We start from the raw sequence: 65361 nt of genomic DNA, 5'->3' as shown, positions 1-65361 counted from the left end.
TTTCATTTACTCCCTCTGTCCTTTACCGTGCACGGCAGAGCTGAGACACTGAACTCTGCTCCATTATTTGTCTGCAGGGTTTCCTGCTCCATGCAGTTTTTTAAAGGCAGAGTGAATTGTACAGAATTTCGACTGATTCTCCATCTACGCGCTCATAAAACCTCACCCTCGCCGGACACGTCGGAGTCTCTGGTCAGGAACTCAGACCATCTTTGACCTCACCCTGTCCTCTCTCGTTGCATGGGGTTTTTCCACAAAATTAATGATGCATTTTGGGATTGACACCGGTGGTTTTTAGTGTGCGGATGTGATCCTCTGATTAAAGGAGAGAAGGATTTTTCTCTTAATCAACTATCTCTGATCAAACGATGTATTTAAAAATACAATTTAGGCTTAGCGTCCCTCACAAATCCTTTACCTGACCTTTGTTCGCCCTTTCCCTCGATGAAACAATGACTGTGAAGCCAATGCGAGACTAAAACGCTCCTGGTGCTTGGTGTGTATTATCTGTGTGTTAAGAATGTAGGATCAATGTGTGGACAATGCAGATCTTTGTCTGGCCTATGCGGAGGCCAAAAAAACGTATTTTTTAATGATTCCTTTTTTTAATTTCTTTTTCATTCGCATGTTGTTGTTTCAGTTGTTTTTTCAAAACTTGTAATTGAAATCGAAGAGAAAGCACACTTAATTCGCAATAATGTGTTTGTAATATGAACTCTTTTGGCCAAACTGGGTGTGTGTTAGTGTGTATGTGTGTGTGTGCATGTCTGTTTGTGGGACTTTATTTGAAAACTACAATAATTGTAGCCATTTCCAAGCTAGGCAGGATCTGTGCGAGGATCTGAGTAGCAGAGGTCAAGTGGATGTAAGGAAAGTCGGCATTTTCTCGTCCAGGTATTCTGACAGAGTGAAGACAAAAAGAAAGTGTTAAAGGAATTGTTTCATCATTTCACCGTGGCTTATATGCCAGAGTTCATCTTGTAGTGACTCTGGAAAGTATGGAAGAAATGAATAGTATGGCACATAACCCACACTGAAGATCATCATTTTTATCATTTACAACCTTTTGTTTTATATTACACGTTAATCCATAAACATTAGAGGTGCTGGTAGCCAGGATGAGAGGTGAAACATCTTCAAAAAACGTAAAGAAGTCCAGCCACCCTTGATTCAAGGGTCTTAGACTAACATTACCTGTTTGAGTGAAACCCTACACAGACATACGGCCAGGAAAACTGTTTCTTACAGTGGCCCTGAGAGGTCAAATGCACTGTAGCTAAGAAAAATAACACCAACAAATACTAAAATGCTGTAATAGCACACAAAACAAAACTGATGATGAATAAAACACAATAGAAATAGAAAAATACATCCATCCATTTTCTTCCGCTTATCCAAGGTCGGGTCGCGGGGGCAGCAGCCCAAGCAGAGAAGCCCAGACCTCCCTCTCCCCAGCCACCTCCTATGGCTTATGAACACCAAAGCGTTCCCAGGCCAGCCGAGAGATATAATCTCTCCAGTGTGTCCTGGGTCTGCCCCGGGGCCTCTTCCTGGTGGGACATGCCTGGAAAACCTTACCCAGGAGGTGCCCAGGGGGCATCCTTGTCAGATGCCCGAACCACCTCAACTGGCTCCTTTCGATGTGGAGGAGCAGCGGCTCTACTCTGAGCCACCCTTCCTCCGAAGGGTGGCTGGCCTTGTATTTGTGATCTCGTTTTTTCGGTCACTACCCACAGCTTGTGACCATAGGTGAGGGTAGGGACGTAGATTGTACGGTAAATTGAGAGCTTCGCTTTTACACTCAGCTCTCTCTTCACCACAACAGACCAGTACAGCAGCGGTCCCCAACTTTTTTTGTGCCACGGACCGGTTTATGCCCGACAATATTTTCACGGACCGGCCTTTAAGGTGTCGCGGATAAATACAACAAAATAAAACTAGTACCGGTACCGAAAAAAGAAGATTTATTCATAACACACGTGAAAAGACCCAGGAAAACCGAGTTAACAATAAAAACGATAACAAAATAACGCTGAAAACCGATAAAAACCCTGAAAACCAGACATTTCACATCTGAGCCTCAACTCTCGCGGCCCGGTACTAAACGACTCACGGACCGTTACCGGTCCGAGGCCCGGGGGTTGGGGACCGCTGTGGTACAGCGTCCGCATCACTGCAGCTGCTGCACCAATCCGTCTGTCGATCTCCCGCTCCCTTCTCCCATCACTCGTGAACAAGACCCCGAGATACTTAAACTCCTCCACTTGGGGCAGGGTCTAGTCCCTGACCTGGAGTGGGCACTCCACCCTTTTTCAAAATATATTTCAATATTTTGAAAGTGTTTTTCAAAAAATACAACAAAGGTTAAATAGAATACAGTTAAAAGAAAAAAAAGAAAAAACTAAAAAAAAAAACCAAACAAGATATAATGAACGAAACACAAGTATTTTTTGTGTGTATCTACAGTATTTGGTAAGTCACACAATTAAAACAAATTTTGTATCTTTTTCTCCTGAACGAAACGTAACACAGATGAATCCTTAGCTTCATTTAAGTGTCTGTCTCTTTGTGGAGTCCTTTACAGGTTTTGGTTAATGTCTCCCCCAAAACACTGCCATTGTATTTTGTGTGCTTTTGAAACATTTTTCTGTTTTCTGGTGTTTTCTTAAGTTGCAGTTTATTTGACCTCTCAGGGCCCCCGTAGTTTCCCCAGTCTTGAGATTAAGCTAACTGTCCCATCCAATGACTACAGAAAATGTTTCTACAGTCATTGTTCCCATCACTCTAACTTCTCTTTTATCAGATAAGTAAAAATTTGTAATAAATAATAGTTGCAATCCTGATTACAGACTACACCCCTTAAGAGGTGTTGTCTTTATAAAACTGTATTCCACCTTTAGCTTCGCATAAATAGATTTTTATGTGAGTACTTAATTCTCTCACAGTCTTTGCCATTATCAGCACAATGATCACCAGAGAATAATGTTAAGGGGTCATTGATTTTACATTAGCGGATATGCTAAGCTCTGTGTTGCTAGCATAGAGCAATACTCAATCAGGTTGCTCTTTCAAGATCAAACCTGTCTAAAAGAGAGACAGTGTCACCAAAATATAAATAAATTAAACTGTATTGGACATTTGTTAACATGTATACATTCAAATGACATATGACAGCCGCTGTGAAGCCATCTGATTTGTTTCTTTTTCTGTTTTTTGGGGTTGATAAGAAAAATATGTTGTTGTAGAAGTTATGCTAACACTGCTAGTCTGCGCTAAAGAATCTGGTGTAAGTGTGGAGAAACGTGGGTTTAAATGGTCAGCCAGCATGCATCTTCATGGGCTTTCACTGAAAAGATATCTTTTATTTTTCTCTTATTGAAATGACCCGTTATAGTGTCCTCAACCAGTTTAACTGGGTTTCTCATGGCAACTTAACAAGCATTTTTAGAAGACAGGTGAAGTACGAGTGCTGATTTATGGGGACATTTCTAAATGATTTATTAGTGCGGATGTGAGGTTTGAGTTTGGAGACAATACCTGTAAATATGGGGATTGAATTAAGGGCAACAAATTGCCATTTTACACAGTGTTTCATATTTTTGTGTACAGGTAAGAGTATGAAACGGCTCAGACTCAGCCAGCTTCGGCTTGAATGAACGTCTCATTTTAATGCTGCATCATGTCTCTGAAAGGAAATTCACAGGATCAGATGGCTCGCTAGAATGTATCTGAACTGTACTCGTGTTTGCCATCTGATGCAGACGGGCAGTAGGTGCAAATACTGTACTACCCCCTCAATTCAATTCAACTTTGCATGAATGACTCATATTTTGATAAAGTCGGTAATGCATTTTTAAATAACGACGACTAAAACCTTTAACTTATGTTCAGTTCCTGTTTGTTTGCTTGTTTGGTTCTGTACCTTTAAAAAAAATAATTTTACATTTTGCACAGCGTGGCTACATTTGCTCTCCAAGTGCGTTTATGCCTCTGTGTGTGAGTGCGTGTTTCTATATATGTGAGTACATGTGTGTGTATGAGTGTAAGCGTATATCCACAGAAGGTCAGTGAAGAAAAAAAAAGAAAGAAGCAAATCGAACCAAAATAGTGTGCTACTTATTATTCTGCAGACATTTTCTTCTCAGTGGAACCAGTTGCATGGCACAACACTGCTTGAGGATTGTAATGTTGAGTACAGATTATAACTAAAGTGCACTTGAGTGTACACATTTCACGCAAGGCACTCGGATTATACTGTATGACTTTATGGTGTGTTAAATTAGTGTTACATTTGCCGACAAAATCACTAGCAACCAATAAAAAGAAATGTTTATTTCCATTTACAAATCAGAGCTAACACCTAGACTTGAAGCATGTCTGTGTGGAAATAGTTTGATGATGAAGTGGAAATATTTAATGGTGATTGTTAGATTAAATATAATGGAAATGTTTGGGATTTGGATGATAATGATGATGTCATTGTGACTGAAAAGCCTTTATATTTGGAGCTTTGCTGGCACTTAAAAGGAGAAGCATGGTGGAGTCAAACTAACTTTGATTGTACTATCTGGGGTGGGTGGGGAAGCCCTGTTGGGTCTTTGGAAAGTTTAATGAAACTTGAGCCTTCTCTCTGTACAAATGGATGAAGCAAAGCGATGGTGGTGTAAGGGTGGGGATGTGGGGTCCAACAAAGCCACACCAGGAGCCTCCAGGTCTCAAGTTGATGCCATTACCCCCATCTCCTCCTTCCACCATCATTTCAGGCTGTTGGTGGCTCAGTCAGAGGGTTGAGCCTTTGGGCAACTCTAGGCCTCTGTTGTAAATTGTTGTTCTGTGATCTTGCTTGCACTTTTTTTGTTGTTTTATTTGTTTTTGTTTTTGTTTTCCCAAAAATAAGAAACTAATTGTAAGTATGTATGCGTGTGAGTGCGGGTGCACTTTTCATTTTCAATCTTTGCATTTTTTGTTTTCCAATGTGACTGTCTGTTGTAAACAACACTGGATAAAGACAAGTTTTTAATTTGTATTTTTTACCTCGAGAGGAAGATGCAATCTTCTTGGACATTTTTTTAACCGCCCTCCTCTTTTCCTCCCTCTCTTTCTTCTCCTCCTCTTCCGTCTGGTACCTGGGAATGCTTTGAAATGTGGACCGTGACCGCATTGCTGTCATCACTGCTGTCAGTCATTTTCTGTGAATTCATTCGGCTTTCTCAATTTACCCAGTTTTTTCTCTCTTCCCTCGACTCATTTTTTTCCATTAAAAAGATGAGATTGAAAAATGAGCTGTACCTTTTGTGTGTGCCGTGTGTGTGTTTGCATTATTTGCTCCAGTTCCTGTGGTGTAAATCGCTGAATATTTGTGTGTTCTTGGACAGTAGTCAGTCTGTCTGTCTGCTCGTCTGTATTGCTGCCAACTAGGGCAGCTTACAAGTCTGTCTTTTTTTTTTTTCCTTAGGTGGGGAGGACTAGTCCACGGACTTCTTCTCTCACATGCACATACTTATGGGCTTGAAGCTGAGGCCAATGTCGACCATTTTTTTCTCCCGCTCCTATTTCTTCCTTTCCTTTTTCAGTCTTCAGAAGAGAATGTAATTGCATAGTTTTAGCTAGAAAACACGTGTCTCTTTTTAAAAAAAAAAATAAGGTGCCTTTTCATGTGTTTCAAAAAGGGGTAAAAATGCCTTTGAAGATAAAAAAGAAATTAAGGGATGCCATTGTTTGGAATGAATAGCGGATCCTGGAAAACCTGGGAATGGGGACAAAGGAGCCCTGTTGTCCACAATTGTTTTCCAGCAACACTGCAGAAGAAAATACACTTTGCTATTCAGGGCAGGTACAGTTTTGCTATTTGTGATGTATTCCTGGAGATGAGACATTCATCATAGCTGCAGTGTTGGCCAGACCTGGCTGAGCAACAGCAGCGGGGTGAAGTCAAGCCGATCAACAGTTCCATTTTTTGCTTCCTACCAGAACACAGAAAACCAAAAAACTGGTGCATACTCGATTCCTTGGGGGTTTTTGGTGAGAGGGGGCTGAGGGGGGATATAGGTATTTTTAACAATATGCTCTGAAAAAAAATTCCTCCATCCATCCATCCTTTTTGGAACAGCTCCAACATTATCCAAAATCCTGCACAGCACCATCCTGTGCATACAGAAACCCACACAAAAACACTTGTGTGTCACACACACAAAAAAATTCAGACGTGTGTACACCAACAGTGTGTTTTTGTGTGTGCGCACACACACACACAGCCTAGAGCCCTCATCTTCTTATAAGGTTCATTACTCTGACCCCAGTCTCCCTTTCATATCTCTGAGGACGTGTGTGTGTGTGTGTGTGTGTGTGTGTGTGTGTGTGTGTGTGTGTGTGTGTGTGTGTGTGTGTGTGTGTGTGCTTGTGCATGTGCTTTCCAATATCCAATAGATTATCAGTATGTATAATTATTTAGGCCCAAAGAAAGTACAAGTGTGTTTTATATGTGTGTGTATTTGTGTGCCTGTGCGAGTATGTGCATACTGTATGAATACTGTACTGAGTGTAACTGTGTGTGTGTGTGTGTGTGTGTACATCTGTGCATGTGTGTATGCCTTCCCAGCCAATTACCACATCTCCCAGACAGACTGAGACTGCCTAGGCCTTGCCAGCCAATCGGAGAGGGGCTGCGCACTGCCGGGCTGGAGGTGGTTGCTATGGTAACCAGGAGGCCTGTTTGCATGGTGGCTGATGGAAGAGTGATGGATTACAGTAATGGGATGGAAGGAGAGAAGGAGGGAGGAAGATAGGGAGCTGGAGGAAGTGGAGGGAGGTACAAGAGAAGGAGGAGGAGGTGAGAATGGGAGGAAGAGAGAGAGAGAAAATGGGGGAGGTGAGGAGGGAGGGAGGCAGACAGACTCATACATAAAGATATTGGTAATGTATGAATGCATCTGAAATGAAGCGACTTAAAAAGATGAAAAAGAATGAGAGAAAAATGATAAAGGGAGGGTGGTGGAGGAGTGGAGGGGGTGGTGGGGGGTTGGGAAAATTGGGTTGGGTGTGTGTGTGTGTGTGTGTGTGTGTGTGTGTGTGTGTGTGTGTGTGTGTGTGTGTGTGTGTGTGTGTGTGTGTGAGAGAGACTGAATTCATCTCTTTCCTTCTTCTGTCTGGGCTGAGACGTGTGTCTGGCCATCTGTCCTTGGAGCAGTCAGAGACGTAAGTGTGTGGAAAGATGCAGTCTCACCTTTTTGCCTCCTCAGCAGCACTGCAGTCAGTTCATGCAGGAGCTACCTCTGTGCTTCCACATCCACCTGCACCAACTTAAAGTATGATATCAGGGGGCCAACATGATGCAACTCCAACAAGTCAGATGGAATTGGAAAGTTGCACGTGTTCTGACAAGCGATAACAAATTTTTTGTTGCTTGTGCAAAAAGCTTGAGGTGGAAAAATCACAATGCGATTACAGGCATTTTATTTTTTGTTACAGAATTAAGTCTTGATACCTTTTTGTGTCTTACTGTTATTACATCTCCTGTTTGGGACTACATGGACTTCAGTGCTGCATGTTTAAAGTAAAAAATGTCAACTTTAGCACTGATGTTCAAGATCTGAAGGTGACAAAATTCAGAAATATATACTTTAGGCTCTTTGTAATCATCTACAATGTAAATCCATTTAGTCTGACATGAAGTCTTTCACATAAAGAGGTGAAAATGTCACAATTCACAACTTTTCAGACTCATAACTTAACAAATAATACAAAATAAGAATCTTTTCTTTAGCAAATGTAGTTTTTTCTAATTTTGCTCAGTGCATGACTTTTCATGCATACAGCGCTGGTTTAATCAGTAAATCCGCTAATCAGTAATTTTATGGGATGGAATTATTCTGAACATCTACTGAGTGCGCCTTAAGTACTTGTCTTCCATTGTCTTGTGGGTGTGATGACCCCCTATTTGAGAATAACTGGACTAGACTACAGAGAGGTCAAACCCCTGTTAGGCCTATAATGAATAAACTATTCAAAACCTCTAACTGCAAAAAATAAAGAGATGTTTTGGAGGATTTGAGAGGATAATGCTGCATAGAAATTATTGCCCTGAATAAAGAGCTTGTTAAGAAAACCCATCATTTTTGTTTTTTGCTGCCTTTTATTTTTTTTTCTCTAAGCTGATTTCTTTAAACAAGACTGTGTTTCTAAGCATTTCTCATTGAAGTCTCAAAAGTCACAAGGAACTCCGTTTTAATGCGAACAGCTGAACTTATTGTAACAGTGTAACTGGTTAATCAGTGATGTGAAGATCAATATGAATAAAATCATATAATTTACTTAACTCATGAGGCGCTAACAGTGAAAGCACCTGCTCATCTATCCCAGTTCTTTGAAACAGTTATTATTTTTGTCTGATTTATACTCTCACACATACATTATTCCTGTCGAACCACACTCAATTTCCTCTCATTTATAGAGAGCGTCTGAAGATGCTTTAGAGCCAAGGATTAGGCTAAATCTGCATCTGGGGAACCCAACTCCCTGTGATCTTTCCCAGCGACAAAGCACCATTCATGTCAATTAAAGATCCAGTCCACTAAAATTAACTTCTAGGCAAAATCAAAAACATAAAAGGCACAACTAAAATCCATCATGGCTGCAGTTTAATAGGTCCTCTTGTCTTTCAGAGTGCCATCTTCAATGCTTATCATCCACAGGCCTCACTTTGAAGATGTTTATGGCTTTGAAGCCATCTATTGAGACAAATCTGTAATTTACTTGTGTGTGGGTGCTGATAAAACAGCTAATCAATGAGTGGATCAGCAGTTTGCAGAATGGGTATTTTCAAGGTGGGTAAACATTCGAATAATCAGAACAGTGTGCAAAAAGGGGGGATTACTTCAACTTGAAATCATAATTCAACACTGCAACCTAGAGGCAGAGCCAAGCAACAGCAGCCGTTCAGCAGTAAATCGAAAGAAACCGTAAAGCTTCACTACCTGTGCAACAGCCACTGTTCAGCCAGGCAACAAAAACAAAAAGCATCACTAATTTATCATCCACTCTTAAACAAAGAGAATAAAGAATAAAGGAATTGTTATTATTAATAATAATAATGCTAATAATGACTCCAAAGTGCACATGTCTTAATGTTTTGTGTGTGGTTTATTAATTTAATTCACTGCAGTCTGAAATTTCACACTTTAATAATCAGCTAATTAAGCTTTATGAGTCAAATTCTTTGTTTTCTGTCCCTTTTTTGTCTTTAATAACTGAGTTTAACTGTGTTTTCTCATCTCTGATGTCTACACTATTTACATCTGAAATTAGTGGAAAGCCAAACAGGATGGATCATTAATTACTACATTCATTTGTTTCCCTTACTAATAAACCAATTACACTGAGCAAACGCAGTTCTAACACTGCATACTGTCATGTACCGTCTTGCAGTCATGTTCTGTGAGATTGTTTATTGTGTTTATAGCAGAGAAAGGAGAACGCATGAAGCTGACTCTTTATGTTGTCCATGTGTTGTGTGTTTTCTTTGGCACCCATCAGCCCCTGTGGCTTTACTCCATAAAGCCATTGTCAATATTTCACCTTTTCTCCCTCCGGCAGCCGCAGTCCGGCACCCGTGAAATATTGTGAAATTAATATAATACAGTACCTCTGAGGGCTGGAGGACATTTATGCAAATAACCTACAGGGAGAACCTAACTAAGCCTAGGAGCAAGGCTGTGGCAGTTCTCTATAGTACTGAGCAGAAACAAGTTTGTGAAAAGACTAGAATCATTCTTCAAAAACGCTGGCACTGATATTAAATATTTATGTATTTTCCCCCTAACTTCTTCCCAGACATGTATTTGTTGCTTTTCTGTCGACTGCAGTATAACTGAGCATTTTATTATACTGCATACTGTTCTTATACATTTATACAAGTGGACAAACATCACTTTGAACTGAATGTTACTGTAGTATTTCTCTTTAATGCTACTTTATGCTTCTTTTAAATTCATTAGCTCAGTTGTATTTCAATGGATCAGCGGATCTCATTGCAAGCCCCTGATCTCATATATTGGACCCTATTCAAGCAGTTTTACCAGTAATTTGCAAACTGCTTTGCAACCCACCTCCACCTCAGCTGCCCTTCATTCTGTGTCTGATGTAATTATCCATCCATTCATCCATATCCATCCATCCATCCATCCATCTTCTTTCATTTATCTGGGTCCGGGTCATGGGGGCAGCAGTCTAACCACTGAAGCCCAGACCTCCTTCTTCCTGGCCACCTCCCCCAGCGTGTCCTGGATCTACCCAAGGCTTCTTCCTAGTGCGACATGCCTGGAACACCTTGTCAGATGCCCGAACCACCTCAGCTGGCTCCTTTCGATGTGGAGGAGCAGCGACTCTACTCTGAGCCCCTCCCGGATGGCTGAACTCCTCACCCTATCTCTAAGGGAGCTACCCTTTGGAGGAAGGCGGAAATGGGCTGACGTAATTAATGTCATTAATATCTTATTGTCACCAATGCCTGCTGTGGGGGTGTTTCTGCTGCTCTCTATCTGTGGCTGCCCATGTATGCAGGTGGTATGGCAGGATGTCCCAGAAAACAGCAAAAGAAATAATGATGATAATCAGGTGGAAAGAAATGATTTAAATAGGACCTGCCTGACAAAGTGGAGTAAACCAAAAGATCCTTGAAAGCTTTAAAAGACATTGTGCCACAATCCAAGGAAATTCAGGAACAACTAGAAAAAATTTGCATTTCCTGCGAAAATGCAGTGTGGATGCCTTAACGCTGAAGATGTCTGCTGAAAAAAGCTGAAAAAGTTGAAACAAAAACAAAAAAATGTTGCCCTGAGCAGGATTCGAACCTGGCCCTTCTGGTCTAAGGGCAGGTATTTAGCTCAATGAGCCAAACTCATTCTCACAAAGAAGAGGTGGAGATATTGACAATTGTGCTGAAATGAGCAGAAGCTGCTGAGAATTGTGCTGATAAGAGGTGGAAAGGCTGAAAATTTTGCAGAAAAGAGGTGAATCAGCAGAATTTGGGCAGAAAAGAGGTGAAAATTCTGAAAAGTCTGCTGAAAAGAGTTGAATCAGCAGAATTTCTGCTGAAAAGAGTTGAATCAGCAGAATTTCTGCTGAAAAGAGTTCAATTAGCAGATTTTCTGCTGAAAAGAGTTCAATGAGCAGAATTCTGCTGAAAAGAGGTTTTTGCTGAAAACAGCAGAAAAAGCTGGTATTTGTGCTGAAAAGTGGTGAAAAAACTGAAAATTGTGCTGAAAAGGGGAGACAAAGCTGAAATTTGTGTTGAAAAGAGTTAAAAAAGTTTAAGTGTTAACTGAAAGAAATGTTGCCATAAGCGGGATTTGAACCCCGGCCTCCAAGTCTGAGAACGGACGCTCATCATTGTGTGGTACACAATGAGAAAGTAATTGAGATATGTCAGTCTGAAGAATGTTATAAAGCCACTTCTAAAGCTGTGGAACTCAAGCAAACAACATTGAGATCCGTTGTCCACAAATAGGGAAAACATGGAACTGCAGTGAACCTTCCCGGGAATGACCAACTGACCAAAATTACCCTAAGAGCTCAGCAACGACTCATCCAAGAGGTCACGAAAGACTCCAGAACAACATCCAAAGAACTGCAAGCCTCACTTGCCTCAGTTAAGGTCAGTGTCAATGATTCCACCATAAGAAAGAGACTGGGCAAAAATGGCCTGTATGGCAGAGTTCCAAGATGAAAACCACTGCTGAGCAAAAGGAACATAAAGGCATAAAGGTCTCAGTTTTGCAAAAAAAACATCTTGATGATCCCAAAGACTTTTGGGAAAATACTCTGTGGACTGACAAGACAAAAGCTGAAATTTTTGGAAGGTGTGTGTGGAACATGGTGGTGGTAGTGTGAAGGTCTTGGGCTGTTTTGATGCCTCACGACCTGGAAGGCTTGCTGTGGTAAACAGAACCATGAATTCTGCCAATCACCAAAACATATCAGAAAGAAAATGTTTGTGACCTCAAGCTGAAGTGCAGTAGGGTTCTGCAGCAGAAGAATGATGCTGAAAACACCAGCAAGTCCACCTCTAAATAGCTTAAGGAAATCAAATGAAGACTTTGGAGTGGCCTAGTCAAAGTCCTGACCTGAACCTGATTGAGATTATGTTGCATAACTTTAAAAAGGCGGTTCATGCCCGAAATCCCTGCAATTGTTTTAACTGAATTACAACAATTGTGCAAAGATGAGTGGATATAATGTATAATAAGGGAAATTATATTAGTATTGAAAGTGTTGATGCATACTCAATCATCCCGGTAAGGAAATTACAGAAAGTTGATTCTGTTCCTCTGTTCCTGCATTTTCAGTGGGATAAACATTTTAACACTCCTCCAAGTGACTTCTTCAGTCTCAGCTGGCTGCAGGTTTCACTAACCTTATAAACAGTGCATTTGCATAATCACAGAAACTAGCACCACCGACAAACACATTTATCTTGTGATATGCAAATTGTCATCATGACCACTGGTCATGAGTACTCTGCACAGAGAGTTGGGGAATGGCTGCAATCACAGCATTGTAAGACAGTGAAAGCCTTGTAAACCTTTGGCTATCACTGAGTTACCAGCTCACTTTCATCATCATTAACATGCAAGTTCATGGCTACTGATCAATTGCCATGCATGCTTTTCACAGAAATGGGAAATGGTTGCAATCACAGTTGAAGTGTACTATAAACCAATGTATTTAAGGTTAACTCTTAAACATTTACCTCTAATCATCCATTGGAGCGCAAATTAGGTGGCATCGGGTCACTGCAACAAAGAGTGAACACATAGACAGCAGGCAGAGAAGCTGAAGAACATCATATTAAAGAAACCCTGAATAAATGTGGTTATCCCAGATAGGCATTTATCAAAGGCGGGAAGATGCCTAAAGAATTCTCCAGGTGAGAGAAGAAGGACAGTCGCTGCCTAAATGAAAAACACTGGTGATCCTTAATGTGTAATGAGTATAGGAACAGCAGGGACACAGTTTTTCTCTGTTACTCCAAAACATGCTAAACCAAACGTTGGTCCACCCAAGGATCAGGTCCCTTAGGGACAAACAGAGCAATATTGTATCAAGTGCTGAAAGCACTCCAGTGATCACTGGGGCAAAACAAAAAACCAATGAAAGACGACGCCAAAGAGCTACCTTCTCAAGCATGTACATCTACTGGGCAGTGGTCAGCTTTTTTCCTTTAGTACCTACTCTCCCTACTCACGTCAGCTCAGCACGGCTTGACATGGTTTTTTAGGGTTTTCCATTAGGTGATAGTACTAGTGTTGGTCAAGTTACTTGAAAATAGTAATTAGTTACTGTGAGTACAAGAAAATAATTATTAGAATGTAATGTGTTAAATTTGTTTAGATCACAGTAATAAGGAAGGATTGGTCTGTATTTCAGTTTGGTTTAGCTGTGGCCTGAGAGTGTGTTTAATTGTTTAGAGAGAAAGGAATTTATGGACACTGGGGGTCTGGTGTCATAAATAAAAGGAGTCAGGAAGCTACAGTTGGGGGTTGCTGATGCTGATGCTTGTACCTTTAATAAAAACTCCTAATTGTTATAACTTAGAAGTAGGTTTGCAGGAGACTCTCCACCTGATCTGTAAATGTAAGACAACAAGAGGCCAACGACCCAGTGGATGCAGAGTGGTGGTCTCAATATTTGTAATATGTTAACTCTGTTTTGTATGTGGTTTAAAGGAATTTGGTGTAGCTTGGGAGAGGTTACTTTTATGACTCCCAGGAAGTCACGTACGCAGAGACACACACACACACACACAGTGCTTAAACATTCACACATCCACACGCACACTCACTCACGTGCACTCACACATACATACAGGTACGCACATACATTCACTCACATGCACTCACATAGGCATACGGGTACGTGCACACACAGGCACTCACGTGCTCGTGCACATAGACACAGACACAGAGTTTGCAGCAGTTTGCAGTTTGTTACTTCACTCATTACTTATTTTCAAAAGTAATTGGTGACTTTATTACTTAGTTACTATATAAAATGGAATCAAATGGAAAAAGTTTCTTTTTAAAACTTGTTCTATTAGTTTTAATCTTTTAACTTTATGCACATTGCATCAAGAAAAATTACAATTATTTGCAACAGTCTTTGACTTGAAGAAATTTGTTTAACTTTTAACCCTTTTTCTTCATATTCCAGCATATAAAATAAAATAATGTTTTTGTGTTTACACTCACAAATAGATGCAAGTAAAACACAGCAAAAAATAAATCAAATCAAAGATTTAGCAGCAATAAGTCCTGTCGTCCTTAAGTCTATTTTTTACCTGTTTAGCAGGAGTGGGGCAAGCGGAGGTTTGCTCGGTGTCACAGTGGTCATGTCAGTGGGGGGATCTGGGGGTTTCTCTGTGAATTTCACATACCTGTGGCAGCGAGCTAGGTGTTTGCTCAGATTTGAAGTTTAATTTTTCACTGTAGAAAGAGGTTTTCTTCCCACGCAGAGTGTACAGCAGACACTAATGTCTTTGTCACTTTTTACACAATCAAGCTCAAAGTAATGTCAGTACTTCCAAGCTTTACAGTTTTTTCTGATTGCTTAAGCACATTTTTTGTAACTATTGGCTAATTTTGCAAAACTCTTCACACAAATAAGAAAACCTGTCACCCAATAATCAAAACATTGTAGTTCTCTTGCAAAAGCAAACACAGCTAGATTAACTCTTCACACCTTCGTAAAAATGGTGTTTCCGTATCAAACAGTACACACAAGCCATCATCTACTAAGCACACAATGCGCCAACTGCACACTGATGGTATGAATACAAAACACATCTGGCTTTTGCTTTCTCTGTGCACAAGGTAGGCTATGTCAGTGTGAGCTCATACTTCTGTCATAGATCCATAAGCATAGAGGGATCCAAACTTCAAGTACTGGTGTTTATTCAAACACATCAAAACAAACACAAGTGTTCATTTCCAAGTATAGGATTATTTGCAATCGCCATAATGACTATATGGGTTACTTGGTCTGCAGTGAACATGCTTCCTCTGCCCCGAGCATCTGGTCATCTAGCAATTCTGTAAAGTAACAATTTCAGTATTTTTACATCAATGGTATTGGTGTGTTTCTCATTGGCATACGGCAGTGCTACAAATCTTTGTGCGAAGTGACTGTACTCACCGATTCTCATTTCAAGACGTCCTTATGGTGCTTGCTACAGTGTAGCGGCTCGAGTTAGGCTGGACCCGTTGGCCAGCTACCCTCAGGGTCATTCCACGGTTGATTACATGGTCCACTATTGTAGCTCTGATGTCATCAGCAATTCTATTTCTTACTCTTCCTACCCTTCCTCTCCCCCCTCCTCATCTTCCTCTCCCCCCTCCTCGTCTTCCTCTTGCTCCTCCTTGTCCTTGTCGTCCTCTTCATCCTACTTCTTCACCTCCACGTCCTCTTCCTCGGCCTCCTCTACTTCTCACTCTTTCTGCTCCCTCCATTGTACTCCGCACACACAGCTTACCTGTATTATAGTGCTTAGGCTGATTGCAAAGTGAACTAATTATCTAAAAAAGTTTTCACATGTGAAAGTGTGCCAGACAGTTGGCAAATTAGTGTTAATGATAGCCATACATGTGTATACTTTTGCTAGGAGTGTGTTGGAAATTTGGTAATTGAGTGTTGTGCAGTGAATTGTGCCTACAGCTTTGCAAAGTGTGTGTTACAAAATTGCAAACTGAGTGCAAAGCAGTTTTTGTGCTTTTAGTTTTGCAAACTCAGTGAGTGGTTTTGCTATAAGTCTGAATAGTTTTAGAAATTGTGTTACAGGAATCACAGTTAGGGTTTAAGCATTCAGAAAAAACTGTAAACGCTGCATGGTTGCACTCTCTCCTGCACTCCACCTGCACAGGGCAGGTGGACCCCTGCCTGGTCGCTTGGATCTCAAACTACCTCACCGACAGACCACAGTACGTCAGGCTGAAGGACATCACGTCTGACACTGTGGTCAGCAGCAAAGGAGCCCCACAGGGAACTGTGGTGTCCCTAGTGATGGTGAGATGAAGCCTTGTGATGAACTGAAGCTTCTCTGTCTCTGTGTTGTGATCTACCATCATATATGCTGTGTGTTCTGTCTGCCAGTGTAAGTTATTTGGATTCTTAGTTTTGTTCTGTTTGAGTTCAGCATTAAAGCTGTTTGAGTTCACGTTTGTCTCCGGAGTCTGCACTTTGGGTCCTCCATTTCACCACTCCTGCCTGCACACTGCCTTCACACGACAACAAGTGCACCACACTGCTAAGTGTGTTTTGTGTTTAGAGTTTTGGTAAATGGGAGACTGAGATTTGCAAATGGTGTCCTAACCAGATGAATAGTGTTTAAGATTTTGGCAACTGTGGGATTGATTTGATGAAAGAGTTTTCATAGTTGACAGTTTAGTTTTTACAATGGGGTTTAGTGTTTTAACAGTTCAGAAAAACTGTAATACACCTGTGCTTTTCCCAGCAACTGAGGCCTTTACCCTGCACAGTTATGATAAAGCACTGACCTTATAAATCCTGACCGCCAGATGGCACAAAATCCACATTTTAGCTGGGAGCTGGACACTCACAGGGGAAAGGCCCCATTCAACCACAACAACATCATCATCAACAACAACAACAACAACAATAATAATAATAATAATAATAATAATAATAAATTATTATTAGTCAGGCAAATATATTATATATCAAACATGCTTCCAAACTAATGAAATTTTTTGCATTCTTCACATCAGGTCAAAATGTACTGTAAAATGTAACTTTTTTTTTTTTTTAAGCCACTGGCACTGCGGAAATGGATCTACAACACCACTTAAGAAACTTTAATGAACTTCTAACAGCTTATTTACAGCTTGAAATACGTGTATAACATTTATTACACACAGATTCAGTGAACCAAATCCAAAGAGGAAGTCTGGAAGTCCGTCATTTTGAATGTAAAATGACATTTTGGCACAGTTTTAGTGTTTTCCAGGCATCGCTGGTTTACACATTCGCCTGCAAAGTGAGAGGTCACTGGTTAAATTCCATTTGGTTACTTCAGGAACTTGTTGGGGTTACTTCAGAAAGGGACATCTTGGTCAAAGCCATGTTTGTGGTGGAATTTTGATCATTTACCACTGGACATAAGATTTTCATCTCTAAAAGTGTACTTTGTCCAGTCTGTCCCAAACTTCACGTTTGATGACAGTCTGGCGACGACTACATGCCAATATCTGGTCACACATGGCGCCACAGTTCTCATATAACATTTTAATCAAGACTACCCCACTGTGATCGAAGTATTTCTTGCAAAACAATCATAACCAAACAAAACCTTTCCTGTACTGTAAATGAACAGTAGGACAAAAAGATTACTAGTCATTGTAGAAAGCACAGTGAATGTTTTTGTTTACATCGTTGGAACGAGGAAAAATTCCACCACCACAAAAACAGAAATACTCATGAAAGCAACCTATAGTGCAAACACGAGGGCTGAATTTATTACTTCCTGCACTAGAAAACTGCCGATGTTACTGATATGGATAGATCACCAGTCTTCCTGGTCTTCCTGCTGCAACATCTCAACCCTCCTGTTGAGATGTTGCAGCAGAAAATACAGCCTGCCCTGTTGAAACATTGTTTTTTTCAGTGTTTCAACATTGTTCAATGGAACGGCTTTTTCCACGACGGAGAGCGGGTTTGCCTGAAGTTCGAACTCCTAGATCAATGCCTGTGGGACTACATACGGGACCGGAAAAACCAGGGTCTCCCCATAAGTGAAGTCAGGCCAATTTTAGGTCAACTAACAAATGCTCTGTCCCACCTGGGTTCTGTGGGAATAGTGCACGCTGACCTCAAACCTGGAAACATCATGGTTGTGAACCGGCATGAGTCTCCCATCAAAGTCAAACTTATAGACTTTGGCCTCGCATGTCCTGCGTCTGCAGTGATGCCTGGGCCCTGTTTCAGGAAGCCGGTTTAGAAAACTCAGAGTGAAAAACGATACTCAGGGTTGAGTAACCCCGAACTGTCCAACTCGGAATATTCGGTTCCAGAAAGGCTGATAACAAGTAGTTCAATCAACGCGGAGTTGCTTTAACCCCAAGTGAAGCGCGCGGACGAGGATACATAAAGCCCTGATCAGTGGAGCACAGATTAAGTGAGTCACCATGGAGACGGAGGGAAAGAAGGCGCGGTCAATGTATTTCACAGCGCTTGAGGCCGAAATTCTGATGGCAGCATATGCCGATAACATGCAAATTCCGCGGAAAAAAGTAACACAGCGACAGCTGCAAAAGACAGGGAGCATGCATGGCAAAACATAGCCGACAGAGTCAATGCGTGAGTGTTAATTTAAACATTGATCTAGGGATTTCCACCCATTTAACACGTTATTTTATCATATGTTATTTTATTTGTTATTTTATACATTTTATTTTGTGACGTGATGTGAGCGCAGGTGCAACCCAACAGGCCCCAAACGTTCCTGGCAGCAAGTAAAAATGAAATATAAAAATATAGTCCAAACAGGTAAGGTGTAATTGTATTATGAGCCATAGTGCTTGGTCTGTTTGTCCGATGTAAATCAATTGCAGTTAGAGGCTACATTAATTTTCTTTCTGTAAGCACTTATTGAAATTATCTGAGCACATTACAAGTACATATTTGCTTACTCTGTATGCTCAAATGTGGCCCGTTATAGCCAACAGAAAAAAAGCGGAGGCCCGAAAAACAGGTGGGGGTCCTCCACCACCATCACTCACAGAGGCTGAGCAGTTGGCCCTCAGCCAAAACAGTGGGCGCCCTGTGGCCGAAGGCATCTCTGCGGGGACATCCTCTGAGTCAATAACCCCGCAAGACACAAGTGCCTACATAGGGGGTAAATTCAAAATAATACATGATGTGCATACATCCTTTCTTCACAGTCACCTTTGCAGTGCTACTCATTCATCTGATAAACTCTTTACCATAATGGATTATTTTGTAGTGAAGTTATTTTCCTACTGATTTTGCCTTCCCTCAGTCTTGGTTGTCTTTGAGAGCATAATGACAATGAAGTGTAAGGTGATTGGTATGTTTGTTAATTGCCATTTGGTCCCTTGTAAGTTATAAGTGACCTGTATAAACCTCATATTCTATCAGTTGATGGTGGTGGTGTACTGCATCTGGTGCAGCCTCCTGTTGAGCCAGACCAACATGCAGTTGTGAGTAATACTCCACAGATTATATGAGTTTACAGTAGAACAGCAATGTTGTTTATTTCTTTACTACAGGAAAATAATGAAGAAACATTGACAGCTGTTACAGAGGAGGAAGCAACAGAGACACTTTATGAGGTTTACATCTTTTAATACTTTGTGTACAGGAAACACAGGTGACCAATAAAGCCAGTTGAACAAAAAATCTGTTTATTCTTCTTTCAACATGTTGAGGTGATGGGTCAAAAGAAATGATTGTGACATATGGTGTCTCTGACTGCACTTCCATCTTGTATGTCCGTGGGAGGGTCAGGATGTTCATGGTTTGGATCACTGCTGATGTTTGGTTCAGAAGGACAGTGTTCTCCTCTAATTGTGGCAATGTTGTGAAGAATCACACATGCCACAATAATGTCACATGCCCTTTCTGGGGTGACCCTGAGCCTTTGCAGGCACTGGAACCGGGCCTTAAGCATTCCGATAGTCATTTCAACTCTGGCTCTTGTCCTGCAATGAGCCAGATTATATCGCTGCTGTGGGCCCGGTTCAGGGTCAGAGTAAGGGGTAAGCAAATAGGGTAAACATGGATACCCCCTATCACCAAGCAAGTAGCCAGTGAACTCTCCTAAGACAGAAGGATACACTTCAGTTCAAATGTCCCTGAAGCAATTGGTCTTTATATATTTTAAAGTATTTTCAACTCACCATGTCCAAATTTTGTGCTCAGTGTACATTCACGGAATATTTGTGAGTCATGGACAGAGCCTGGCCACTTGGCTTCCACATTTGTGATAATGTTGGCAGCATCACATATGATCTTCACAGTGCAGAGAACACAAATTAGCATCCATTACTATAATGAAATAATTTGTTAGTTTGAAATGCTACAGGGAACTATGTACCTGTACATTAATGCTGTGGAACGACTTCCTGTTCACATAGTCTCCTTCATTTACTGAAGGAGCAATAATTGGAATGTGAGTACCATCTATACAGCCAATCACGCCTGGGAACCCTGAAAATAAATGTGCAATTTAAGTAGTAGTCCAAGTATCACCACATCATAAATTAAGTTTTGGTCACCCTGATACCTGCAATTTTGTGGCATCCCTCTTTGATGAATCTTGTGGGTCTGTGACCGGGGAACACCACAGATGAGTGCAGGAGACGTTTCAGTGCAACTGTAACATTCCTGACTGCCCGACAGACGGTAGCCTTGGAAACGTGCTCAGCGTCACCAATATTATACAGAAAGCTCCCGTTTGCAAGAAACCGAAGTGCAATACAAATAATATGCAATGAACTGAGAGCATGTCCGCGATGTGTCACATGCGTAATATATGGCCTGAGGATGTTATCCAAATAAATTATAGATTGTGCTGAGAAACGGTGACGTTCACACAGAAAATCATCAGGAAATGATAAAATGTCCAAACGCGCTCTGATCACTCTCTCCCGGCGGAGAGCTCTGCGGAGAATTTGGGCTTCACGATCTACTGGCTCTTCAAGGAAGTGGCACGCCATGTCCGACACTTCCTACTGTCAGGTTTCCGACAAAGGGGCGGAGACAGTCAGGGTTAGTTGTAGTAAACCTGCTAGGGGGCAGGTTAGCTTCACGGAGTGTGTCGTCATAGTGACTCACTCAGGCTGCAGCTGAACTCGCTTTGTGAAACCGAAAACCCAGAGTTTTCGTTAACTCAGGGTATACTTACTCAGTTTTTCCACTAAACCGGCTTCCTGAAACAGGGCCCAGGTGACCGTGTGGGGATGGTTGGTTATAGTGCACCTGAGGTTATGCTTGGCCTTCCTTATTACTAAGCAATTGACATGTGGTCTCTGGGGCTGGTGGCTGTTGAGCTTGTTACAGGGGTGCCACTCTACCCTGGAAATGAAGACTATGATGTTTTAAAATTCATCATAGAGACTCAGGGTCAGCCACCAAATCATGTTCTAGACTCTGGCGTGTACACTGAAGAATATTTCATTGAAGACAACGACAACCAACAGCGCTGGACATTTAAGACTGACCAACAATTTCAGTGTGAGACAGGGTATAAGTCCTTGGAGACAAGATACGTAAAACTGACGCGTCTGGATGACCTCGAACAACTAATGATCTTTAGACGAGGACCTGAAAATGGTCAACGTTTGTTTGTCAGCTTAATTAAACAAATGTTGGCCAAGGATGGACAAAAGCGCATAACACCCTCTGAGGTTCTCCGGCATCCCTTTTTCAACCCCAAGAGTTCCCCTTGCATTGACATGAGTGCTGAAAGATCACAAATCCCGGTGGTCTTTCAGCACCCTTCAAACTTGAAATGCAAGACATCAGAGAAAATCAACTGCAGTTTCCAAAACTTGGTTGAATTGTCTCAGCAAGTATTCAGCCACACGTCAGCCAGCCCATCCTTCAGCTCAGATGAGCTTGAAATAGTTGAAGGGAGCATTTTGGGAAACCACTACAAGGTAGAGGCTTTCCTCGGAGAAGGGAGCTTTGGTATTGTAGCCAAATGCCGTGATACCGAGACCAACCGAGCTGTGGCTAATAAAGTAAACAAGAACCGCTCTGATATTCTGCAACAGGCAAAAAAGGAAATTTTCATCCTGGAGCAGCTGCGAAGGTTGGATCCAGATGCCACCAACATTGTTCAATGGAACAGCTTTTTCCTTGACAGAGAGCGGGTTTGCCTTAACTTAACAAACTTGAAGGAATTGATTTAAACCAAGATGTTATATTATATAATCTGTAAAAGTGCAAAACCTAAACAAACCCAGGATAGTAGATGTTTGCCTATTGCAGACTATATATGAAATATGGTTAAATAAAACAAGAATGTTAACTTTTTTTTTTTTTTTGCCTGTCCTGTTTGGCTCTTTTGCCATCAGAATTATTGTCTAAAGGCAAAGAAAGATGCCCAACGGATTTACTTTACCAAATTGACCATCCCAGCCTTGCCATAATGGTCCATTTGATTCACCTTTCATTGTTTATTTTATTTTCACCTGTGAGCATGGACGCGCTTGTTTTTTTTGTTTTTTTTTAAAGGTTCCTTCATGTAATGATCTGCTAGAGGGTGTGTGTGTATGTGTGTGTGTGTGTGTGGGGGGGGGGGGGGGGGGGGGTCACAGCCCCGTCCTCCAGGGCCTGAAGCAGGTGTGGAGGAGATCAAAACTCCAGACATCCAGAGGCCCCCAGAACACAAGAGACCAAGGAAGACCAACAGAGGGGCAGCCGCGCCACTGTCCCAGAAAGAGCTGAATGTTAACTAAGAACATAGACAAATGGTCTTCTCACCCACACCCCAGCTGTGTTTCCCTCCTGTTTCCCATTCCTTGATTGCTCCCCTGTGTATTTAAGCCCTGTGTTTCTGTGTCTGTGTCGTGATCTCAAATCAAATCACTTCACTTCACTTATATTGTCACATCACATGCGCAGGTACACTGGTACATGTGAGGGAAATTCTTGTGTGCGAGCTTCACAAGCAACAGAGGTGTGCAAAAATACAACAGCATAAAACAAGCAAAATATAAGAATGGCTAAATCTGAGAGTAATAAATATATGTACAATATAAGAGTGTATGCATTACTGGATGTATATACTAAATATGTTTTTCTACGTGTGTGTGTGTGTGTGTGTGTGTGTGTGTACACATATTTTACAAATTAAATAGAGTAAACAATAAAATAAAATATATGAAATTTACAGACGTTGGTAGTTGGACATGTGCAAAACAAGTGGCATTTATATACAGTGTGGAGTGCATGTGTTGAAGTTCCAGTAGTAAAGGTGAGGTGTCTATGAGGTGTTCAGCAGTCTGATGGCCTGGTGGAAGAAGCTGTCTCTCAGTCTGCTGGTACGGGACCGGATGTTGCAGAACCTCCTTCCTGATGGAAGCAGTCTGAACAGTTTATGGCTGGGGTGACTGGAGTCCTTGATGATCCTCCCCGCTTTCCTCAGGCACCGCTTCCTGTAGATGTCTTGGAGGGAGGGAAGCTCACCTCCAATTATCCGTTCAGAGCACCGCACTACTCTCTGGAGAGCTTTGCGGTTGTAAGCGGTGCTGTTGCCATACCAGGTGGTGATGCATCCAGTGAGGATGCTCTCAATGGCACAGCGATAGCAGGTCCTGAGGATGCGGGGGCTCATGCCAAATCTTTTCAGTCTCCTGAGAAAGAAGAGGCGCTGCTGCGCCTTCTTCACTGTATTGTTTATGTGTCCTGACCACGTAAGATCCTCAGCCAGATGTGCACCAAGGAACCGGAAGCTGCTCACTCTCTCCACAGCAGCGCCGTTGATGGTGATGGGGGTGTGTACTTCTCTGCACCGCCGGAAGTCCACTATCAACTCCTTTGTCTTTGCGACGTTGAGGGTGAGATGGTTGTCTTGACACCAGTGGGTCAGGGCGCTGACCTCCTCCCTGTAAGCTGTCTCATCACCGTTGGTGCGCTCTGTTTAGACCCAGACCAAACAGTGTTGTTTGACTGATGGCCTTAATATAAAGACTTTTGGACTTTACGTTTCCCAATTTTGCTTTAAATTATAAAGTTATTGTGTTATTTATATATGGCCTAATAAATATCCTTATTGCTGTTTTAGAGAGGATCGGTGCTTCAAAGGATAGTTGCAGATTTCTGACAGAATCTGCAGATTATGAAGTACAAATAAAATGTTTATGTTTCAACATTGTCTTCCCAACAGTTTCACTAACATCTACACTGGGTGCCCAGGAAGCGTTCGTGATGTCTTCTCGGGCGCTGATAATTGGCGTCTGTCTTGTGTCAGTGATGTAAAAGACAGCTTTAATGCGACATGACCATTCAAACAATAGATGTGTATCAGATTCAGTACCACATACGAAAGTGACCCAGGTCGGATTTGAAAATATCGGATTTGTGCTGTTCACACTGTCATACCATGATTGGGTATGGGTTGCACAGGGTCAAAAATGTCAGATTTGATGCGCTTTCGCCTGCAGTGTGAACGTAGTCTTAGTTTTGTTCTGTTTGAGTTCAGCATTAAAGCTGTTTGAGTTCACGTTTGTCTCTGGAGCACTTTGGGTCCTCCATTTCACCACTCCTACCTGCACACTAGTGATGGTGAGATGAAGCCTTGTGATGAACTGTAGCTTTCCATTGTCCCGATTCGTGATTGAGGTGTGAGACAAACGACCACTGGTCCAAGTGCTTCAAAACAATGATTTTATTAAACACATGTGTGGGAAGATACACAGCTCTATATCGTCAACACAGATCTCCGTCACAGCATAAATTCAAAATGGTTTTATTATGTCAGGGTTCACGATCAAAGAATATCACATGCACAGGTTTTAATTAATGACAGTTAAACAAGTTTCCATGTTCAACAACATTCTGCCCTATATGGTTGTCTGACTTCACCAGATGTTTCCTCCACTTTGGATGGAGCAGCTCTCAGGTTCTGCCGGAGGTTTCTTCCTGTTAGAAGGGAGTTTTTCCTTCCAACTGTCGCCAAAGTGCTTGCTCATAGGGGGTCATATGATTGTTGGGTTTTTCTCTGTATCTATTGTTATAGGATATACTGTACAATATAAAGCGCCTTGAGGCGACTTTTGTTGTGATTTGGCACTGTATAAATAAAATTGAATTGAATTCAGAAGTTTGCAGACGACACGGTCATTATGGGGTGTATCTTGGATGATCAGGAAGAGGGATACAGGAGTCTGGTGATGAACTTTGTCACATGGAGTCACACAAACCACCTGGAACTGGTTGTGGACTTCGGGATGTCCAGAGCAGGTATACTGCCAATTCAGATAGAGGAGAGGAGCCGGAGATGGTCAACACATACAAGTACCTTGGGCTGTGGGTGGACAACAAACTGGACTGGTAATGCAACACTCAGCACCTGTATAAAAAAGGCCAAAGCAGACTGTACTTCCTCAGGAGGCTGAGGTCTTTTAACATCTGCAGGAAGCTCCTGAGGATGTTTTACCAGTCGGTGGTTGCTGGAGTACTGTTCTATGCTGTGGTGTGCTGGGGGAGCAGCACAGCAAAGAAGGACTCATCCAGGCTGGAAAAACTGATCAGGAAGGCTAGCTCTGTGGTCGGCATGAAGCTGGACACTCTGGTGACAGTGGCAGAGAAAAGGACACTAAAGAAAATGCTGGACATTATGAACAATGCTGGGCATCTTCTGCACACGGCCATAAACAACCAGAGGAGTCTGTTCAGTGACAGGTTGCTTCTCCCAAAGTCAAGAACCAACAGACTTAAAAACTCCTTTGTCCCACATGCCATCAAACTGTTTAACTCCCCTCTGGAGGGGAGAGGGAGGAGAGACAGGAGGACAAAGGAGTGGGGAACAACTAAGCTGTAGTGCCTCTTCACTGTGCAATACTTTTTGTTAATATCCAACGGTGCAATAGACTCACATACTTGAAATGTGCAATTCCCTTGTATTCCTATTTATTCTATTTATCCCTTTTGTATACTCTGTATTTATATATGTGTATATATGGTATATTTCTGCTCACATTCTGTAACTTCTGTCCGTGCTGTGAAAACCGAATTTCCTGGAGGAACCCACCCGAGGGATTAATAAAGTTTCAACTAATCTAATCTAATCTAATCTAATCTAATCTAATCTAATCTAATCTAATCTAATCTAATCTAATCTAATCTAATCTAATCTAATCTAATCCCTATTATACATTTTTGATCTACACACGTGTTGCTGCCACAGACATCGCATGCTCGTATTTCATTGTCATGAGACAAAAATCACGGTTTAGTAACTCAGTAAAGCAGCGATCTCACGAGAAAGTAATAGTAATCTAATTACTTTTTTGCAATAGTAATCCCTTACTTTACTCGTTACTTGAAAAAAGCAATTAGTAATTAAAGAGTATTACTGCTCATCTCTGGATAGTACCTGGTACCACCTATTTTTTTAGCACCTACTTCAGTGAACTGAGTTTGTTGTAATGGATCAATTGTAATGGAAAACAGCTGAAACTGACTAGAGTAGAGTTGTCTTGAATTGAGCCAACCCAAGTAGGTAATGTGGAAAAGAGGCTATAGATGCCACTTATGTGCAAAGGGAACAACCGTTTTGGAACCAAGAATCTGGCCTAAGAGTCCATCTTTCACAAGCTTACAATACTTTGATTGCGTCTATTCCCCAACTCTCTGAACTGTAATCATGGCCTTTAATCAATGGTCAAGACAGTTTACATATTAATGATCATGAAGCTGAGTTTATGGCTCATTGTTAGGAAATTATGCTAGTTTTTGTTTCAGCTGTCCGAAGAAGTCACTTTGATTGGTGATGAAATGTTTCTCTCACACCTCTGGAAGCAGCGCTTCCAGATGAACAGCATTAACTTTCTGTGATGACCTCTTGGCCTATTTGAGTAAATGGAACAAGTCAAAATGCAAACAAGTTGTTAGATTAATCAGCTGAACTAAATATATTGGATATCTGTGAAGAGTCCATATGTGAGGTTTAACTGTAGCTCCTGTTGTAATCGTGGGAAAATCAGCATATGAACAGATAGCACTGTGCTGCCCAACCAAGAACTGATTGTTGGAGAGTGTAAGTAAATCTGTCAAAACCGCATGCTAGTAATATTCCAGGAGGTGATCTGGAGTGCAAATAACTGCATTGGAAGTAAGAGTGTTTTATGTTGTATGAGCCTATTAGTAGGGAAACAGTATCTCGCCTACCAATCATTAAAAACATGCAACTTTCTGAATGACATGCAGTGAAATGTTCTTGTTTCCAAGGAATCAGACAGTAGCTAAAATATTTACTGGATGTGATTCTTGATTTCATAGAGTATTAGGCAAGAAATCAAATGCACAGCAGGGTTTAAAACCAGAAACAGTAAGTGTTTGTTTTGAATACTTTGAGGTAAAAGTTTTCTAATCAAAATGTCATTTTGTCAGAATATATTTAGAGCATAAAACATATTTTGGAATACTATATTACTGCTGATATATTCTTTCTTTCTTGTTTTCTTTCTTTCTTTCTTGTTTTCTTGTTTTCTTTCTTTCTTTCTTTCTTTCTTTCTTTCTTTCTTTCTTTCTTTCTTTCTTTCTTTCTTTCTTTCTTTCTTTCTTTCTTTCTTTCTTTCTTTCTTTCTTTCTTTCTTTCTTTCTTTCTTTCTTTTGTTTTTAAACAGAACGCTGTACTCATTTGTACTCAAGCAAGTGACTAAGATTTACTCACACTCTCACTATCATAGTGCTAATTTTACCATTTTCTACATCATCTAGTCAGCCGCACCCGCTCCTTGGTAAGCAGATTCTGGTTCATTCCACACAAATATCATGTGCTCAGATAAAACTGGACAAACAGAGTGAAAGGGAGTGGTGAGAAGTCACATATAAAAGCCAGTTTCTTCAGGGTGAACTGTGGCAGCAGACAGGTGCACCAGCAGGTGAGTGGAAACACACAAATATCAACACAGATGGTCCAAAGCAGCAATTAGCTTATTAGTACGTGATGGCCTGAGCTATACATACACGGCAGCATATACTTTGTAACGTAGCGCCTTGTTAACAAAAGTGTTATTGCTTTGTGTTTTATTCAGGTCAATAATCTCAGACACCACACTTCTGATCCAGAATGCAAACATTCATAACGTTGTGTGCTCTTCTCCCGCTCCTCTGTTTTGTCCACGCAGATGTTGTGGAACGTTTTGAGGTTTGTTGGTTTCTTATTCCAGATTATCAGAATAATTAAATATGTGTCTTATCAAATAGCTTCACTTCTGTTACTATTAATTATTATGTATTTTATCATTTTGCCCCAGGATGCACCAGAATGCATGAAGTACTTTTACAAAGAAAAGGTGCCTGAGTTGGGAGCATCCACACCTGGTGCTGCCCGTCTCTGTCAGCGCTTTGTCAACAGGTAGTAAACCGGCAGAAAGAATACTTTAAAACTGAATCAGCATACACAGCATTGTAATGTGTACTCAGAATACTGTTTTTCTATGGTATCTTTGAAAATCCAACTGCTGCTTATCACTTTTAGAACGAAAACTTTCTTTGTTCTTTATTTATCATAGTAGCACTTCTGATCTATTGCTAATATTTGCACCATCAGGTATCACTTTGCCACACTGTATGACACCATCCATCGCATTGCTGTCTACTCTGCCTATCAATTCCAGCCCAGTAATGGAGGTGGCAGGGAGAACAGGTGGTTTGTAGAGCCACAGGTTTGTTCCACACGAGCTTATTTTGCATATATATTTATGTTAGAGAGAAAGTATGAAGAATATAGAGTCATAAAATTTACATTTTCTGTTCTTTTAGACATTTTTAGATCGTAAGGAATTAATTATTTGCTATCTTGTTTCCATGCATCTTAGCTGGTAGATCGGTCTTGGCAGGGAGAGATGAAAGATGGATACTGGCTGGGGCAGGATCACCCTGGTGTCTACCTTGGAGAGAGACAAGCTCTGAATGAGGACTACACAAATTCAGGCTTTGACCGTGGTCACCTCAACCCCAATGGACACCATCCAGGTTGTATGTTTTTCAGGAGGGTAGACAGTAGATGGCAGTACAGGACTGGGGAATTGTTTTTGACTGCAGCAGCTGAGGATAGATAGACTTAACTAACGAGCAGCATCTCCAGCCTTATGTTTCAATGTTTTCTGCTAAACATGCTTGAAATTTATAATTTTCTAGAATATTTTAATTGCTGAATGAAAATGACTAACCCACTTCTTGACTCATCGTGGCTCTCACCTTTTCTTTGGACAGAGAGACTTTAAGCTTGTCCTTCTTCTCCTTCTCTCCTGCAGTCCCTAGTCGCAACGCCACTTTTACCCTGACTAATGTGGTTCCTCAGAACCCCAAGCTGAACCAGAATGCCTGGAGGATCCACGAGTCCCAGCTTACTGAGCTTTTTCTGGAGAAGTGCCCTAAGGCGTACGTGCTGGTCGGTGCCATTCCTTCTGCAGACAGCTGGATTGTTAAAAACAATGTTAAGCGTGTCAACATCCCAGACTACCTGTGGAATGCCTACTGCTGTGTGGACAACAACGACAGACCCATTCAGAGCGGCGCTGCCAGAGCAAGAAACACAGAGGACAACTTGGTGGAGCAGCTCTCTCTGGATAAACTGGAAACATTCTTGCAGCAGTTCACGGCACAGCCAGTGGGAGAGTTGTTTTACAACAATTGCAGAGCATAAAAGCAATGATGGCAGTAAATTTAAGGATCTTTTAATTGTACATTGTTGTTTTACAGTAACCAATGAATCCTTACTATTAAATATTAAATAAATGAATAAAAATGAGAAGCACAAGGATAATGTGGTTATTTATTAGTAACTGTGTCGCAAAGGAAGGCGAGAAGGTTGTGCAGTCTACAGTACTGTATTCAATGTACACACTCGGCCCAATCGAGGGCCTGTGATAAAGACAGAGCAACAACAGGAGTCTTAAACCTGTAATTAAACTGTAAATGCTGTCATACAGTGAATAAGCTGGAAATTGGTGATTAAACTGACTCTCAGGAGGTGTTATATTAGCTACACTTTAAGCTGACATAATAAAATGTTACATATAAACCTACAGCTTAGACTTGGAAAGTAAAGTTTAGATTGACTACCATTATGAGAAAGGCCAGGCAAAGCTTAACATTTTTTATTTAAAGACATTTAAAATGCTTCTTCAGCTTTACCATACGTAAATACAGCTCTCGGAACTACAGCATTATGTTTCAACGTTTTTTTCTAGACATGCTTGTATTTAATAATTTTCTACAATATTTGAAGACTCTCACCTTTTATTTGGACTGAGAAACTGTAATCTTGTCCCTCTTTTACTTCTTACCTGCAGTCCCTAGCCTCAATGCCACCCAGACGAATGTGGTTCCTCAGAATCCCAAGCTGAACCAGAATGCCTGGAGGATCCACGAGTCCCAGCTCACTGGGCTTCATGTGTCTTTGGGGCCACCCACATGTTCCAATACTGAGTTTCTTGCACAGCTGAAATACTTCAGGTCAGGTCAGGGATGACCCTCTGTTTGGGAGACTGTACTCATTTAAAAAAAAGAAAAAACTATGACAAAAAAGAAGAGGAAATAATGATACAATCACAGACTTATGAATGATTCAAACTGCCTGAGCCCAGCTGAGGCTCTTCATATACACACTGTTAGGTACATATATTTTTCGACACTGACACAAGTTTTTTTTATTACCTGTTCACTGCAACATATGCCAATTATAGTTATATAATGGACATAATATACAGACTCTCAGCGTCCACATTCAGATTGGATGAAGGGTTTAAGAGTTTTAGCTCCTTAACATGTGCCGCCCTATTTTTGAAGGGAACAGTAGTAGTTGAACAATTGACTCAAATGCAGGTGTGGGCAGTTCCTTCATTATGTCATTATCAGTTAAGCAGACAAAAGTCCTGTAGCTAATTTGAGATGTGGTGCTTGCATTTGGAAGAGTTCACTGTGACCAGAGAAAATGCAATCCAAAGAGCTCTCCATGCAGAAAAACAAGCCATCCTTAAGTTGCCAAGAAAAGCCAGCACAGTTTAGGAAAAAAGTCAAATTGATTGGGTGTTGTTTTACAATATAGATGGACAATGACAAAAACATGCAGTCAAAGGAAGTCAGGAGTTTGATAAATCAAGGCCACTGCATAAAGGCCTTACAGAGCATTAAAAAGGAGGAAACCCAGCATCTGGTGATGTCCATGAGCTCAAGACTTCGGGCTGTTATTACCAGCAAAGCATTTTCAACCAAGTATTAGAAATGAACATTTTATTTTCAGTTCTTTAATTTGTCCAATTACTTTTCACCCCATGAAATGAAAGGATTGTGTTTGTTATGCAACATTTTTGTTCAACCGTAATTAACATACTGAAAATCTGAACTGCAGTTGTTTCATTTGAGGTTGAGCATCGGGCACCAGTGAGTAGTTTTGCAAAGAAATTGATCCTGCTAAGACAAGAATGTGGCAATTTAGATAGTTGATTAATGAGCATATGTTGCGACTCTATCATATCCACAACCTAGCAATGTTGAAGGAAGGCAAGAGTACGTTGACGTGGGCGTGAGAGGAAATAAATGCAAAGTAGTAAGTACTGGGAGCAAGGCTGTGAATGATGGCTTCTTCATCATAATTATGTCTGAAAAGTAAAAACAAACAGCCTGTGTTGCAGGAAGGTGTATATAGTAAAAAAAACAAACAAACAAAAAAAAAAAACGACAGACTTAATTATACAACTATTGTTTATTGTGTGCATCAGTTCTCAATTTAGAGGCAAAAAAATGAGTCCAGGTTGTCCCATAGCGATTGACAAGTTCAAAGTTCAGTGAAAGCATTACATGGTTATTACAGAGTGATAATTATGGGTTACAGAATTTTACAGACTTACTGAAATGCTACTTGCTGCATTAAAAACATGATTACTGATTAAACCAAAAAGCAACAGCATAACCACAGCTCACAATCCAGCTGCAATCTGTGTGTATGCTAAATAATTACCTTTTTATAATTCACAGAGCTAAGCCGTTTTGACATTATGGCAACAGATCTTCACTTTGAGGAACAGCAATAATAATATTTAGCTCCTCTACACTGCAACCCAACTTACAGTTCTTCCCCTCCTCTCTTACAATCCCAGATATAAAAATAAGCACAGAGGACATGTTAATGTCCAAGTTTACTCAAAGAAATCTAGTTAAATTGGAGGGGTACTAATTTGGAGCAAATGATCAGTGCAAATACTGTGAAAAAAGCTACAACGTTCCTCTGCATGCAATAAATGTTATAAAAAGATTAATATAAAGCGTTTAATGAACTAAAGTTTCACTCGTTACATTTCTTTATTCCGCAGTCGTGTTTAGTTCATCTGTACTGGGTCATGGGGTGATCATTCCAATAAGGCAGCTGGGACAGTTTCCTCTCAGTGGCTGTTTTGATGGGCCAGCCCCAGGCCTTGAAGAAGCCGGTCAGGTTCATCCCCACAGTCTGCGAGAAAGTCTCAGCATACAGGTTCATCTTTGTGTCATTGTCATCAGGAAAGTCTCTCATGTGGTGGTACGCAGCAAAAACCTTCTTAAAGGCATCCCAGCCAAACTTTTCCTGGAGCTACAGAGAAGGTAATTATAACAACAAGCCAAACTATTAGCTGTCTTTTATGTTAGGAGCAATAATCTCTTGACCAAAGCATCAGAACCTGTTACCATTTAATGTTAGCTTCACTATAAGTCTGCAAGTCTATATGGACTTTCAGTCTTATTCATACAGAGGTGGGTCGAGTATACTTTAAAAGCAAAGTTTTTTCAAAAACTTGCTCAAGTAAATGTAACTAGTTACTACCCACCTCTGTATTCATATCAAGTGTTTTCTTTACTATGGATCAAGCAAAATTTCTCTATAATTTCTCACCTGCAGATATGTTTCCAGGGCAACCCACATACTCCAGTCACTGAGTTTCCTTCCTCCCTTGATGTACTCCTCTACTCGACTCTTTCGTTTAGCTAAAGTCAAATCACCATGAGCCTGCACGAAAGAACATGGAATGAGATAGTTGCTAAATCATGTGATCACAGCAAACTCAGTCATGAGTTTTCTGATGATGATTGATGTAAAACAAAGAAGAGTTTTAAATCTATTTATGTTATGTAGTTATGAAATCATGTGATCACAGCGAAAAAGGTATGTGATGTGCTGTGATAGGATACAAAAAGAGTTTTCTTGATGTTGACTAATATAAAACAAATGAGACTGTCAAAAACACTTGATTTGCTCTACCTGTGCTCTGTTGATGCCCAGCACCTCTTCATTCACATACACTGACCACAGGTTGCATGTACACTCTGTGGTGTGTGGTCGGAACTCCCAGCAGCTTCTCTGTTGGTTGTGTCCAAGTTCATGGATGGGGCCCCACAGTTGTTTACCTTTTTTAACATCAACTACTTCAGCAGCTGAGGCATGGTGTGCCATGATGGGATAACCTGAATGCATCCAGCCTTAACAGAAGAAAAATACATGACATTTTGTTTTCCTGCCTCTTTCACCTACCAGAATTGACACATGTCAGTTCCCAAATCCCACCCTTTGCCAGATCATCTTGATCTTGTTGTATGTGAGTAATCCAGTAGTCTCTACTTTAGTTGATATTCCTCATCCTTTCTTTGTATATATATTTTGTTTTCTAGAAATCTTTGCATCCTCTCATCAACAGAGTCAAAAACAAATATAAAAATGTATCACACTGAGCATGAACATGATGTTTTAGTTAAATTGTTTGTCATCCACAGTGAGTTGGGACTAGTTTCATGTCCTTGGGAGTCAAAGTGCACTTACCAGCAGAAATCTGCACATCTGTCACAAAGCGCTCCTTGTGGGGAAATTTGTGTGATTTGGCAGCCAGATCCGCAATGGCCCTCATGATTTCATCCCAGAGAGCGGCCACCTCCTCGGGGTGCTCCAGACCCCGAACAACATGTGATGGTACGGTGAGGACGATGTTTTCAAACTCCAACTCTGTCCAGGGCCCAGGAGCCGTGCGCAGCTTTAACCATTCAGCTGCAGTTGTTGCACCTGAAAAGAACAAAGAGAGGAGCAGATCTATTAAAATGCTTTGAATTACTGCATTTTAAAAAATATAAACATTTTCTATAGTATCTGTATTTTGTATTTCTGTAATTTTTCAGCGTCACATATGCATTTGATTACACCCTTCAAACAGCCTTTAAAGTTTTAAAACAGGCTTTTGTGTAAAGCTGAAGGCTTTGAATAATAAGAATTAAGCAAACCTTGTACACTGTTTTAGACGAGAGGGTTAAGCTGTTAACTAGATTTTTGTTTACTTTTCTTTACTTAACTTTCAACATGTTGAACTCAAATTGTTTCACCTGCATCGTCCATTGAAAACACTTGGGATCAGAATGAAGGTGATGCAAGTGAATAAGATTAAGACTTATCAGATATCTTCCATTAACTCCATGGACATAAAGTACACAGCACTGTTATAAACCACAGACTTACCAGACTTGTAATATGGAACAGTTACAGCTTTCTGCACTATGATCTCCAACCCCTTCACTTGTGTGTTGGGTGGGGCCACCAGGTAGATGAGCCCCCCCCACAGGTTGGACACATGCATCATCTCTGATGTAACAGGAAATCGCTCATGAACACGTGGTGGTCTCTTCAGCTCATCCTTGTCATGTAGGTCATCAGTTTGACAGCCTATCTGAATCTGTAGATAAAATGGAAAATCTATTGGATTTAGCGTCAAATTACAACACCCGTCGCCTTTGCAAACAGCCCCATTCCTGAATACAGAGTGCATTCAGGAATGATTTACAAAGCAGTTGTCATGATTACATTTTCTTTCTTGTGGTGTGCTATTAGTTTCCTGTGTCAATATCGTCCAATCAAGTAAGAGATTTCAGGGATGGTTTGAGCTGTTAAATGACAGAAAAAAATCAAGTGGGGCTGGTCCTTTAGATTGAATGAACCTTTGCTGCAAACAGGCAGAACCTAAGGGGCTGTTGCGGCACGCCACGCAGCACAACACAGCATAATTCAACACTCCCAAAAGCTTCAAAACAGAGCTTCACCTGTGGGTGATATCATGGTCGTTACATCAATCTTTGAAATGGCTGAAACTACAAATGGACCTTGTTACAGTTACAAAGGGTAAAAAGGAGTCATGCAAACCTCACTTGAGGTTTTCATGAACATGTAGTGTCATCAGAAGGAGAAAGACCTTTAAATTATACAATTTTGTAGGTTTCACCTTCCACTCCTTGTTGATAATCTCAGTTGGCATCACCATGTAGGTACTCATACAAGGAGAGAGGTAGAGACCAGTGCTGATCCACTCTTCCCCATCTAACACACACACACACACACACACACACACACACACACACACACACACACACACACACACACACACACACACACACACACACACACACACACACACACACACACAAATTTGAAAAAAAAGGTGTCACTGGGCGTCTATCTCTGAGAGAGAGAAATTTGTGGGGGAGAATCCGTTTCTGTGTCATGTGGGATCGGAAGTTAGGGATTTGACTAGTGAACACTACGAGTTCCTACAGACTTAGTAGATAGAAACTGTGGATTTTCTCTTGCTTGAAGATTTTGTAAGCAGTTATCAAATCACTTGGACTGTAAATAAACTCACTGAATCTGACCCACTAAGTTTTGTGTTTAAGTGTGGCTTGCACACTGGTTGTGACATATTCACAATTGACACATTTGTCCACAAACATGAAATCTGACCTGCTGTGGTAACATCGATCTTGAGCCTGTGGTTATAGACGTCTGGCATCAGTGGCCTATCCTTGATGAGGTAGGGCAGGAGGGCCTCAGGATTTAGGCAAAACTCGTATACAGGTGATCCCAAACTGAGGAGTAGATGGTCTTTTGGCGTCTTTGCAGGGCAGCTGTCACTCACCTTGAAAGAAGAACATATTAGTGTAACATCTTAGTGGTTAACAGCTGCCATATAATCATCAGTGCACTAGTCTGTGCTGTTCAAATGTTTTTTCTCTACTCACCTGTGGCAGGCCTGACCTCTTTAACATGTCAGTGAGTGCAGCCAACACTTGAGTGTAATAGAAGCAGCCATGTGCCTTTGTGCGCAAATAAGCATCACAGTCATTGCCCAGCTTTTTAAGACATCCCTCCTCATGCTTGCTAAGTTCTACACCTGTAGTCACATGGGCAGCAAAGCGGTGTAGAAGGTGGCGGAAGTGGTAAGTATCTTTAATCGGCCAGCTGGGTACAAAGGCTTTGTATGTTCCTGCACGGATTGTTTCTCCTAACAGGCTCAATCCCATTTGGTTCAGGATCTTGTTCCCTGAAAAAAAGTAAAGCCAGTTTGACTTTGAGTCATGTGGTTGGAAATGTCTTGACTTTGTTTTTGACCACTAATGAGAAGACTCCTTTTTGATCCTTGACTTATCACAACATATCACACCTTATAATGTATAAGTCTGTTACAGCACTGCATGTATACAACACATTTTACACATGGACAATTAGGTGGAAAATAAGAACACTACCGGTATTTCTACTCTGTATATTTTGAAACCCTTGTGGTGCATTTTCATACCTGAGAAATCTGTAAGTGGATTTTGCCCAGCATGTGTCTGCGCCCAGTACCAGGCATGTCCTCCAATCAGCAGGCCTCCTCCCTCTGCCACAAAGTTTCCTCCAAATGCTCAGTGATATACGCTTTACACACAAACACGCTGAGGTCTTTCCTGAAGTTTGTCTTCTCGCACTTCAGCCCAGACTCACTCAGAACTTTGAGTGCAGGATCCACCATGACACCAACAACCCCTCTGCGCCCTTCATCCAACCAGTGAATGGCGTTTCTCCAAAATGGAGCCATACTCTAAAATCAAAGGAAAGCAGCAGCAAAGGAAGTCATGGATTTGGTGATATATCAAAGACAAGTCCAATCAGCACACATTTCACTTCAATCATCCTGAGGTCTAATACCTAACCCTCTAAAGATTTTGACTTTGAAATTTTATGACTAACATTTAATGTTGACTCTACCTCAACTTCAAGACATCTTTCATGTGTAACCACAAGGACTCGTCCTCGCCCATAGTAGGCTCCTGCCAGGAATGGTCGTCCATCTTCTGTAGTCCCGATGGGAAAGGCTAGTGGGCTGTGGACTAGAACCTCAGAACACAGATACTCAGAGGGGAGGTTGAATTCTGAAACCCCCTGGAGTAAGAACCCCAAGTCATCCTTGAAATCCCTGCCTGTCCTGTATTTGAAAAGTGGAATAGAAAAGTGACATGTGCAGAATTAAAGTGATTTAAGAATAATTGTACACATTTCTTCATATAAAAAAAAAATCAGTGGTTTGTAAATTAACCTATTTGTGAAAACTATATAAACTCTGTAAAAATAAACTGTCACGATCTGAGGGGACGGACCGTGCGGGGGTGTGTGTGGTGGACCCAGGTGCGAACACAAGAGAGTAGACCGAAGTAAACTTAAACTGAAAGCGAGCCTTTATTGTGGCTGATGACAGGTCTCAACACAAAGCAGAAACACCGTGACTAAACTGAACCTAAACTAAACTGGGAAACAGATACTGATAAACTAAGGAGACTCAGAAAACCATGACGATGATCAAAGGAGCTTGCAAAGAAAAGCATCTGGACTTCTTTAAGTTACTTGAAGACGTTTCACCTCTCATCCGAGAAGCTTCTTCAGTTCTAAGGTCAAATGACGATGATGTACAGACTGGCCGGGAGGACATGGAGGGTGGGAACACAGACGACGTGACACAGACTGTATGAAACACAGAGGCTGTGTCCCAATTCAGGGTCTGCACGCTTGAAGTACGCGCACTACGCGTACTACGTACGGTGCGTACTATAAGTACGAGAAGTGCGGAAGTGAGAGGCTTGTGAAATGGGACGGTATACGCTTCGTCGCGCTGTTCAGGTTGCCTAGCAACCATGTTACTAACCGCAAGACACGTGACATACAGCATTGTTTGACAGAAATGAAGGAGAAAAATGTTTTGTTGGTCATTCATTTTTGTCATGACATCACTTTGATTAGTTGAGTATCTGAGGCTGAGACCACGGGACTGTAAAACATGATTGTTGGGCTTCACTTCTGTGCTGAACAGTCATTTAAGATTAGTTAGTAAATAACAATTAGTTAATGTTGTTCATGAGACTAAAGTCATCTCACTGTGATAATGTAAATATAATATGGCCAATATTATAGTATTGTCAGATTATTATGATATATCTATCTACATCTATCTATCTATCTATCCATCCATCCATATATATATGTATATATATATATATATATATATATATATATATACATATATATATATATATATATATAAGGCATCGGTGGGCAAGGGACGAAAACAGGGCGTTGTTGGAATGCTACTACGCAAGTAACCCCGGCGGAAGGGGCTACATGAATAGGATGAGGGACCTATGGATTCTTCGATACCCAACATCCACAATGACGGCGAAACAACTAGTAGCTCAGTGTTCCAACATTCGAAAGAAGGGACTGCTCTCACAGCTAGAGATTGACGAGGTACAACACAAATGCTACGGCAAGGAGGAGTCAGGACGCCAGGTCAGGGGGGAGATATCATCACCCCCACCCGAGATTGGGTACATAGCCCCAAGTGCGATAGGAGAAGGATCGTTGAGTGCGAGAGGAACTGACCTGAAAAATAGGATCATGGCCAAGCTTGAAACCTGGCTCCCCCGTAGCCGGTTACCAAGATTACGTGAAGTACCCTCAGAAGGTCTGCTAGATGATGTTAATGCAGCACTACGGACAATACCTACAACCACGGTTACCGACACTAACAAGCTGATCTACAATACGGCAGCAGTGATCAGTGAGATGCTTGGCTACAAGTTGAACAGCCACAAGGGGCAGTACCCTCCATGGAGAAGGAGGCTAGAGGACAAGATCAAAGTAGCACGGAGGGAGGTTAGCCAACTAACGGAGTTGCAGAAAGGTGCGACAAATAAGGTGCCTAAGAAATACAGCAAGCTGTCCATACCTGAGGCCTTGGAAACTGCCAAGCAAAGACTCACAGCCTTGGCCAGCCGCTTGAGGAGGTACACCAGAGAGATAGAAGGCAGGAGAATAAACCAGCTGTTCTCCACAGAACCAGCAAAGGTGTACTCTCAGTGGCAAGGGAATAATAAGAGAACAGCACCACCAAGGCTGGAGACGGAGCAATACTGGAAGAGCATATGGGAGAAGGATGCAACCCATAATGGCAATGCTCAGTGGCTAGAGGATCTGAGGGCAGACCACAGCGACCTCCCTGAACAGGGTCCAGTAACCATCACAGTGGCAGATATCCAAGAAAGGGTCTCCAGTATGAAGAGTTGGACAGCACCAGGGCCCGACATGGTTCACGCCTACTGGCTGAAGAAGCTGACTGCACTCCACGAGCGTCTGGCAGCACAAATGAACCAGCTGCTAGTTAACGAAAGACACCCGGAATGGCTAACTGAAGGCCGGACGGTCCTGATCCCCAAGGACCCCAAGAAGGGACCGGTCCCCTCCAACTACCGACCAATAACCTGCCTCAGTACTACATGGAAGCTCCTGTCAGGTATCATATCGGCTAAGATGAACAGGCACATGGGTCAATACATGAGCGGGACACAGAAAGGAATTGGCAAGAATACCAGAGGTGCAAAACACCAGCTACTGGTAGACAGAACAATCAGCCGAGACTGCAAGACCAGACTGACCAACCTGTGCACTGCCTGGATTGATTACAAGAAGGCCTATGACTCAATGCCCCACAGCTGGATACTGGAATGCCTAGAATTGTACAAGATCAATGGGACCCTAAGAGCCTTCATCAGGAACTCAATGGGGATGTGGCGTACAACACTAGAGGCCAACTCCAAGCCCATAGCACAAGTTACCATCAAGTGCGGGATCTACCAAGGAGATGCTCTGTCCCCACTGCTGTTCTGCATAGGCCTGAACCCCCTCAGTGAGATCATTAACAAGACTGGCTACGGATACCGACTACGGAACGGAGCAGTTGTCAGCCACCTCCTGTACATGGATGACATCAAGCTGTATGCCAAGAGTGAACGAGACATCGATTCACTGATCCACACTACCAGGCTATACAGCAATGACATTGGAATGTCGTTTGGACTGGAGAAGTGTAGTCGGATGGTAACAAAGAGAGGGAAGGTAGTCAGAACTGAGGGGATTGAACTACCAGAAGGCAACATTGCAGACATAGAGGACAGTTACAAGTACCTGGGGATCCCGCAGGCAAATGGGAACCATGAAGAGGCCGCTAGAAAGGCTGCAACCACCAAGTACCTGCAGAGGGTCAGGCAAGTCCTGAGGAGTCAGCTGAATGGTAAGAACAAGATCCGGGCCATCAACACATACGCCCTGCCTGTGATCAGATACCCTGCTGGGGTAATAAGCTGGCCAAAGGAGGAGATAGAAACCACTGACATAAAGACAAGAAAGCTCCTTACCATGCATGGAGGGTTTCACCCCAAGTCCAGCACCCTGAGGCTGTACGATAAGCGGAAGGAAGGGGGCCGGGGACTGGTGAGTGTCAGCACCACAGTCCAGGATGAGACAAGGAACATCCAAGAATACATTGGGAAGATGGCCCCAACTGACCGAGTGCTCAGTGAATACCTCAGGCAGCAGAAACCCAAGAAAGAGGAGGGAGACGAGGAACCATCATGGAAGGACAGGCCCCTGCACGGTATGTACCACCGGCAGATAGAGGAGGTGGCTGATATCCAGAAATCCTACCAGTGGCTGGACAAAGCTGGACTGAAAGACAGCACAGAGGCACTAATCATGGCAGCACAAGAACAAGCTCTGAGCACAAGATCCATAGAGGCTGGGGTCTATCACACCAGGCAAGACCCCAGGTGCAGGCTGTGTAAAGATGCCCCAGAGACAATCCAGCACATAACAGCAGGGTGCAAGATGCTAGCAGGCAAGGCATACATGGAACGCCATAACCAAGTGGCCGGCATAGTGTACAGGAACATCTGTGCTGAGTACAACCTGGAAGTCCCGAGGTCAAAATGGGAGATGCCCCCAAGGGTGGTGGAGAATGACCGAGCTAAGATCCTGTGGGACTTCCAGATACAGACGGACAAAATGGTGGTGGCTAACCAACCGGACATAGTGGTGGTAGACAAACAGAAGAAGGCGGCCGTAGTGATCGATGTAGCGGTTCCGAATGACAGCAATATCAGGAAGAAGGAACACGAGAAGCTGGACAAATACCAAGGGCTCAGAGAAGAGCTCGAGAGGATGTGGAGGGTGAAGGTAACGGTGGTCCCCGTGGTAATCGGAGCACTAGGTGCGGTGACTCCCAAGCTAGGCGAGTGGCTCCAGCAGATCCCGGGAACAACATCGGAAATCTCTGTCCAGAAGAGCGCAGTCCTGGGAACAGCTAAGATACTGCGCAGGACCCTCAAGCTCCCAGGCCTCTGGTAGAGGACCCGAGCTTGAAGGATAAACCGCCCGCAGGGGCGTGCTGGGTGTTTTTTATATATATATATATATATATATATATATATATATATATATATATATATATATATATATATATATATATATATATATATATATATATATATATATATATATATATATATATATATATGTTTGGGAGGGATGGTTATATTGTGTATCTGGAATGAATTTTAGGTCTCTACGTCCATCCCATGGGGAATGGGAGCAGTAACAAAGGTGTTGTGTTTATATTTTTGTTGAGTGTATCTATATATAGATATATATAGATATATATATATAGATATATATAGATATATATATAGATATACACACACACACACACACACATATATATATATATACACACATATACATATATCACTGACTTTCAGCTTGTTGTGTTTGTGGATATATGACTGACTTTAATTATTAAACATTCGCACATAAATAAGTGATGTCATATTCAGTACTTTTGACAGTTCACTCTTCGGCCGCTCCATCTTATTAGGGAAATTCCATATACATAAATGTAAATTTCAAAACCCCATCATTTAATTTGTTTTTGATTGAAATTGAATATTACTTAAACTCTCTTACTCTAACTTCCAATAAAAAAGGTTTATTATTGATTGAAATTAATTCAGAAATGTTTAACGAATGAGCTGTCACAACTTTCAAGTACAAAGTTGTTATGAAGTCTGTCACATTCCCCCCCTTTTTGTCTTTTTTCTTTTTTTCCCCTTTATTTATTTATCCTTCTTATTTCATTGTACTGTATATTGTTACTCTTATTTGCCTTGTATGTCTACTGTAAAAACTGAACTGGAATGACTGACTGTTCGCTTTATAATTTCAATGAAGTTTGGAAAAAAAAAAAAAAACCTCTCCGACCGCTCCATTCTGCCGTATTTTGCGGCAAAATTCTCCACACCCACCGCCGCGCTATGAATTGTGGGATATATGGGACCACGAAGCGTGCACCGGACCATGCTTGATATTTGGGGAAATCGACGGAGCATTTGGAGTATGCATTTGAAGTACACTTGGGTTGGGACAGCCGTCGTTGCGTGGCGGTGACTTAACTGCATTTAAAATGCGTACTTCAAGAGTACAGACCCTGAATTGGGACACAGCCAGAGACTAAATACACATGAGGGATGATCAGGGGAAGTGGCCACACATGGGAGCACAGCATGACACACATGAACCAAACGACAGGACAGGAGAAGTGAAACTGAATACACTGACATTGAATACAGACTTTCAAAGGAAAAAACAGGAAACATGGAGATTAGACATGACATGAAGTAAACATAACCACGCAGACATGACGCATGAACCAGGGAGACTTAGTACAGGGGGAGATGACATAAACAACTAAGGAACAAAGGACTAAACAGCAATCTCAAAATACACTGGATGAGCTAAACTAGGGCACAAATGAATACAAAAGATACATAAAACTCAAACACTGGGTCGCTCGACCCAGGAACATGACATAAACTGACTTTTCTGAAAAGACAGAGTCACACACACACACACACACACACACACACACACACACACACACACACACAAACTAAGTCCTTTGATGGACTTTTGTGGATGATCCTCCCCTCATCCAAGATCCAGGAATGCTGGGAGGGGAAGATCCCAATATAAATTAAATTAGCTAATAAAGAAATGGTATCAGTCCCAAATTTAACCTTAGGAAGAATCTTTCAATGAGAGAAAAACTGTTTTCAAAAGCTCAAAAGGTCACACAAAATTTAAAGTTATTATATGGAAAGTGGAACTTTTGTAAACGTTCAGTAAAACAGAGCTATATAGAATACTCACGCTAATGACTTCCAGGAGGACGGGATCTGAGGGTAGACGGGCAGGTTCTCCGCCTCACCATAACGCTCAGTGAAGTAGATTCCTGCCACTCCTGCCACTTTATTCCCATCAAACTGATGCAGTGTGTTCTCTTTGGGGTGAGTTGCAGCCCAATGCCACGCCTGCCCAGCTATCAGCACCCCTCCTCCAGCTTTCAGAAACGCCACCAGCTCTGTTGGGTCTGAGCCCACGCTGTAGGCATCGGTCACATAAACACCAACTCCCAGTCTGTCACTGAAAGCTCCCACAACTTCTACTTGGAAGCTGGGTTTTTGGAGGTTATCAGCAACTGCACTGACTTTTCTGTGCACCCTTACAGAGAGGTTATCAGATCCATCACCTCTCAGCCAGGTCACAGCATTTTCTACCAGAGCAGGAAAGGTTGTCAAGTAGCCCTCATGACCCAGGACCACAATCCTTCCACTGCCGTACAGAGAGGCAGCCATCAGCACCTGACCTCGACTGTTCATTGCTACAGGAAAGGCATGGTCTCCGATCAGGACCAGGTCACTGGGAACATAGGGTCCCTGTAGGTCCAGCTCCTTCAGGCCTTTCATCAGGGAGGCGTAGGCCTCTTCATGTTGGTTTTTGAATGATTGGTTAGATGACATAGTGTAGAGGATTTACACTCTGTAGACTGATGAATAAGGTTAGGATGCAGAAAGAGGAAGTTGTTAACACATCAGGTTTAATCTCATTACAGCCAAATAGCTGAAAGTTTCCTTCTGTGGTATTACGCTGTGGCCCAACAGTTTAAGAGAAACACACTCTACGTGACAGGACAGGAGAAAGAATAAAAATGAAAGCAGAGAATGGAGCTGGTTATACAAGGTTATGTGCTAAGGAGGAAAAAGCAAGGGGAGGGACCACTGATAAGACACAGCTCCTTTTATCACCACTGGTGCAAAAAGTGACCATAAATGAATGTTTAATCAGAATATGACGTGTTCTCTGCAAATTGGCAAAGATCATTGTTTTAAAATGTATTTCCACTGAAAAAATGAAGAAAGGAAGTGTGTCACAGCTACTTCGGGGTTAGCAGGGAAGGAAAGAAAATCTTCCAAGAAGCAGGTGAATTTGGCAGTATGGTCCTAGTAACTGACCAGGAGTTCAGTTTCTGGACCAAGCTGCAAATGTGCAATGAAAACAGTAAAAGTGCCTCATTTTGCATACCCAAATACATTAGATGTCTAAATGTCCTTAATTATATTCCAACTTGTGTCTGCCTTCCCTCTGTAAGGCCAGCATCCAGTTTTAGATGAGGGAGTAAAGAGTGTGGCCAGAAACTTTATTACACTCATCCACCAAAATCTTGATAAAGGCAGTGAGACAGACAGTATGGTTGGCCGATATGTAAATGTTTTCAACCGACATGCGTCATTCCAATAAATGAGGCGATATCGCGCAGTCGACTTTTTGATGGGCGGAGCAATGTAATCATGCACGGACTGATTTGCGCATTTAAAATTTAGAAGCTTTGTTTGGAGGAAATATTTTTCTTTCTTTTCTTGTTTTTTTTTTTTAGCATTAATATCGCTACTTTTTGGATCATTCATTAATTAATTTAAGAAGCACCAAATCACACAAAAGACTTAACATTACATCGAAGATTTTTTTTTATGTTCGCTGGAACAGACATTTTGGTTTTTAACTTACTTTTTGTTTAATTTTGTATTTGGTTACAGTGGCAATTGTGAATATAACACACAATGAAAAGTTGAGACAGGGTCCTACTGGTTTGGACCATTTTCACAGAAACAAGTACCCCTTCAGACTCAGGTGATTGTCACTGCTGCGTCACTGTTATTTACCTCACTATTGTTATTTACACAAGATTTATGAATAGCCTTGAAAATGCCTCTCTTTGGAAATAAAATACTTCCCAAACTATTTCCACAGTTACAAAATTAAGAACAGAGTTGTGTGTATTGTTGTGTGTGAGTCTGTGTGAATGTAATAAACATGTTTCTTCCTCCATATTCTGAGGTGCATTCTCCTGAAGGAGTACATAGGTCAACCTTAACACATAAGAGATGTCTGTCTACTCAGTAAGGCAAAAGGAACCTGATTAAGTTTTATAACACTGGAGTCAACGTTTATACAAAAGCAAGTCTTTGACTACTTGAAAATCAAAAGCTAAGATGTATTCTGCAAAAATAAAAAGCTGTTCTTCACTGATCTCATTACAACCAAACACAACTTAAAAACACAACACTTTAGGGTTTTTTTGTTACCTGAAAGATGCCTTTCTGTTGTATTAGGCTGTAGAGATGAAAGACCAGGAGCTCTACGTGACTGGACAGGAGAAAGAATGCAATTCAGAGCAGGGAAAGGTGCTGCTTATATCAGGAGATACGCGAAGAAGTGGACAAACATACAAGGGGAGTGACCACTGAAAGGAGGCCACAGAGTCAAATGTTTATAAAGATTATAAATGTTATGTAAATATGAGAATGGGAATGAGAACTTTGATGTGTTATATCCTCCTAAGAACCAACCTATCCATTTATGTCCTCTGTAATGGACATTTGTTTTTGGTCTATATCTTTTGTCTTATTTAAACTATCCTGCTAAGTCCCGATATACTAAGTCCAGGACATCCTGGGCTTTCCATTTCCATTGATATCTCATGTGTTTAGGTGACCTCTTTTATATTACATCATTAATTACAATCCATCACAGACCGATGTGTTATTTTTCTTTGCTATTTGAGTTTAAACTTCTTTCTGTTAGGCTCATCCACCAAAATCCCGATGGAGGCAGTGAGACACCCAGTGAGGTTGGCCGATGTGTAAATTCTTTCCAACCGACATTCGTCAGTCAGTTCAGCTTTCCATGGAAGACTGTACTTTATGCTGTTTAAAACCCACATGCCTCCAGAATGAAACATAAAACCAAAGCAGGTTAAGACAGAGTCCTACTGGCTTGGAGCTATTTCACAGAAACAAAAAGTACTTCCTTTTTACGCTCAGGTGTTCTCATTGTTCTCACTGCTACCTCACAGCACAGCCTGGTGGGTTGTTATTGACTGAAGATTTATGACTAGCCTTGAAAATGCCCCTTTAAACTAGTTCCCTGTAAGCATCATAGTTACAACAGCAACATCAGACTCACACACAGCAGTTCTTGTCTGTGTGTGTGTCTGTGTATAAAATGTAAATCTGCTTGGTCCAGCAACTAAAGGTCAAATCTTTCTGTGCAAAATAAAAGTGAATACATGAAAATCATCATTTTAGTCAATTCTGATCAGGTCAAGAGGTCACACGAAAGTGGTTATCAGGTTTTTAAGGCAACTCAGGGTTTCCAAATCTACCTATGATGTAGTTAGAACAGGTGTTGGTGTTGCTTCATATGACAAAACAATGAAATACTGTGTGACTGTGTGATCGAGAGACCTTTGACCTTATCCTGCCAATACTCCTTGTAGCTGAGGATACTCCTTATTCTTTATCAGTAAACAAACAAAAAAAGGATGTTTGTCTTTTCATTAGATCAGACACAACCTGCTTAAGTCTAATTAGACTCACGTCAAAGTTAATACAAAAGCAATTCTTTGACGTATTAAAAGTCTAAAGCTTACATGTATCAAGTTTAGAGTCTTTAGAAAAAATGACCTGTGAACAGCCAAGAGACACCAAACAAATGAGACCCAGTGTTAGTCTGTTTTACACTACACATCATCCCTGTGTTGCGTGACATTAGTGCATGTAGCAAAAGCTTAATGGGCATTTTTCCTCTTGTCTCCAACATAAATGGAATAGACACGAAAGAACATTCACAGAAGGACAGAAACACAGAACTACAGTTATTTGGTCAAACTACTTTTTCAGCAAACACACCTAAAGATGCACAGACACTTTACACTCTGCTGTGTATGTCTGTATGTGCTCAGTCCAATGTTTAACAACTAAAGGTCAAATCTTTCTGTGCAAAACGAAAAGAAGTATAAGTAAAGGCAATTGTGCAAAACCTGACATGGAAATCATCAATTCAGCAAATATTTGTCAGGTTAAGAGGTCAAACGAAGGCGGTTATCAGGCCAATGACTCAACCAACGGTTTCCAGTTGTAGCTATGAGTGTTCACATGGGCGTTGGTGTTGATGGATGTGTTTGATGAATCATTAACATCAATGGGTCAGCTCAGAGTATAGTGACATATTTTGAGAAGACAGTCAAACTATGACATCTTGTGTTACTTCATCTTATGGTGATATCTTCATCTTAAGAATGGACAGGTGTCCATTTGTCTGTCTGCAGCAAGAAGCTGAGAAAACCTGGGAAGAAACAAGATTTTGAAAAGACTGGAATGATTCTTTAAAATGCTGTCACTGGCATTCAAAATATCTTTATTTTTCCTCTAACTTCTTCTTTATTTTTTGCATCACTTTCAACTTTTCAACAGAAAATGCCTGCTGACCTCTCAGCTTTCCCAGCTTAAGTCATTGTTAAGGGTAGAGGGACACACCTGTATATGAACACAACTACAGTTTTTTATGAGATTGACCATAAGCACAGTTTTCATTGACTGTGATAGCCAACTGTGGCAACATTTTGGGAGTAATGTAAAGGCTGGATGCACAGATGAATTGAAAGGTGAGAAGCTTTACGACAGCTCTTTCTGAGATAAGAAGAGAGAGAGATTGCTTTACTCTGGTTACATTTAGTTTTTTTTAGTTTTTTGCAAGAACTTCTAGAAGAGGATGGAGGCTGTAGGAGCAAGAGGCTTTTATCCGAGTGAAGGTGGAGCTGAGGGGTGGTGCCTCAGCAATTTGAGTCCTGCAGATGATTTTGTCACTAATGAATTTATTTAAAAGTTTTATTTACAGATTATTTAAAGCTTATTTACACAGACTCAGTAACTGTTCTCATTTCTTTCACTGTTTCTCTGAGCTGTTCAGCTCAGCACTCGGGTTCTTTTGTAGTATCCACATTAAATTCAGGAGGACACTCTTCAACTCCGTAAGTCACGTCCACGTGAAGGCGGCCGTCTTCATCAGTAGACATAATCATGGTGGGACGGTTCAGTCTCTCCCATAGCTTCTTCTTTATGAGGCGTCCCAGCTCCAAACTGTATGGATGGAGCTGTCCGTTCTCGTCTCTGTGAGGAACAGAAGAAATAGAAAGTTTTAAGCCATTTTTTTTGTCGGGCGGGGGACAAAAGGGGTTTGATCCACACTGACCTCAGCATATCATCAACCACTTCATGGTACACCTGCTGATACTCTTCTACTGAGCGGTTGTGGATCTTTAGAGGGCTGTCTGGCCGAGGTGCAACAGTAGAGGGTCGAGGATTGTGGGCTGTATTTGAGACCGGAGGCAGCTCAGAATCAGGGATGGTGGCTGATGGTCTTGTGAACGTGTCGTCTGCATCTGAGGTAGAGGCCTGAGGGGTGGAAGACATATAGCTATCATTTATTTGTTATCAATTTAGCACCACTAGGACACTAGAAAGTCTAGGACAGACAGACAACCTTGGTTTTCCTCCTTTTCTGGGGAAGGATGACTGCATTTGGAGAGCGCTGGCGTTTCACTTGAGTGTGCTGTAAGTGGAAACAGGCAGTAAGACACAAGAACATCCTTAAGAACATCCTTTAACAATCCTGCAGAGACAAATCTCCATCAGATACATTGACCACTCTCACAGGAGATCACCCTCAAAAATTTGCCAGATCTTAAGATGTAAGAAGAGATTTAAAACATGAGCTGTGCTATGTTGCTACTCATGATTTGATGGAAAGTAAACAAGTGTTGTAAATGAATCAAACAAGCAGAGTAGCATCGTTTCTAATATATTCACGTATTTTATCATTTAACATATGAGAATCAGATGTGTAACCTGCTCATCCTTGAAACACTGACACGGTCTACAGGCTCCAGGCTTTCTCCTCCTCTCTGATAGCCGTGCAGAGACTCTCTTTGCTGTGAGGCTGTCTTGGACTTCAGCAGCACACTGCAAAATTTCATACACATCGGAAAAAAGCCTTTCTAACACAGCATATGTAATAATGTCAGTTTTAACATATTTCTTGCAACTAAATTGGATTTTCTGGAAGACTGAACACCACAGTGTTCTCCTGCCACCTAAAATTTACATGCAAACAGCAGTTAAGTAAAACTTTAGCTAAATACAAAATATCAGGTTATAGCAGAGGTGGGACCAAGTCATTGTTTTGCAAGTCTCAAGTAAGTCTCAAGTCTTTATCCTCAAGTCTCAAGTGAAGTCTCAAGTAATGTCAGGCAAGTCAGAGTCGAGTCTCAAGTCACTGGTGTAAAAGTCCGAGTCAAGTCACAAGTCTGAAACTTTGAATTTCAAGTCCTTTCGAGTCTTTAAAAAAAAAAAAAACGAAAAAATAATGTTGCAGTTATGCTAAATGTAAATATTAGACCATGTAATTTTAAAATCTGTGTTTTTCTCAACACATGACAAAATAGTGAACTTAGAAAATATACACAAATTGTGAAATTGCACCTCTTTAAAATGCAGCTCAATTAAACCTAGCTCCAAGAATAATTTTCACCGACAGTTCTGAGATAAGCTGCATGTTATTCTTGGATGCGGTTGTAGGACCAGCTTTAAAATTGCATGACAAAAATATCATACACATTAAAAAAAACTGTATCACCAACGTAGCCTGGACAACATTTGCTAGTTGGATGAAGTCAGCTATCTCATCGTAGCATATTTATATGCATATTTATAATCATACGGTTCTTGGAGTGAGTGCACACACTCATGAAGTTTAGTAACTTCAGGTCACTGCAACAAGCCCAGGTACAGTTTACCGACGGATGGGTGCAGGACCTTGAAATGCACCATGTAGAACGAAAGACCATCGTACGTATCATAAGTTTACCAGTCTCACAAATTGTCGTCATAAATACACATTCCTTAACCGTTTATTAATAGGACCTTTGAGCTCAACGGTAATTAATTAGTAGTGGAAATAATTTCTGGTAGCATCACAGAAATGTAGCAGTGACAATAATACTGTATGCTGTAATCGTACTGGGCAATTAGTGATACAAAACAACTGTTTTATCCTGTGAATAAAAGTATATGTTTTTGTCAATGTACCATAATAACAGAAGCGAAACGCAATATTGTGTCAGGACAATTCACTATTTATGCACAATAAATAAAGGAGCATAGCGCGACAATTTCTGTTCAGCGCCAGACTTGCTTGTAACCTATATCACCAGTTATGTTATGAAAATGACGTATTAACTACAACAGCAGACTGACCTTTGTGTAAATGCTTGGAGCAGACTAACGACGTTATATTTGGTCTTTGAATGGCTGCGATCCAGGCCATCCGTCGCCTCTTTGTTACTTCGGAAACATGGCTTGAACAATTTCTCTTCAACGACGTAATCCGATAACAACCGATCTCTTTACCCGTCGGCTTCCCGTGGCTGTCATGCGACCGGCTATTGCAGTTAATAATACAACAGCTTCTTGACATTTTTGTGTTTCTTTTTATCGCTGTATAACTGATTTTAATTGAAAGCCTGCGTGCGCTAGTACCGCTTGCCACGAGTTCCCAGAATCCTTTGCGGTTCTACCCGTGAATGACGTCACATTTTCAATCTCTATATAATATGCATGTTAAATTTTGTATTTGGGGTAAAATATCAAGTCTTTTCAAGTAAACCGGTTCAAGTCCAATTCAAGTCCCAAGTCATTGGTGTAAAAGTCCAAGTCAAGTCACAAGTCTTACAACATTTTTTCAAGTCAAGTCTAAAGTCATAAAATTAATGACTCGAGTCTGACTCGAGTCCAAGTCATGTGACTCGAGTCCACACCTCTGGGTTATAGTATTTCAGATTCACAGGTTGACTTGTTTAAAACAATAAGATCCACCTGATTGGAAAGGTTTAATTACAACAGATGCAGAAAAACATTTATGCATGCATTTGCATTTGTTTTGAATTAGACTAAGTTTAGGCAACTTTGAGTGCTACCGATTGTTCTACCGAATGCACGTCGATTCACACTCTCAGGTAAATTGTAAATAAAGTAAATTGAGTAAATTGACCTTGAAAAGACTTCATTGGTTATATATTTACAATAAATACTGTTTTGTTTTTTAAGATATCAGAAAATCTTAAATCTAAACTTTCAGACCTACAAAAATCTCAGAGGTGAAACACACTGAAAACAAATCAAATCTCACATTTTCCTTTCTTTCTTTCTTTCTTTCTTTCTTTCTTTCTTTCTTTCTTTCTTTCTTTCTTTCTTTCTTTCTTTCTTTCTTTCTTTCTTTCTTTCTTTCTTTCTTTCTTTCTTTCTTTCTTTCCACATCTTTCTGAATTTCCTCTGTTTGACCAGGTCTTTTAGGATGGCCTGTCCATGAGCTCTGCAGAGAGAAGCATTTTTAATCAGCACTTTAGTTTCTAAGTAAATGCAGAGAATTTATCAAAAGAAAGTCAAAATAGAAATATCAGCCTATAATTGTTAAAAGTTCACACTGACCTGACTTCAGAGGAAGCATCCTGACACAGTTCACTGACAGCCAACAGGAAGCATTTGGTGAAAATCCGTCTTGCAGACAGGACTTTCTCCGCTTCCATGAATTTATTGATTATAAGGAGCCCCAGTGCGGCACCAGCTCTCACAAGAACGCTCTTATGTCTGAGGAAGGAAACACAGACAAATCCACTCAGTGTGTTTGATTTTCACCTGATCTGATTGTGATGCTGGGGTCACAGATACTCTTCACAGGTGTGAACTTACTTCAAACCCATAGTCACCAGGCTGTTTAGAAAGCAACTCGGGCTGCAACCGTGAACCAGAGCGGTCAGAGCTTCCTTGGCATGCTGCTGAATGAGCATATTGGCATTTGCCCTTACAAACACCTGGAGTAAACTCTCACAGGTCCATTCAGCTTCTTTGTCCATCCTCTCTCTGAGGTGTACACACAAATATATTACAGTGTCCAGTGCCGCACAGGACACACAAGAGGGATTGTTTTTAATCTAAAGAATCAGAGAAAATTTCAGCAGTTTGAAATCAAACCTGTTACAAAACTGCATGAGACAGGGCACGCTTGCAAACATGGACAGAAGAGGGTGGCAAAAACACAGATGTAGAGAGAAAAACAGCTGGTATACCTCTTGTGTCACCCCCAAGCAAACCTTTAAAAGTTTTAAATGATGAGTAACACTGAAGAATTATATAAATACAAGTCAACAAGTAAAGAACATAATTAGGATCATGCTCTTGATTAAAGAGTCCCAAACATGATAAGATAGGGAGGCGCAGGAAAAGGTGTTTTGTTTCCTTTGCAGAAGATCTCGGCGACCACAGGGGGGTGAGGATCCTGGAGGCCCGAGGCCTGGAGTGTTCTCGAGGGGGAGCTGGTGTTTATTACTGGACCACTTAGATGACATGAGGTGGTTGTCTGATTTGCTGAGCCAAAAGGACAGCTAGAGATTGTCAGAGCGAGGACACAATGTATTGCAACCTCTGGTGTTCCAGAGGTCGAGAGAGGGAGTGTTGAGATTGGAGAGATATTTTGCTGCTATTGTTAATAATCATCATCATTACCATTGCATTAATAATATAATCTACAGCATTGATAGTGCATTCAGATGTTTAAACATCTTGGTACCCAATTGGCCTTTGTTATAGGTGCAGTTATAACCACTTTAAAATGTTGAGTTGAATCTATAATCTTAAATGCTTTTGAATGCTTGTTATAATCTTAAGTGTGTATGTGATGATTATGTTGATTCTGAGTACACTCTGTCCAAAGTCAGAGTGACAGGAAACTGCAGGGTTGCAGAGCGTCTGTTATACTTTTATATTCTTTTATTAAGCTTTTAGTAGAGGTTCTTGATTATAACATTTATTCAACATAGTAAAATAGTTTCAGTTAGGTTGTTACACATAAGGATGAGCCTCTGTTCTGGTAAAAGGTCAGAAGTGCAACGGGTGAATTGAGAGAGCATGTAAGGTCGACACACACACACACACACACGCACACACACACACACACACACACACACACACACACACACACACACACACACACACACACACACACACACATTAGTTAGACTCATTTATAGGTGAGAGGTTAGTCATGTTTGTCTCTGCAAGAAAGAGGAATCAGAATCAGAATCAGAATCAGAATACTTTATTGATCCCTGGGGGAAATTATTTTTTGTTACAGTGCTCCATTTTAAACCAACATTAAGACAAGACAGACAATACGCTAACTAAGAATAGTACAATATATACATATATATACATACATACATACATAAGTCACTTATAAATAAATATTTGGAAAAGAAACATGTGTAGTTGTAGCAGCAAACAGTGTGTTAAGTGGATGCGTTGTACAGGGAGATGGCCACAGGCAGGAATGATTTCCTGTGTCGTTCAGTGGTGCTTTTCGGTAATCTCAGTCTCTCACTGAACGAGCTCCTGTGACTGACCAACATGTCATGGAGTGGGTGGGAGGTGTTATCCAACATTGTCTTTATCTTGGACAGCATCCGCCTCTCCGACACCACCTTGAGGGAGTCCAGCTCCATCCCCACAACATTGCTGGCCTTACGGATCAGTTTATTAAGTCTGTTGGCATCTGCGACCCTCAGCCTGCTCCCCCAGCATGCAACAGCATAGAGGATCGCACTGGCCACCACAGACTCATAGAAAATCCTCAGCATTTTCTGGCAGATGTTGAAGGACCTCAGTCGCCTCAAAAAATAGAGACGACTCTGGCCCTTCCTGTAAAGTGCTGTGGTGTTTTTAGCCCAGTCCAGTTTATTGTCAATGTGTACTCCAAGGTATTTATAGTCCTCCACAATGTCAACACTGACCCCCTGGATTGAAACAGGGGTCAAGTGTTTCCTGGTCTTCCTGAAGTCCACGATCAGTTCCTTGGTCTTTGCCACGTTGAGCTGCAGATGATTCTGCTCACACCACGTGACAAAGGAGTCGACCACAGCCCGGTACTCTGTCTCATCATCCCTGCTGATGCATCCAACCACCGCAGAGTCATCAGAAAACTTCTGAAGATGGCAGGTCTCTGTGCAGTGGCTGAAGTCTGTGGTGTAGAGGGTGAAGAGGAAGGGGGAGAGGACAGTCCCCTGTGGTGCCCCTGTGTTGCTGATCACCTTGTCAGACACACACTGTGGGAGACGTACATATTGTGGTCTTCCTGTCAGGTAATCAACAATCCAGGACACCAGAGAAGCATCCACCTGCATCGCTGCTAACTTATCACCCAGGAGGGTTGGCCTGATGGTGTTGAAAGCACTGGAAAAGTCAAAAAACATGACCCTCACAGTGCTCGCCGGCTGGTCCAGATGGGTGTAGACACGATTGAGCAGGTAGATGATGGCGTCCTCTGTTCCGAGACGAGGCTGATAAGCGAACTGAAGGGGATCCAGATGTGGTCTTACTATGGGTCGCAGCTGGTCCAGGATGAGCCTTTCCAGGGTCTTCATGATGTGGGAGGTCAGTGCCACGGGCCTGTAATCCTGGGGGCCACTGGGACGAGGCGTCTTTGGTACAGGGACGAGGCATGATGTCTTCCACATCACCGGGACCCTCTGCAGACTCAGACTCAGCATAAACAGTTTATGAAAGACTCCACACAGCTGGGGGGCACAGGCCTTGAGGACAAGGGGACTCACTCCGTCTGGTCCAGCAGACTTGCCTGAGTGAAGTCTCCTCATTTGCATCTCAACCTGGTATTGAGTGAAGGTGATGGGTGGGGGAGGGGTGTCAGGAATCTCACAGGAGGCAACATGTGAAGAGAGAGGCTGGCACAGTGGTGTGGCTCTGGATTCCAGGCTGACTGCAGGTGAGGTTGTGGGGGTGGGAGCAGACACTGTGGTGTCGAATCTATTGAAAAACAGATTCAACTCGTCGGCTCTATTCTCACCTCCCTCAGCTCCCCTGCTGTTGGTTGGCCTGAATCCAGTGATGGTCTTCATGCCCCTCCACACCTCTCTCATGCTGTTCTGCTGGAGTTTCCACTCCAGCTTCCTCCTGTAATTGTCCTTAGCCTCTCTGATCTTGTCCTTTAGTAACACCTGGACCTTCCTCACCTCCTCTTTGTTGCCCCCTCTGAAAGCCCTCTTCTTGTTGTTGAGGAGGGCTTTGATGTCCTTAGTCACCCATGGCTTGTTATTTGGGTAACAATGAACAGTCTGAGCTGGAACAATGGAGTCGGTGCAGAAAGTTATGTAGTCTGTGATACACTCAGTAAGCCCATTGATGTCCTCGGCGTGAGGCTCACAGAGTGTTTCCCAGTCGGTCACCTCGAAACAGCCCTGTAGTTCCGCTATTGCCTCCTCTGACCACCTCCTAACAGTCCTGGTGGTCACAGGTTCCCTCCTCACAATTGGCACATAGCGGGGGGTGAGGTGAATCAGGTTATGATCTGACCTACCAAGTGGGGGGAGGGAGGAGGAGCTGTATGCATCCTTGACGTTAGCATACAGTAAGTCTAAAGTTTTCTCTCCCCTGGTGGGACAGTCCACATATTGTTTGAATGTTGGTAGTGTATTGTCCAGTGATACATGGTTGAAGTCACCCGAGATCACAATAAAGGCACTCGGGTGCTGAGTCTGTAGCCGAGCTATGGCAGAGTGGATAGTGTCACATGCAGCTGTGGGGTTAGCAGAGGGGGGAACATAAACAGCCACCAAGATGACGTGAGAGAATTCCCTGGGTAAATAATACGGCCTGAGTCCAACAGCACACAGTTCAGTGACCGGGCAACAAATCCTTTCTTTGATTGTTATGTTGGCAGGGTTACACCACCGGTTGTTAACTAAAACAGCAAGCCCACCTCCTTTACGCTTACCGCTAGCGATGCTGTCCCTGTCCGCCCGAACAGTGTGGAAGCCTTCCACGGAAGCATTCTCATCGGGAATGACCTGGTGCAGCCATGATTCGGTGAAACACATCAGGCTACACTCTCGGTATTCCCTCTGACTCCGTACCAGTGCTGAGAGCTCGTCGATTTTACTTGCCAACGATCGCACATTTCCCATCACGATAGACGGCAGACACGGTTTAAACCTCCTCCTCGCTTCGAGCCTCCGCTGTCTCACCGTCACCTTTTTTCTTCTCTTCTGTCCTTGACCTCTGCATCCCCGATGTGTTTTCCTCCAAATTTCAGCTGGTACTTCTGCGGGCACTTCTGCGGGCCTGGCCAGCGAGCCGGCCGGCATCAGGGCGATCAGCTGATCTCTGGAGTAAACAGTCCGTGCGTGTAGGAGATGTGCCGCGGTCCCGTTCCATGATAAAAGTAACAGTTCCACGGCCACCAGAAGAACAAAAACTCTCTCAATCCACATGATTGAGTAAGAGATAGAAAACGGAGGAAAATACAAGTCAGAAAAAAAAGAATACGTAAGAAAAAAGAGCTAAACTAAGAGAAAAGCAGGAGCGACTGTAACAGGCTGCACGCTGGTTGGCGCATGCGCACTGGGAACAGTGTCTTGCAGGATGTGGGGCTCGTGTTCCAGACGAGACAGAGATAATGTTCTTTTAAACTGTGTTAAAAGTCATTGTGGTTTTGATGTGACCTATGTATGAAATGGATCTGTGACGTATGAAGGGGCGTCATTAATTCAAACCCTGATGGTATAAATATCTGCTTATGCTTTGATTAAGTCGAAGATCAATTCCTGTCTGCATACAGAGTGGTCTTCCCACGCGTGTATTCATTAAAATCAATTGTTTGACCAAGCTCTTCTGGACCAATGGTTGTTTGTACTCTCCTCCTCAATATTTGAACCTTAACAAAACTCTACGGAGGTTTAACTTCAACTCCTCTTGGTGATGCCGCGCCAGGGTGCGGATGTATCGCAGCCCCTCTATCTTTTTCTGCCTGTAGGAAGATCAAATAGTTTTAAAACTCATATCCTCACATTAAATTGAAAATAATTAATGATAACAGTAGAAAATCATTTTACCAGTCGTCCTGACTCAGCAGGCTGAGGCTCAGCCGGAGAGTCTCTGAAGGATTCGAGACTGACTGAAGCTCCTCCCCTAACTTTTTGTCAATTGACAGGAGGTACCCCACGATAAGCCCTTTAAAGTCCACCTCTGGAGGGTGTCTAACAACCCTTCGAGGTTTCCTTTGTTCTGGAGCTGGAGTTTGAGGAGGAGCTGGAGCTACAGCCCCTGCTCGAACTCCAGCTCCTCCTCCAGTTTGAGGCGCTGGAACAATAGTTTGGGGCAGAGAGGCATCCACACAATTTTTTTTAATTGTTTGCTCCAATGCCTCAAACATATGTTGGGCTGTCACCAGCCTGACACCACTGGCGACTTCTTTGTCTGCACAGATTAGATCATGAAATATTTATTACTCACATTTCAGTTTGTTTGCAGCTGAAAATGAACAAGACAAAAGTGCACTTTAAAGGGGAATGTAAACCATGTATGTCTATAAGTGTGTTTATTAAATTAAAGTACAAGTTTTCAGTTCAACATAATCAATCTTAATTAACCATTTACCAAAATTTGTATTCAAATAAAACCAAATCACAACCTGGATAAAAAGTGAAGCTGAAATGTCAAACTTTTGACCTCTATAGATATTTTACCATGGCAACACCTTAACATTCAATGTGTTTTAGCAATGTGTAAACTCTGGTTGGAGGGTTTATCTCTCACACAACAGCTGATTAGAAGTCTGAAGGGTTTAAATGTCTGATATTCTGACTCTTTACTGCGTCGATATAAGAACTGACCTCTTTCTCTGTAGTTTTTTGACCTCACTGGAATCTGACTTCTGTGAGGTCGAGAGGATGATGGAGGACACGGAGCAAATGAAGATGCCAAGCTCAATTCCCGCTGGGGCTGCACCTTCCCAAAAATTTCACCAAGTGGATGCAGGCTGTCCCTGGGTGTTTCTCTAAAGGTTGTCACGTTTCCAACAGCCACCCTGGATTCCAAGTGACGATTGAAAATCCGGTCACGGATCCGATTTTCTAAGTCCTCTACAGGTCGAAGAATCTCATCAATTCGGGAAAGAGTGTCTGTCCTTCTCTCCATGTTTTCTATATCCTCTGTATATCTCTAGACAATCAGATTAAAGGGAAAAAAGCTGAGTTGACTTGAAATGTTTAAAAATTATTTTACAAAAATAGATTCACAATTTTACTGTAATAAACTAAACGACATTACACCATCACACATCTAATCCTAGAAGGTTTGTTTTTTAATGACCAAAGTATTTTAACTTTATGCCATAACAACAGAAAGCATGAAAACAGAAAAAGTGATGAGCTGTCTTCATATCTCAGTTATTGTTACAACAGACTTTATCTGTTTTTACTTCTTAGCATCTACATTTTCTCTTCAGGATTTTGAGATGAATATATATAAAATTATGATAATTCACCTTGTATATGTACTGTCAAAAGAACCCTCTAAGCCTTGTGAATGAATTATATAAATTTCAAAATTAAGAACAGATACTAAAGCAGTTACAATAATGTAATTTTTAATTAAAATTAGTATATATTTATTTTCATACATACATTTCAAGTGGATCAGGGATCCAGTGCAAATAGAACATATCTTTTGTAAACATCAGTAAAACCTCAGAGAAATAGTTTTGCTGTTAGTGTCTCACACAGCTTTTCTGAAATCCACTATTGTGTTTTGGGGACACACAGGATAACACAGCGTGTACAAGTGAACTGACAGAAACTGAACGATCAGAAAATGAAAAACTGCCTTTTAAAATACTTCAAAAAATGAAAACATACTGAACAGTATTGTAAAACCTCTGTGAAACTCATGCAATTTAGCCTTATTTATAACTACCCTCTCACTTCTTTGAGACTGTAAGGTTTTTCTGCAAAAAGAGAAGCTGGTCTACATGTTGTGGAGTCAGGTAGCTCCTTTGTGCGGTAACAGTGTCACCAGCAGCTGAAAACACTCGTTCAGAAGGAACACTGGTCCCAGGTATGGAAAGATACTGCTTTGCTTGTAGAGCCAAAAGAGGATACTCCCTTTCACGGTCCCTCCACCAGATCAAAGGATCCTCAGAAAGTGCAACAGGCTCAACGTCCCTGTATCGATTCACTTCTTCCTTTGCCTTCTGAGTTGGTGTTTTCTGTGGTGCTGATGTTTTTGTTGAGTAGGCTGGCCCAAGGAGAAAAATTAATGCAGAGTCCTTTGACCTCTTAATTGGAGGGGCATAATCCACTTCATCAACACCACCAAGAGAGATGTCAGGGACAGTTTCCTCAGATGTGTCACCATCAGACTGTCGCTGTAGAAAAATGAAAACTTAATTACTAAAGAAATTACTATTTATATTCTAACTCGAGTAGTGCAAAAAAACCAATCATTTTTAGCTGTGTCCACGTTCTCCAAACCTGCTGCTTCCAACACCAACTGAGAGAATGTGTTGTTACAGGTCTCTTTGGACAAGAATGGCAGGGCCTTAAAGCGAGGATCTAATGCTGATGCAATGTACAGCTTGTCCTTTAGGGCCACATATCTTGAAAAGAGATTTTGCACATTTAACTCAGTTTATTATGTTGGATATACATGTGCATGGTTACATACACTCATGCAAGATCAGAAACATTAATATACGACTTTGTTTCCATATTTTATATATAAACATCTATAGATAGATAGATATAAAATCAAAAGGCCTATTACTAGACAAGAGGGCTTAACTAACATTTTTATAATATATATATTTTTTCATTATAGTAAGAATTTTCATGTAATACATGCATCCATACAGTTACACTCATTCATGGCATATACACACAATTCATAAACATACCTTGACTTCAAGTTGTCGTATACAGCAGTCTTGAGGTCTTTAAGGAGTCGTGAGAGACACTGATCATCTTCTCCAGCAGCTGTGCATGCAGAGGTGCAATGATGGAAAGGGTCGGGGACACTTCTTCGCAGTGTGGCTGCTTTCAGCGGCTTCAAAGCTTTCACTATATCTTCTCCATCAGTTACTGTATGTCAGCCTCTGTAAGACTACAGAGATTACTGTCACTTCTCCTCACTTCAGGTGAGAGTAGAGCTGCAGAGATTGCTGGTTGTTGCTCTAGGAAGTGTTCCAGCATGTCCAACGTGCTGTTCCATCTGGTCACCCTATCAGTCACCAGCTTATGGGCAGGTAGATTCAGTATCTTTTGCTTCTCTTTAAGCTTGCGACTTGCAACAGTGCTGCGATGAAAAAAGGATGCTATGCGTCTCACTCGGCCAAGCAGCTGAGCAACAGCTGGAACTTTCAGTCCTGCTTGTGAAGCTAAATTGAGTGTGTGGGCAAAACAACCAATGTGCAACCAGCCCGTTATTTCCACAGCTCGCACCGTATTTGCAGCATTGTCAGTTACAATGCCTGGATTTTTGTTTGTAAGCTCCCATTCTTCGATTGCTTTGAACATAATTTCAGATAAATTAACTGCTGTGTGGCTTGCTTCAGTGGTTCTTGTCTGTAAGACATGAACCACTGAAAAAGTGAAACACTAACATCGTGTTTCACTTTTTCATACATGTTTGGGATTACCACTTCACTCAAATGTTTGCGTGTTGGTAAAACATAGCGTGGTTCTAGCGTATTAATGAGGTTTTGGAAGCCATCATTTTCAACAACGCTGTACGGACGTATATCTTTACATATGAGAGTTGCGACAGACTGTGTTATTTTTTGGGCACATTGGAGAAGTGGATGCCAACTTCACTGCAAATGCCTTTTCGAGTGAGCGTTGCTTGGTGTCGGCCGTTTTTGCTAGCGGGATATCTGGATGATGCCTCGTTAAATGATTTCTGAGATTTGTGGTATTTCCACAGTGCTTTACCTCCATTTTGCACATCTTACATACGGCTTTGCTTTTGTCCGGCTCTTCACTGTCTTCACAGTTCTTAAATCCAAAGTGTTGCCAGACATCTGCCTTTAGGCTTGGTGGCACATTCCCGGGAGTAGCCATGATGGTTCATGCGTCCAGGTCACTTAACTCTGGCGTGACTTCCTCATGTTAACCGCTTGCAAGTTTCATACGCGGCAAACCACATATGTATATAAAAAAAATCGATTTCAGGATTTAATGAATTGATATCGTTTTATTCCAGTTAGAATCTATTTTAATCGATGAATCGATTTTTTAAACCCACCCCTAACTGCGTGCTTTGTATCTTGTTGAGAGCGCACAGAGTGATCTCACAGTGACTGCATACTTTGCAGGGCCCCGACCGATGTATGTAAAGGCCACAGGCAGTGTGGGCTGTGAACGCTGAACAAATAGTATGGCATCAAAAGAGGCAGGGCAGCAGGCACTTTACATCTTCATGTTTCCCTCTCACCACATATCCAAACCAATATCATGACCAGCAGTTTTACGGCTGTGGCTCCAGCAAACGTCAGCTGATACTACTAGAAAGTAATGTTAAATTATTCTAACAACAGCTTATCAAGCTTAAATGTGCTGCTGTTGTTTATCCGCTGGTCTCCTCTTTCTGGTGCAAAGTGGGCAATGAACAAACAACGGAGACGGACTTGCGACAGAAAAGCCGATCAGCTGATCATGATTGAAGTAGCAAGAGGAGAGAGATGGGGAGAGAATGATAGAAGAAGAGGCAGCTGTGCAGCATAAAGACACAGCATAACTCCAGCTTTGTGTCATTTTTCATTCAACTTGAAGTATGGGACAAATCGTGTTCCTTTTCACCTCAATATGGAACTTTAAAGTTTGACCTCCTCGGCTGTAATTGGCCAGCACAGAGTCGATCATGACCAACTGGCCAATCCACCACCTTTCATTGTTTATACGGTTACAATAATAATAATAATAATAATATAAGCATCTGCCCAAATGAAAAATCACCATCAGTAGCCGATGGCCAGTCCAGCTGTGGCTCCAGGAGAGAATGTTTCAGGCTCTCTGAAACACATTAAATGGCTTCATGTGGAGAGTTGGTGTTCTTAGTGAATCGATCTGAAAATATGAGTAATACTCACATCAGCAGTGCCAGGGTATTCATAAAGTGGTGTTAGAGTTACAAAATATTTCCTCAAAACTTTTGTAAAATTGTTGCTCTCACACAGAGGCCTCACCATCTTTTCTCTCTTCCCTTCAGGACTCTCCTCTGCTCCTGTTGAAGAGCTTACCAATGGGCTGCTATTCCAACATTTAGTTTTGGGTCTAGTTATGAACACATCTTCCCATCAGTTGTATTCATATGATCTCCGTTATATCAGTTTTCTGTCACTTTTTTCTGTAAATGTGTGATAAGATATCTTCCCTGCTGTTAGACAACATGTTATGTTTGATCTCACTTGTGTGTTTGTCATGGCAGTAAGAGTGTAGAGTATAGTGAGAAGACCATGGAGGCTCTGAAGGCTGAACTTGGAGGAACAGAGATCCTTAGCCCCTCAAAAATACTTACGGTCAGCCCTGCATTCCCACTCAGCCTAAACAGGTAACTCAGACATACTCACACACACACACACACACACACACACACACACACACACACACACACACACACACACACACACACACACACACACACACACACACACACACTTTAATGATGCCATTCTTTATTATATCTTTTTAATCATTCATTATTCCAACATGTAAGTTAACTATGAACTCGTAACATATCTTATATAATCTGTTAATTATATACAAGTTGATCTGTTGAGTGGCTCCTACTGTTCCTCTCACTCTTACTTCTCTTATGTTGTTTTACTAAAACAGTTTACTGACAGCATACTTGTATACCTGTCAGAGAGTTGTGTTTCAGCTTGTGTAGATGTGTGTCAACTCTCCTCTCTGGCTGTTTGTCTTTACTGATGAAGAGGTGGGGAACACCAAAGAAGTGATCGATCTGGTGAAGAAGATCTCTCACATGAAAAACAAGAAAAATATGATGACATGTGCTGCGTACCAAACCTGTGTGTTTTAAAAACAGCTGTTGTATTCTCACAAACCAGAAAAACACAACTATATCTACACAGTTTCCAGAATGTCCAACATGTCCTCTGTGAAAACTGTTGTATTGCAGGTGTTTCTCTTTTGGGATTGGGGAAGGGGCCAGCTCTGCTCTCGTCAATGGGATGGCCAAGGAAGGAGGAGGTCACGCTCAGTTCATCACAGGGACTGACAGGAACCAAAAGTAAGACAATGACTCATAACAATTACAGTAATGTTTGTTTTATTATTTATTTTCCATTGAAGAGATTAAATTGGTTTAACACTGTAATTCTGTGTCAGAGCTCAGAGGCAGCAGAGGGCTGTGTGACGCTGAAGTACAGCCTGGCAGGTCATCCCTCTGAGAACCAGCCGCACTTCAGTCTCAGACCTGCAGAGAACTCTGGGTAAATGAGCAGTTTATCCACTGGAACAATTAGATATTACCTCGTGTTGCTTGTATGTATGATCTAAAACATTGTCATTGTGACCATATCACCATACTGATATCTGCACTGAGCTCATAGCATCACACTCCTTAAGTATTTGATGTCTTTTTGAAAGATGATGGTGTTTATGTCTGATTTCCATCCTATGAAAGAATTGTTATTATCTCCTTTAGACCTTTTTGAAAATATGAAATGTAGAATGAGCTCCACCTGTGCTTCTTTCTTTCTCTTGTCTGTAGATTAACAGTTCACAGGCTGGGTGCTCGGACTCTTATTTGCTCACTAGAGAACGGAGAGGAAGACGATGAGGTAGAAGAAGATGGAGGTGTGAAGGAGAAGGTGGTGGAGTTGAGTGTGCAATCAGGAGAGAGCAGTTCTTTCACTGCCTTCATTGCTGTCAGTAAAGACAATGGCGAGAGGATTCAAGGCTCTTCTCCACCGAGATATTCCAGCACCCAGTGAGGTTTTTTTTTCCCAAGTGTCAAGCAACAAGAACAACTTGAATCCTGTGGACTCCAACGATATTGTTCTTGTTTCATTCTTATCTTATCAGTGGATCTAATGGGATGCTGCCCTACTCAGTAAGAGTATACACACAGCCATATATGTATCTCTGGTAGTTAGAATTGGGGTTGCTGCAAGTAAATTCAGTTGGATTTCTGATTATGGACACAGACAGAGTTAGTCTGGGTGATATAACGTCAGATGATTTGCTCATGTTGACAAATTCCAGTCAGACAAGTAAAATGAGATCCCACGTCAGTAAAGCTTCTACTAAATTTTGTGTGCAATGAAAGAAAAAATGTTTAATTGTGTTAAACATGCAGTTACAGAGGTATCTGTTTTGACTTCTTTGCTTCAGATAGACACGTTTAACTTTAGTTGGACATTAAAAGTCATCTAGACCTTAATATCTTTAAGACATTCCTGTAGTTTAATTAGTTTTCTGTCATCTGGTTTCATGGGTATATAAAGTTGAGAGTCATCTGCAAAGCAATGCAAATGTATGAAGTGTTTTCTAATAATACTGCCTAAACAGGTGTAACATAAGAAGTATTGGTCCTAGTACAGAACCTGGTGAAATTCATAAAATACCTTTTGTATACAGTAATACAAAAAAGAGAGAAATCCAACAATCATATGACCCCCTATGAGCAAGCGCTTTGGTGACTGTGGGAAGGAAAAACTCCCTGCTGGCTGCGACAGGTTGGGATGAGGGTAGGAAGACAGGACAAAGACACACTGTGGAAGAGAGCCAGAGAGGAAGAATAATTCAATGCAGAGAGGTGTATAAACACATAGGGAGTGAAGAAGAAATACTCAATGCATAATGGGAATCTCCCGGCAGTCTAGACATATTGCAGCATAACTAAGGAACTAAGGACCAGAGATTATTGCTTTTGTATTCTAACATTAATGTTGTTGTGTTTTATTAATGTATTATTTATAGTAAATAAATCAAAGCACAGGTGAGTATTTTTCCCTTCATTTCTTTTCATGAGTCATAATAAAACACATTTTTTAAAAAGACTAACATACTTACTGTGCGATATGACAAAAATCTCATATCCCGATATAAGACATTTATCATCCTGACCACGATATAAATCACAAAAATGTAATATTTTCTGTAAATTCTGTAAATCTCGGGCAATTCGACTTGCGTGAACTTTTTCCAGCTTGGCGTCCTTTACCTGGATTTGAGTGTTTTAACCAATGCATGAAACTATACATTTTTAGACATAAGTTGTAACGGCCACCATTTTCTTTCAAAGTTTGAGTCTAAAATTTATTTTTTAGCACTTGACGGCTCTTTTTTTCTT

General features: G+C 41.5%; 1 protein-coding gene, 1 long non-coding RNA gene and 1 pseudogene across 4 annotated transcripts; 1 reads left to right on the top strand and 2 right to left on the bottom strand.

Moving 5' to 3' along the window:
* Positions 1-19408: 19408 nt before the first annotated feature.
* Positions 19409-20050, bottom strand: LOC145420198 (uncharacterized). The gene is made up of 2 exons (XR_013901499.1): positions 19926-20050; positions 19409-19845 (listed from the first exon to the last, which is right to left on the bottom strand). It is a non-coding gene; the product is annotated as an uncharacterized LOC145420198 (long non-coding RNA).
* Positions 20051-26750: 6700 nt separating this feature from the next.
* LOC113036923 (endonuclease domain-containing 1 protein) lies at positions 26751-29524 on the top strand. Of its 2 annotated transcripts, none has more exons than XM_026193529.2 (6): positions 26751-27641; positions 27795-27907; positions 28017-28117; positions 28313-28427; positions 28581-28740; positions 29019-29524. In XM_026193529.2, exons 2-6 carry the CDS (start codon positions 27830-27832, stop codon positions 29408-29410), a joined length of 846 nt encoding a protein of 281 aa, XP_026049314.2. In that variant the 5' UTR covers positions 26751-27641; positions 27795-27829; the 3' UTR covers positions 29411-29524. The 2 variants fall into 2 exon arrangements, with proteins under 2 accessions (XP_026049314.2, XP_026049315.2); XM_026193530.2 differs by having other exon boundaries at positions 26792-27641; positions 28581-28737.
* Positions 29525-31452: 1928 nt separating this feature from the next.
* On the bottom strand, positions 31453-45531 carry LOC113036253 (TRPM8 channel-associated factor homolog; annotated as a pseudogene). Its single transcript, XR_013901208.1, has 12 exons — positions 45391-45531; positions 43118-43793; positions 36797-37013; positions 36345-36629; positions 35788-36089; positions 35510-35684; positions 34995-35089; positions 34238-34451; positions 33554-33790; positions 32999-33216; positions 32633-32746; positions 31453-32332 (listed from the first exon to the last, which is right to left on the bottom strand). The product of XR_013901208.1 is annotated as a TRPM8 channel-associated factor homolog (transcript).
* Between the last annotated feature and the right edge of the window lie 19830 nt (positions 45532-65361).

This window comes from Astatotilapia calliptera, chromosome 14 (assembly GCF_964374335.1).
Source record: "Astatotilapia calliptera chromosome 14, fAstCal68.1, whole genome shotgun sequence".
NCBI lineage: Eukaryota > Metazoa > Chordata > Actinopteri > Cichliformes > Cichlidae > Astatotilapia > Astatotilapia calliptera.
This window is presented reverse-complemented; position numbering and strand designations above follow the sequence as displayed.

What these genes read in the sequence shown, in the direction of transcription:
- LOC113036923 (XM_026193529.2), top strand. Translation starts at nt 27,830, where the DNA reads ATGCAAACATTCATAACGTTGTGTGCTCTTCTCCCGCTCCTCTGTTTT. An exon ending in ATGTTGTGGAACGTTTTGAG is followed by an intron (nt 27,908 to 28,016) that starts GTTTGTTGGTTT and finishes ATTTTGCCCCAG; the next exon opens with GATGCACCAGAATGCATGAA. An exon ending in CAATGGACACCATCCAGGTT is followed by an intron (nt 28,741 to 29,018) that starts GTATGTTTTTCA and finishes TCTCTCCTGCAG; the next exon opens with TCCCTAGTCGCAACGCCACT.